The sequence below is a fragment of the Pyrus communis genome, chromosome 7, assembly GCF_963583255.1.
Source record: "Pyrus communis chromosome 7, drPyrComm1.1, whole genome shotgun sequence".
NCBI lineage: Eukaryota > Viridiplantae > Streptophyta > Magnoliopsida > Rosales > Rosaceae > Pyrus > Pyrus communis.
The window spans coordinates 17636143-17708231 of record NC_084809.1 but is presented as its reverse complement, the minus strand read 5'-3'; the positions used below and the strand labels follow the sequence as shown (position 1 = coordinate 17708231).

Sequence of the window (72089 nt, the reverse complement as noted above, 5' to 3'; positions counted from 1 at the left end):
GACAAGTCATAACTTTCGAAGGGGTGTTTATTCTGGAGTTCATTTTGGAGCACACAGGTAAGCCGCCTCCCCGAATTTCAATTTTCTTTTATACTAACATGTGGTTAATGATTCAGGCACCCAATCTGGAATTTAAACTATTACCGGATCATTTCAAGTATCACCGCCCATTCAAAGATAAATTCCATGCCGTTTGATTTTATTTATGTAAAAAAAAAAAAAAAAAAAAAAAAAAAAGAAAAAAAAAAAGAAGAAGATACTAAACATGGAGAAAGATGGAGCCTTCACAGAGGATGTTTACGTGAAGCCCCGCTACGAGGCGTCGAAGCAGAAGGAATAGAAGCGGAAGGCATAGGAGCGGAAGGCGCAGAAGCGGGAGGCATCGGAGCGGAAGCCATCGGAGCTAGAGCATTCCAGGCCTCAATACTTGGCCAAGCGCTGGATGACCCAGGAAAAAGGTGCCTCTGGAGACAAGCCGCAAGCCTTTGACGGTCTTTGTGAATTCGACCCTCAGATTCTTGCAGCTCATCAAGCTTTCTCTTCATGCCCGACGAATAGTTATTTGCAAGCACATGCAAACTTCTATTCTCGTACTTAAGCTGCTGGATCTCTTGCTTAAGACTCTCCACCTCTGCCATCAATGATTCCACCTGACGGGAGCGGGCAAGCAGGCGTTGGCCCATGTTGGACACAGAACTCGCACACTGAACACTAAGTGCGAGGGACTCTTGAACGGCCAACTCATCGGACCGTCCTGACAGCAGCCTACTATCTTTTGGAGTGAGGAGGTTCCTAGCTACTATTGTAGCTGTTGTGGCGTCCTGCATCACGGAGTCTTCACCTGTAAGAAGACCGTTAGAAGATAAGAAAGAAGGGCGCCATACGTTACCTTGACGCGGCGCGCCCGTATCACTGCTAAGGCTCAATTCCAAGCTAAGGTTCGATGAGTTTGCCATTTTTCAAAAGTGTTCAAAGAAAAGGGATGGAGTTAAATTTCAAAGGGCCGGAGTCGATCTTCAAGAATGGGAAATCTTCAGAGAGTGTTTGTTGTGGTGATCGATAGCTCAATAAAAAAGCCAAGGCGACGCGTCCACCGATTCAAAAAGCCGGAATTTCCGGCGTAATTTTGGCGACGCTTTCTCGGCTTTTCAGAACACGCGTTCAACTTTTTCAAAAGATTTCTTCTTTTCAGACAACACGTGGAGGCCATCACCGCAACTACATATCTTTAGCCGACAAGCGCAAAGTTCGGCGACGCTTTCTCTGCTTTTCAGAAGACGCGTGCAGCTTTGTCAAAAGGAGCCGCATCTGCACTACCACGTGTCGTTCAGAAAGCGAAGGGGCGTCGTTCAGAAATCGAAGGGGCGCCTGCTCAGAAATCGAAGAGGCGTATTCAGAGATCGAAGAGGCGCCACTATTTCAAAAAGCCGGAATTGCGGGATCAAAACGTTTGTCGACAAGGGTAAAAAGTACCACCACTTGATATTATCTCTATATATGTCGACCTTCGTCTTTTATGGCAGGGCAAACCTGAAGAAAATGCCCAACTCTCCCTCACCTCTGAGGGCGCACTCCCAGCAAAGCCTTTCGAAATACTAAATTTTTTCTTCTTCCCCAAAGATGATACCAGATACCTGGAGTAAAGATGACCCAGGAGGAAATACATGTGTTGATTCATGCACCGCTTCTTCAAAAGCAAAGGTATCTCATATCATCAAGGTCAAAAGCAAAAGTATCTCATATCATGCTCTTTCCCTGTCTTTTTCTTTGTCCTTGTTCTTACTCGCATGGCAAAGTAAAAGAAGCAATCAGCCGGCACTTGGAGTCAATCTTCCGATCTGGAGCCAACTGCCTGGAACCTATTCCTAATTGCTTACCTAGCGTTGCTCTCGAGTAGTCATCTTCAACGGTTGATACACTTCCGGAGAAGGGACCACTTCTGCAAAGGGGAGCGAGTAAGGCAAGTGAAAATGATACATTGAAGCATGTGGAGACAAACATAGGCTGAGTTATCCTCCAACCCTTTTCAATACGAATTGGAAAGATTGAACAAAGAAACAGATAAAAGGGATAAGCTCAGACCTTCGGGGGAGACCAAATGAACCATCATGCTGCCCAGTTCAAGAAGTAGCACAAAGGAAAATCAACGATGGGCGGAAACCAGTTCAAGAGTAAGCCTGTGGAATCACAAAGATCAAAGCCTCAATGCAATCACCAAGGAGAAGAGGGAATTTACACTCCATAACCAGATTTGCGTCCCTAAACTCTTCTCTTTGTTAATTACATTCTGCCATGTTTAGTATGTTTAAATGTTTTTTGTGTGTTTACTTATGTTTTGTGTGAACCATATGCTTAAAACATTGAGGACAATGTTTGATTTAAGTGTGGGGGGGTAACTAAGTTTATTTAATGCAAATTCGTGGGATTTTATCACCCATAACTTCAAATGTTGGTCCTTGCTGTTTTAAGGTGTTTTTAAGTTGTTTTAGAGTGTTTTAGTGTGTTTTGTTTTATAACTCCGAAAATCACATAAAAATTTGAAAAACTTGTTTTAAAAACCCTAAAAAGAGTGTTTTGAGTCGTTTTTGTGTGTTTGTGTCTTAGGGTACCTTCCAACACAATGATAAGGATTTGGTTTATAATTGCATGACGGTTAGAAAGAGTTATAAACATAGAGAAAAGTATGATTTACTCTTGGTATATGCTTGGTTATGGTTATAATGTATGACTTCACATGCAATCATAAAAGAAAAAAAATTCGTTTTTGTAACATGCTTGAAGGAAGGAACTCAAACAAACGCTACAACCCTGAGAGACTTGAGCCTATAACGTTCTTTGGAGAGTTTAATCTGTGATTTCTTGTTTTCTAAAGTCGTTGCATGATCTCATTATTCTTTGCTTGGTTACTACTTAGAAGGCGTTTCATCATATAGTTCCAAATGCTAGAACTCATGCCCATTTCATTCAAAGCATGTTATTGATTTGCATAACACATATTCAAGAAGAAGTTGTGTAGTGACCACCACCATAGCCAAATAGCCTTACTTCCCATACTTCGTATATGTTGTAAGTTTTAACCCCGTTGAGCCTTGTTTAGCCTTTATTCTTTGTTTACCCACATTTTCCTCACCTAGCCTAGTTTAGGACAATCCCCACCCTTGTTCTTAAAAGATAGTGAGCATGACTTAATTGAATTCCTTTTGAGTTACATTATGAAAGAAAATAAGTGTGGGGGAGAGAATGTTTAAGTGTTGATGTTTTGAGATTCAAAAGAAAAGAAAAAAAAAAAAAAAAAAAAAAAAAAAAAAAAAAGAGAAAAGAAAAAAATGAAAGAATAAGTGATTGAAGAAAGGTTCCAAAACACCAATTCTGGGTGTAAATTGTCTAAACTCTCCCTTTTTGTTCAAAAGTTGAGTTTTCATTCAAAAGTGAATTCTAAGTTGATTCAAATGCTTTGCTCACTATTTCTTTAAAAACCTTTGTTTTCCATATCCCTTCTTTGTTATCCACATACCCCAAGCCCCGTTACAACCCTTGACTTCTATCTTGAGTGTTGTGTATTTCAATTTGTGGAGTTTGAACTTGGTATGGGCTTATGGTGTCACTGGTTCTCGCGTCTAAGTAGTAGCATTCCATTCATGAGATCATATCTAAACATGCTTATTAACTCCAGAAAATGCTTTCCTTATTATAACATATGTGAGTGTTCGTCTACATGTTTACATCAATCTTCTCACATATACCTAGTGTAGGGTGTGTAGTCAGAAAATCTATGTGAAAAACGAGAGTACATCTAGTAAGAAATTGAGGGAATTCTCTAAGGCATGTTACTACATTCAAAACATGGTTTTAAATGCTTAATTGTGAACTAGTATGTGGTGACTATGAGTAAGAATGTACTTAAGTGTAAAGATGGCTCAAATCTGTGAGAATAATGATTTTTAATTTGTCATGTGCATTGGAAGTCCCTGATACGATTGTTGGAAGGTGTAGGTTGTGTTTTGTTCATTTTGTTTTGTTTTTCTGTTTTGCTCGAGGACTAGCAAAAGCTAAGTGTGGGGGTATTTGATAGGAGCATATTTATGCGACTTAAATGGCTTGTTCTCGTACATTTACGTTATGTTTCTTTAGTTATTTTAGTTCTTTATGCTTCTTTTGTGTGTTTTCAGGTTCTAAGGGCAAAGTATGCAAAAGGATGCCTTTTGGAGCAAATTAGAGATTGGAATGGATATCATATGCTTGGAGCCAAAAGGATGGACGAAATTGAAGACTTGAAGTAGGAAAGTTAAATCCTAAAAAGACCTCATGTTTGAGCATCATTGAAAACTCCTACGCATTTTAGAACACAAAAACAACATTCCTAGCAACCTTAGGACATTGTCGTGTGTTTCCTTGTGTCTCCCTTCCTTGCCATGCAAGGAAGGGCTTTGTTCCCTATTTTAAATACTTAAACACTACCACTTATCATATCATACATTCATTTATCACTTATCATAATCATTCACTTATCACTTAACATATCATACACTTATCACTTATCACTCATAATCACCTACAACATCCACCTACTTCACCTACAAATGACATAGCCATATGTTCCCTCCACTACTCCTATAAATACCCTTGCATTCATTCATTCATAAACATCTCATTCACAACACAACACCCCTCAAACACTTCCATTATTCCCTAGCCGTGAGCTTCCCATCTTCCCCTTAGAATCCAAACCGTGAGTCCCCCTTCCACCATTCCTCATCCATTTCCATAATTCCCCAAACCTCACCTTAGACCTTGTGCTACAACAACGAGGAAGATAAGAGGGCCTAAACGTTCATACAATTCAAGTTTGAGTTGTTGGAATGTTTAGGTGTTTCTTTGATTTCAAAGTTTAAATTCAATTCTCTTTGTTTTGTACGTATGAGGAATGGAAGAGAAGAGTGCCTAAACGTTCATACAATTCAAGTTTGAGTTGTTGGAATGTTTAGGTGTTTCTTTGATTTCAAAGTTATGAGGAACTAAACCCCCTTTAGCTAGGGGGGTGATTCGAAACTATGTTTATATTTGCAATATGAATTGATTAACTTTCGTTGGAATTTCATAAGTTGTGGATTCAATTTGTTTAACCGTTTGATTGATAACTTATTTATGAATGTTTATTAAGAATGCGCGCTTAATTTTCATGCATAAATATGACGCTAGAATATAAGTGAATTTCACATAATCGTTATGAACTTATATTCACAAGTAGTGGAGGTTGCTTATAAACAATCGCGTTAAATGAATTCTTGGCACGAGTTTCATGCTCATCATAGTAACGAATGCCTCGTCAACACTTATAGTTTTCATAATGCTTAATGATCTTTGATTGTATCTTTATTGTGCTGTTCACGTAAAGGACTTTTGGAGAATGTGGTGAATTGCGTTGCGCTAACCCATCCAATTCATTAACTTAAGGAAAACTTGACGGTTAATTTAAGCGGACCTAATTAACCCGGGGCGTTGAGTTTCATAATTTATCGAAAGACCAACTGAGAATCAATCTTGTATGCAAGTGTAACATGTGTGGAGAAGAACCCCTTGGCCATTCCATCATCCATATTTTATTCACATTCATATTTACATTCTGTTTTAATTGCAATTTGTTCATTTAGTTTAATTTTGTCAAAACCTAAATCCCCCTTTACTTTAATGTCAAATTAGTTAGAAATCAATTTAGTTTGTGTTTTTAAGAGTTTTGAGTCTTTTGAACTTGTTAGAATCTGTTTAGTTTATGTTTTAAAGTATTTTTGAATTCTTTGAGTCTAGTTTAGTGTTTTATATTGTTTTTACGTTTTTAAGTCAGTTTCCAAGAGATTAACAATCCCTCCTAATCCCCGGTCCAGAACGATCCCTACTTGCACCTATACTACAATTTGACAAAAAGAGGGTTTAATTTGTGCGCGTATAAAACTCGCATCACCGAACCACTCGTTAATGAATTTGAATGGCACGTATTTCGACTTCATTCGAAAGGTACAGTCTTTGCATAACTATCCACTCACAAGTGGAACAGCCCTTTCAAATAGATAGTTAGGGGCATTATGGGACCATGATTTTTCACGATTGGAGTAAGCGGATTGGAATACGTTCCTAGTCGTAGTCTAGTCATGGATTCAATAGCCTCTATCACAGAGTTGTACAAACGGATCAGTGATGCCAGTATCATCCTATTCTAGATAACTGGGTGAAGTCCGTCGACTTCACTAAGATTGACCATTCTTGTTCCTCAATTTATGGAAACCTAATCCGGCATGGAACCAACCAGGTTTCTTGTACTCTTGGATATTCCTAAAATCTAGTGATTTGGCGAGCGCCGCAAGTAATCACACTCCTAAGAGGATACAATATCTACTCTTAGATATCCTCTGAGATTCTCTCGATTTAATACGGATTCTATATCGTAAAAGGACTCTCTCAACTGGTATAAATACACCCTTCTAGGGTTCATCGTAGGCAACGCAATTACCGCATACTCTATTCTTTAGCCACTGCTTGAGCCTCATATATTGCTTACTAACTTGACCCTCAGAGAGCATTTGGCCAACACCCCACGTGTGCCAAGTTACTTTACCGTTTGTAAATTATTTGTCAAGTAGTCTAGTTTGTGCATCTCCTCCACAGTGGTGCACGAATTTGATTTCAACATTTTTTGCATATATACGTTTTAAACTATTTTGATAGAATTTCTTTCGATAACAAAACCAACATTTGTTTAAACTCATGACTTCCTCAAAATAAATATTGTGTGCATTAAGTCAAGTGGTTGTTGGCTAGTATATATGAATCCGATCTAATTCGCTTGTTTTTTCTGAAACCTTTTTTTTATTAAGAAATGATTTAGGCAAACATTTTTTCACCTCTCTGAACTGAAAAGGGTAAAATTACTTGCCCAATTCCTCCACCACACCCTAACGTTTATCCCCCATCTCTCTTTAACTACTCACATGCATAATCAATCATATATTTACGAAAAGAGAAGGTGAAAACTAGAGATTGCTTTAACCCTAAGACTGTTACAGTCTTACAGAGCAGTGTATAGCAGTATACATAGGAGAATCCAAGTAATAATTTATCATTGCAATACATAAGGTACAAATGACCTCTGGTCATGAACACCATAAGAAAGACTCCAGACCCTCCAATTGCACACTTGATAAAAAGTGAGTACACCAAAACAGTTTTAAGATTTTCACCAAAAAAGTAACACACCGAACAGTTCTAAAGATTTATGAAAGCAAACACCATTACACCAAACAGTTCTAAAGATTTAGAGAAGGCTGAGAACCTGAGATTTTTTTTTTTTCTTTAGTTTCCACAGCTTTTTTACTTTAAAGAGCAAGAAGAGGACAATCAACTGCCTCTTGGGAAACCTAAAATGCATATGAACTTTTTCTTTCTTTCTTCTAGTTCAACCTTCTCACTTTTCCAAAGAACTAGTTTGAAATTGCTCAGCAGTTATCCCAAAAACACAAATGAAATCCCAGAGACGTAGCATTTTGAAATATGAGGTAGAGGTATTATCTCGCATTTAGAAAAGAAAAAAAATAATCATATATTAGTTTAATGGTTGCATTTGCGTTATCAAGGTATAATTTCTCTTACACACAAGAGAAAAAACAACGTATAATTTCAAAAGTATACAAATTCACTGCAGCAGGTAGGCGCAGGACCCTTGTCATAAATCAATCTCATCCCGATCTCAAAATCCCTTAAATTCGATTAGAAAAGCTATGTTTCTACCAACCTACAAGATATGTGTATCATTCACATGCATTTACTTTTTTTATTTAAACGGAATAGCTAGTGGTTTCGTTACGGCAGTCTACTTTTTCGACGGCCGGAAAGACTCACAAAAACATTTCAACATCCCTCTATCTCTCATGGTGTGATTCACCAGCACCATGAATCGAACTAAGAACATGCAATGTAGGATACGGGCCTGAAATTTGTCCTCAATTACTGGGCCACCTCGTGGTGGTACATTCATGCATTTACTAAGTGTGATTAAATCGTAAGAAATAAGTATCATCTTCATTAATGCGTTCCCTCAGACCTAAAAATAAGTAGATCAAACATTGATTTTAGATTTGAGTCTTTGTATTGGAGAAGAAAGTCAAAACAAAAAAATCCACGTCCTGTTTGAGATCCAAATATAAGAATATAGGCAATAATGGAGTGCCAATCTAAATTTGTTTTTTTTTCCAAAAATTGATTATTCTTGTATTTTCGGACTAGCAAAATGAATATAAATAATCAAGCTGTTTTCCCCTTGCACGGTTTGCAGCCTTGCAGCTGCTTGGAAAGTGACGTTGTTCCTGTAAATTAAAAAAGCTCACTGAAATAGTAACCAAAGTAAATTGCTATTTTTGGTCAATTTACCATTTATACTTTGTCAGTTTACCATGCATAGCAGTCTTACATATGTTGTACAAGAACCAATTCGGGGCACAGAGTCTTCTTACATCAGAGTTGCCCCAAAATGATCGGCGTGATTTTAGCTCAAACAAAACAAACCCACAAAACCACTACATTTTTCTTTGCTCACTCCTAAGGTGAGAGTGATGCTAACTCCTCCTTGATTATCGTTAAATTAGTTTAAATTATAAGTTTTAAATCAATTTAATCTAATGATAGACAATGGAAAAATAAGCATCACTCGCAGGAGTGAGCAAAATTGCACTCTTGTTCTTTTTGGACTAATACTTATTGGGGTTATGAACTTGTTTTCTGTTTGATACAACCTTATTATACACGAATATTAGTCCTCCTTCAATTGTGAAGGGCTAATAAACCTGGCATTCGTATCGTGTTTCTTGTGTTCGTATCGTTTTCGTGTCATACCTGATAGCTTAACGGGTTGTGTCATGTAATACCCATTAAAGTAAACGAGGTAATATGACCTGACCCGAAATCAATCAGTTAAATTATCAGGTAATATGACCCGACCCGTTACCCGTTAAGAAAAATATATTTTAAATCGATAAAAATGAAAATGAAAAACATAATTTGACAAAAAAAAAAATTGTAAAACATAATAAAAAATCAGTATATACATAAAGTTGACCCCTTCATGAAAGTTGTAAAGCTTTTCATTATGAGTGATTACATTTTTCACACTTCTACAATAATTATTATTAATTTTGCACTAAAATAAAAAACATTGTTCATGAGATTTGGAGGGTTTTAAAAATTTAAACGACCATGTAACCATCGTCTAAACATTGAGCATGCAATTATGAACGTTTATTATGCTTTCACATCTTTCAGATTATACAATAATGATTATGAATTTTGTTTATTTTGAATTCCCTTAAAAAAACTATTCATTAGAGTTTGTATGGTTTTAAAAATTCAAACGATCATATACCCATCCTCAAAGAGTAGAGGATGCGACTATGAGCGTCTGCATATTTTTTCAAATTCTTCGCACATGTAAATTAATTATTATAATTTTTTTTAATGTGTTTGTTATTTTTAAATTACTTGATATTTTTATTTTTAATGTGTTTTATGATTTTTAATCTCAATCTTTGCCGATAATATACTATAAAAATAAATAAATAAATAAAACTTAAATTTTAGAATTTATATAGAATCTATCTCTAATATTAGCAAGCCAGAAGCACAATGTGGTGTCTCAAGGCTTCACCAAAAAAAATTGGACTGAAAAGCCCCTTAAACAAAAAAAATTAGAACCGACCGAATTTGATACATGAAAACACACAAGGGCAATTTTGTAAAAAAACATAAATCTAAAATTCATTTTATTAGATCAAACAAAAAATAAAAAAAAAATAAAAATGGGGAAGACGTGTATTAAATCTCACTAGAAAAGGGGACCAATAACCCCACTCCTCCTCCATTTCAGGAGAGAGATTATTATCCCATATAAATGTATAAAAATTTGTAAAAGTTTATTTTATTGGGAAAAAATGAAAAAAAAAAAACAAATAAAAATGGACGGATACTTCAAATACAAAATAAAACGTGAAACTGAAAAATTGCACCCAATATTCAGCAAAAAGCAGAGTTTCTAATCAAACTGAACTACCAATATATTATTTTATTGAAAAAAATTGATAAAAAAAATACAAAGGAGACATGATAAATCCCTCAAATAACAAATAGAACGTCGAAACTGAAAACTGCACCCATGTTGAGCAAAAAGCAGTTTGATAAATCCTTCCACAAATCTCATTTAAATTCAAGAATCAGAAAAGAGAAATGTGTACAAAGTCTCCATCTTACGAAATTCCCAATTTCTTCTCAACTAGGTTCGCTACATATTATCTGATTACACAAATATATATTTTTTTATAGCAAATTGTTTCTCCATTCATTGTAGAAATAAAGAAGAAGAAGAGAACGAGGGCGCGGCAGAGGATGAAACAGAGAGACAAATCGACAAAGAGCCTTCCTCGGTACAACTTCTCAACTCTCAATCTTTATCTTTTACTCTCAATTCTCAATCATTTCCTCCTATCAATCTTAATCTTAGTATTTTTAGTTTGTATCTCTTTAGATTAATTCAAAAGGTTGTTTATGTTCCTCCTGCGAATTAGCTTATTTTAATTAATTAGTAGAAATTTTCATTTTTATGTTCATTCTGCCAATGAGTTGATTTTAATTAATTTAATAAAATTTTAATTTTTGGTTTCTGGGTAAGTGAACGTTTGAAAATTTTAAATTTGTATAATCAGTTTTGAAGTTGGTTTGACAGGAAAAATACAGAAGAAATATATTTTGCACCATCCGACTATGAAAGGTTTCAGCCCCCTTCCATTTGTTTTATTGCAAGAAGTACGAAATTTCTGTTAACTTCATTATTATATACTAATTTATTAATTAAATAATGGTTACTCATTTTTGCAGAATTTAAAGGGTGAGGGGCTTTTAGTTTCACTATCCATTTTAATATGATGGTTTCCAATTTATATTGATTACTTATGTAATGCAAGGTGGATTTACTCATTAATCTTGAGTGACGAAGATATTGCTATCAAGTTTTTAAGGTACATTAATGTGTATTTTTATCTTATTTTTTCGTGATTTCATGAACCCCTAATTGTCACATCCCGCCCTAGGGTCCACCATATCCCGGGCCTGCTCCACCATCGCAGCACGATATTGTCCGCTTTGGGCCCTGACCACGCCCTCACGATTTTTTTTTCTGGGAACTCAGACGAGAACTTCCTAGTGGATCACCCATCATAGGAGTGCTCTCGCGCGCTATTCGGTTAACTTCAGAGTTCCGATGGAACCCGAAGCTAGTGAGCTCCCAAAAGGTCTCGTGCTAGGTAGGGATAGGAATATACATATAAGGATCACTCCCCTGGGCGATGTGGGATCTTACAATCTACCACCCTTAGGGGCCTGATGTCCTCGTCGGCACACCACGACCAGGGTTAGGCTCTGATACCAAATTGTCACATCGCGGCCTGGGGTCCACCACATCCCGGGCCCGCTCCACCACCGTAGCACGATATTGTCTGCTTTGGCCCCGACCACGCCCTCACGGTTTTGTTTTCGGGAACTCACACAAGAACTTCCCAGTGGGTCAACCATCATGGGAGTGCTCTCGTGCGCTACTTGCTTAACTTCAGAGTTTCGATGGAACCCGAAGCCAGTGAGCTCCCAAAAGGCCTCGTGCTAGGTAGGGATAGGAATATACATATAAGGATCACTCCCCTGGTCGATGTGGGATCTTACACTAATTGTGTTGCACTATTATGTTAAGAATTTATGGTTTAATTTTATTAATGTATTGTATTGGATACAGAATGACACTAATTCCATTTATATATCTCTACTATTAGAAAGCCAGAAGTCAAGTTTGGTGTCTCAAGGCTTCACAAAAAATAATTGGACCAAAATAACCCTGAAACAAAAAAACTCATTAACTAAAAGAAATGCAAAGAAATTATCTTGGTAGTTTTGTAAGAAAAAAAATAACAATTAAAAGAGAGAAATAGGAAAAAAAAAATTAAACATGAAAAAAAGAAACCTGATCGTGGATGACTCAAACTAAATTGCTACAAACTGAGATAAAATAGAAAGAAAAAAGAAAAGAAATTGAACGTGCAAAAAGGAAACCTGATCATGGAGGACTTTGAGAGTAAACTGCCGCAAACTAACTGAGAAGATGAATAAATGCCCAAGAGCTCACAAATCCACATTCATATTCAGTAATTCACAAATCCACATTCACATTCAGTAATTCACAAATCCACATTCACATTCAGTAATTCACAAATCCAACATTAGAGAATAAGGGAAGAAGCTTCATTGTTCCTGCTCCTTCGAATGGTTTGAGTAAATTTTTATTTTCAATTTCATTCTACGATGCTGCCAACAATTACTAGAGTCCAGCAAAAACACAAATTGTGCATTGTGAAGCTCATCGTTCCTCTTCTATTTTTGAGTCGGTCACGATTTAAGACTGACTGATTGTTTTTATTCTACTTTGTTCAGTTTTTGTATTTCTATGTTCTGCATCTATATACATAGTGATTAGATTCTATCAAGCACTTTTGAAGAAAGCCATTTCATGACTCTTGGGAATTCAACTTTGTTTTGTAGGTTCACCCCTTTTTTTACTAAAAAAACATCATGGCCTCTTCCCATTTGTGCTTCGCCTACTTTTTCATGATGTTCATGGCTACATTCTGCAATCTACATGGAGCACGTCCTGGTATTGCAACTCTCATTTCTGCTTAATTATACATACATATAAAGAATCTCTTTTGTAGAAGTTTTAATCTACAAACATGATAAAGCTCGCTGTGTAAACGTGTAAACAAAGGAGGGAAAATGCGAACATGTGAGAAAACTGTTTTGCGGAAGCGGAGAAATAAAAGCGATTGCTCCATTGTGAAATTCGAAAGCACGCTCTTCTCCATTGATACCCAAAGGTTTTTATGTGAGTTTTAGTTTTGTTTAAGTTTGGTTTACTTAACCATCCTTTAGTTTTGCTTAAGTTTGGTTTACTTAACCATTCTCCTTTGCTTATATTACTTGGTCTTCTATCCTGTGTGAGAAGTGCCTAAAGGGATAAGCAAGAGATGTGCTTTAATTATGTTAATTTGTCTTTTTGAAGCCAGAAACAAATGTGTTGTAGGAAGAATTCTTTGGCACAAGGAATTAGAAAGAATATAAAATGTGGTGAGAAAATTGTTGCGGCAAAAGGAAGAAATCAGGATCCAAATTCGATCAGAGTCGAATATTTGAGTGAGTTGGTTCAATCAACATGTACATGTTTGGGAGTTTGTAATCCTAACAATTTTGAAAAATTTATCTTCTATTTTATAGGTTTTCAGAATGTTGGAAGATAAAAGTAGAATCATTTTATTCTCATTGGTAGTTTCCTGACTTGCTTACTAATTTGTATGGTACATTATTTTCATTGGAGTATGCATGATTCCTCTGTCTCTTCACTTATTTCACATATAAAAACTCTTTATATTTTTTTGATAATTTGTAATGTTCCCTTACTCTGGGTAAGGGATTGTGTAGTTTTACAAAATCAACTATTCATTTTGATACTGAACGGATGTGGCAGCCAAAAGTTCCAACTGTAGATACTTCGGACAAATGTTTGCAGAAAATTACTGTTTTATATTCTGTTAAGTTACATTTTGCATTGTCTAGAATATAAAAGCCATGCAAGAATGGAGTTTATAAACTGCTAAAGTGGCCCTTATCAACTCTGCTGCCGTGAAGTACACAAATTTCTTATTGGCAACAACTGATAGGAGCATATTTATGCTACTTAGTTATGTTGTTTCCTTTCATTTAGCGAGTTAATTACTATTTATTTTAGTCTTTTATGCTATTTTCGTATGTTTTTAGGTCCTAATGGCAAAAGAAGTCCAAATGCAAAGAAGATAAGGAAAGAGCAAGAAATAAGGAACCTTATCCAAATTTCCTTATCTTATCCAAACCTTATCCAACCTTATCTTATCTTATCCTATCCTAATCTTTTCCTACCTTAATTCCAACTTCAAAAAGGACTCCTTTTCACATTAAATCACCTACATATCAAGTTCTACAAGCCCTATTTTCGTGCATTAAGTTTATGCCACATGTAACCCTTCTAGAAGTTCTAGAATCTGCCACAAGGACAATTCCTTGTCCTCCTTGGAATCTAATTGAAAGTATCCTTGTTCTTTGGTGATTTGGAGTCCTAATTCCTCTCCTTTTCAGCCCAAATTCGTGCCTCCCCTTCACCCTATAAATACTTGATGCCACAACACTCAAAAACCACCACCCTCTACCACAAATTCACACCACACCATCCACCACACCTCAAGAGTTTAAATTCACATAAATCCCCATTGTTGGCAGCAAGGAAGGAAGGACGAGCCACCTGGAGTGTTTCTAGGTGTATTCTATCTTTGTTTTTAATGTTTAAGTTTAATTATCTTTGTTTTGTAAACATGAGGAGCTAAACTTGTTTTAGCTAGGGGAGACTTTGAAACCATGATTATATTTGCAATATGAATTGATTAATTCCAGTTGTGATTTCATAAATTGTGAATGCAATTTACTTAACCGTTTGATGGATAACTTATTCTTGTTTGTTGATTAAGGGTGCACACTTAATTTGCATGCTTGAATTTGGTGCTAGAATATAAGGGAGTTTCACATAATCGTTACAAACTTATGTTCACAAGTAGTTAAGGTTGTTTTCACAATCATGTTAAGTAAATTCCTAGCATGAGTATCATGATGTCATAGTTACACGTGCTTTGTCAATGCTTATGATTTTCATTGAACGTAATGATCTTTGATTGTATCTCTATTATGATGTCATGTAGGGAACTTTTGAAGAACGCTTAGGGTTGTCGTATGATGTCATCCAATCCAATAACTTAAGGAAAATCTGAGGGTTAATTAGTGATGTCACGGTTAATCTGGGGTGTTGAGGTTCATGGTTTATCGAAAAGCAACTGGAAATCAATTTGTATGCAAGTGTGTCATGTGTGGAGAAGGACCCTCTAGCTAGCTAATCACCCATCCATATCCCCAAATTCGTCCAAAGTTTATTTAAGTCTTTTAGTTACTTGTTTTTATCTTAAATTCGTCAAAAAGCCAATCCCCTTTATTTAGTTGTGTCAAATCTGTCCTAATTAGTGTTTTTGAGTGTTTTGAGTCAAAACCAATTCTATTTTCGTCCAAATTGAGTCCTTGAGTCTAGTTTGAGTCTTTTTGATTGTTTTGTGTTGTTTTGAGTCTTTTAAGTTTGTTTTGAGTCATATAAGTTTAGTTAAGAGTCTTTTGAGTTTTGTTTAAGTGTTTTGAAGCATATTTTTGTATCTTTGAGTCAGTTTTCATTAGATTAGCAATCCCTCCTAATCCCCGGCCTAGAACGATCCCTACTTATATCTATACTACAATTGTCAACAACCTTTGGGAAGTTGGAGAGTTGATAGGCCCCAATCAAAATTAATTTTATCACTCCCTTAATATGGAAAATTATGGACATATAAAATCAATGCATGTAAAACATGTATGAAGTGTTTCTCAAGCAAAGATGTTTTTATGCATGCACAAATGTGGAAAGGATAAAAACTCTATATGTTACGTGTAGCACATCGTGATGTAAAAAGCCTTTGCACGCACAAGGCGTGTGCAGAAAGGCTAGTATTAGTTAAAAGTCCTAACTTTATTTTGAATGTAACTGATGCTTGCAGGGATCAATGGTCCTTAGTCCCACCTTTCTTCAATTGTAGTGAGGTTGCCCTTTGTTTCAAATTGCTACCACTCGGAACTTGGAATTATCACAAAGTTTGGTTTACGAATGCTTGGAATAGAGATGGTTTCAGGGAAGAAAATATATGATGGAATAATACTGTGCACAGGTAAGGAAGAGGAGAAACATGTCTTGGTTTGCATGTATGTGGATATTGGTTTCTCCTTTTTAGCTAATATTTTTTTTATGTTATGCTCAATTTATTGCCGATACGATTTTTCTTTAGTTTTGAGGAATACGAAAAATAATTTAAAATATATAATTAATTTTATTATTTGATATGTTTGTATATGTTGGGTGACTAATTCGAACTTCAAGTTTGTAATTTCACTGTGATTTTTTTATTTTTTTTTACATAGAGGGTTAGTTTTCTTTTTGTATATTGAGGTTGTCTTTTTGTGCAGTTTATTTACTCAGTTTGACAATAATTTAAATGGTGTATTTATATTTGACTTTTTTGCTATCATTTGGACATAAAGTTTCAATTTGTGGCATTTGTGATATGGGAGATTGATCATGAACATCATGTTTAGCTTAATTTCGTTTATGTGCTTATCTCTTTTCAAGTTGAGAGCCTTGCAATATCTTAATTTAAAACTAACGGTGCAAAAGTTCATACAAATTTTTAGCCAAAAAATAAATAAAAATAAATGAAAGAATGCCTCTTGACAAGTCCAAATTTTATAATTAAACATTGTACATTGCGCTTAGCACATTGTAACTATAACAATGTCTTTATGCGTGAGCAAATGTAAAAAGAAAAAATGACTCTAGACGCCGCGCCTAGCGCGCCATGATGTAAAAAAAAAACCTTTCGCACGCACATAAGCGCTTGTAGAAGGGCTAGTATATATAAAGTGAGAAGGAAAAAATGGTGAAACATTCATAAATAAAAAATTGACCCTTTAATTACAGTTATGAGAAAAAAAAATATAAAAAAATAGGGATAAAATGGTAAAAACATGGGGTAGGAGAGAAAAAAGAGGACACAAATTAGACGCGTAGAGAGTTGGAAACTGTATTTGAAACAGTTGTTATGGTAGTCCCACTCTAACTTCCCCATCCTTGTGCTCCAACTTCTTCCCCTTCCTCCTCCACTCGCTCTCTTTGGGTCTTACTTCTCCATACTATTGACCCTAAAAGTTACAAAGCCTACGTGGCGCGCAGGCTGAGTAACTAATAAGCTAACTACGTCCTTCGGTTGAATGCGAGGCATACCAACTCGTCGGCCGGGCTCGGCCGAGGAGTAAAATTTGTTGATGTTGCGTTGCTGACTTCTTGATCTTGCGACTGCGGTCGAGGAAGGAACAAGTCTCGGCCTTTGGATTCTCGAGCCTGAAGACAAGGTTGCTAATTCTGCGAAGTTCACGAATCGTCGGCACCGGATTCGGTCATAGTGATTATATTCATGAGAGTATAAGCACGTCGAATCGACACTAGACTATATGGACACAAGTTCTCAAAGGTGACGTATGTCTTGATGGTAAAGGTGGTTCGGCCGTCAGAATGCCGAACTCTGAAACTCACTTGTGAGTATCCAATCATAAAATTACTCGACGTTCAATGTGCCAAATATTGTAACTCGTAACACCTTACTTCACCGAGAAGGCTAATAGGATGACCTCTGCCAATAAGGATTCAGAAACCCTTCTCGACCGAGACTTGGATAGGTAACTAGTCGGCCTCGATGTAGTGTTGTTTATCCAAACTGAAGGTGTTCCTTGGTCAATTGATTCTACGGCAACAGTGTTGTTTATCCAAACTAAAAATGTTCGCCGGTTGCCTTCACAGTGCTGTTTATCCAAACTGAAGATGTGTTAGCGAAGAAAGAAAATAAAAAATCTCAAGATGTTTAAGAGGTTTGCGTAGGGCAGTTGTGTGTTGAATTGGAGGTCTTGATTGTTGCATGATATCTTGTATTTATAGGACCAAATCCTCCTTGGGATCGAGTCAAAATCATACCTCGATTAGGACTTCTTATTCTGTTCCAACTCCACTTAGACCAATCCTACTCCTATTAGGACTTTGAACTCACCCCCTTTTTTAGGCCATATTCATTGCAGGTTGAGAATCCAAATTGCGCCAAGACCCCTTATCGTATCAGGACTTCTTCGACCCCATCGCTCACCCGAACTACTCCTTCTTGAGATAGGATTCGACCATCCTTGCTGAACGACCTGAGACCACCAGGCAGCCCATAGTATATTGAAAAACTTTGGGCCAAACATAAACCCACACTCGGCCCAATAATATTATTTTGGGCCTAAACATTGCCCCCTCACTTCTGAGGTCGTCAATCGTCAATCCTTGATCGAGTCTCGACCTTGAAGAAGCGAAAACATCATTTGCCATTTCGACTTAACCGTCTCGATAATCATCACCATGCGTATTTATGAATTACGATTGCATGATCTCTGATCTTCCTAATGTTCTGCCACATGTCGATTCTCCGATAAACCCAGCAGCTTTTAATCATGGCCCTCGAAAACGTGCGCCCATCGATGCGTCTTTTCATCAACAATGCATTAAATCTGCACCCACACGCAATCGTGCATCTTCAAACCACGAGATTCTCGATCCTTTCACCTGGATTTTCTGAATATTCGTAATGATTAGGGAATTCTCCGGTCAATTTTACCTTTCATTTCGAATTTTAAATGATCGTTCTTCCTTCCCATAAGTCTATAAATACCGAAATTCTTTCCTTTGTGCTTGATGCTTTCAAATCCTTCTGAAATTCCTCTTTTACTCGAGAAAACCAGAAACCCTCAAGCTCTACTCAGAAAACCTTCAAAACTATCTGCAATGGCCTCTTTTGTTTCCAAGCTCTCTAAGGAATGCAATAAATGTGAGAAGATTATTGATCGATGCTCAATCAAGACCATACGCTTTGAAAGCGATATAAGCACCACTCACCAGATCCTTAGTCCACTTTTCAAAGATGCAGTACCATCATCCATCACCGGAATTTTCAAGGATCAATGCTTAACACCCTTACTGCAAGGGTTTGAATGGTCGAAGTGGGATTCGGCAAAACCCCAAGGTTCCTGGCCTTCGACCACTGCAACCTGGGCAACTTGGGTTGCACGAATGGATAAGATCTTCGACGAACAATGGAAGGTTCTTGGCATTTACAACGCTATTCGCCTTTCATCCATGGAAATTGTCATGGACAAAGAGCTTTTTATAGCGGCCTCAAGCTTCTGGTGCTTGGCCACCAATACTATGGTCCTCCCTTTTGGCCCGGTTAGTCCTACTATTCTTGACGTTACTGCCATCTTGGGGACTTCCCTCTTTGGCATACCAGTTGACGCCGCCCTCTCTGGATATCCATCAAATCTTGACCTGAATGCACTCTTTGATAAACGGGCCCTTGAAACGCTGAGTGGAGAAGGTCAAGCACCCTCAAAGGAAGAAGTTTAGAAACTACACAAAAACTTCTTCAACTACAACACCCTTTATCTTCACTTCACCGGCCGAGGAGAGGAAAACCTGCGGAAGGGAGAACACGAAGCCTTCCTTTTCTATTGGTACAACAAATTTATTTGTTGTACCAAGTTCAATAAATGTTTGTTCGAAAACATGCCGGTAGCTGAAGCCCTGGCTAGCGGTCATACCCTGGCGCTTAGCCCGGCCATTCTTGCTAATCTTTTGTGCTGCCTGGCCGAGATGAGTCTCCACAAGATTGACCCACACCAAAACGGCCCCCTCTGGGTCTTCCAACTCTGGTTGCAGGTATACTTTGCCCCTCTTCGGCCAGAGATCGCCAATTTCTCACCTACTAAAGCGTTCGGTCTTCAGCTGGCCTCTCGACCAACATCTCCTCACTAGGTCGAAGAAGTGTTTAAATACTTCTTCAACCTCGACGTTCTTTCCAACGATGAGTTCTTAATCTATTGCCATCGAGAATATCCTTTGTCAATCAACCTCCCCACATCTACATGGAATGCAAATGAAGATGATGATCTCCGTCAATCCTAGGGATCATTCGTGCTTACTCGTGACCTTCCTTTCAGCTGCGATGGTCGCCGAGCAAACTATGAAGTATACCACCCCCACTTCACCGCTCAACAGCTCGGCTGCCTCCAGGGCTATCCAGTACTTATTCTCTCATCCCGCTCTCTCCTAAGCGAGGATGCCTATCTAGTTTTTCAGAGAGAGAATGCACGGACGCCAAGAAGGAGTTTCAGGAACGATGCCAAAAGTTCCGCCTTCGATCAACTATTCCAGAAATGATCAATATTGACATTTTCGGTGATTGGTGGGAAGAGTATACCCAGAACTTTTTTAGCGCTCCAGTTAAAGAGGTCTTCAACAAGATCTTCAGCGACCGCGGCGACCGACTCAATAGGGCTACTACTCCCCAAACCAAAGAGACGACTCAAGGTATATGGCTACCTTTACCTCCTCTTTGTAAACTGTCATTTGAATTTTTATTGACTTGGTTTCACTTTCGCAGGCAGCAGAGCGCCGAAAAGGGTAGAAGCGATGGCTTCTGTCGTGGACAAGAAAAAAATGATTCCTTCCTGCAAGACAAGCAAACGAACTCACCAAGAGACTGAGATGTTAGGTGCAACCCCTCATCTTTCAAAACGTATCAAGAAATTGGCAAAGAAAGGGGAACGAGAAATCCATGTAATGTTGAAGTTTTGATGCGGCAAAAAACAAAGCTAAGCAAAGTTTCTTGACGGATGAATAATTGATCTCAGGCGAATTCAGATTCCGGCTAAGATAAAAGATAGCTTGTTCACACCTAGCATTGTTATCTTAGGCTATGAGGCAACCGATGGACTCGTCGGCTATCGTAATGTACAGTTTGAGAGGCCTACCACCGCGAGGCGGTACTAGTACTGGTGGTGTGGTAAGGGAGACCTTGATTTGTGTGAAAGCCACTTGATGTTCTTCGCGCCACTCAAACTTATCGGAGTCTTTAAGTTTCAGGAGTGTAGAGAATGCTTTCATTTTGCCTGCCGAATTAGCTATGAAACGACGGAGAAAATTTATCTTCCCGAGTAACGACTGGAGTTGCTTCTTAGTCATCAGGGGTGGAGCATTAATGATTGCGCATGCTTTATTTTCGTCGACCTCGATGCCACGATGGTGTACAAGAAAGCCCAAGAAGTTATCGGTCGATACACCAAAAGTGCATTTGGCCGGGTTCATTTTTAGATTATGTTGACGCATACGAAGGAATGCTTGTCGAAGATCATTTAGATAAGTTCGGCGGCTTTTCAATTTCATAACCACATCATCAATATAGACTTCTACAACCGTTCCGATCAAATCCTGGAATATCGTATTCATAGCTCGTTAGTATATGGCACCGGTGGTTTTGAGGCCGAATGGCATGAGGAGCCATTCATATGTGCCAAGTGCCCCCGGGCAATGGAAAGCGGTCTTGTGAACATCAGCTTTAGCTATAAAGATCTGGTTGTAACCGGCATGGCCATCCATGAAGGACAACATTTCATGATTGGCTACGACATCAATTAATAAATTTGAGATCGGCATCGTGTATTCATCCTTGGGAGTTGCCAGATTCAAATTACAAAAATCGATGCAGATACGTAGGGCTCCGTTTTTCTTTAACACCGGGACGATATTGGCCAAGCATTTGACGTACCGAGTGGTCTGAATAAACCTGGCTTTCAAAAGCCGAAATTCTGCCGAGTTGTACTTCTATCGAGAACCGGCCGGGGGGGGGGTTGTCGGAAAGGCTTACAACCAACTTTCATGCGTAACTCATGTTCGACGAGGTTTCGGTCAACGCTTGGCATCTCATGATAATTCCATGCAAAACAATCTTTAAACTCATAGAGTAGTTTACAAAGCTCGACCTTCATAGGGGCTGCCAACAACGCACTAATTAACAACGGCTGAGGCTCATCGATTGTGCCAACATTTATTTCGTCCAATGAGTCTTTGATTTGGGGCCGATTGTCTTTGAGTTCAGCCGATGCAGCTTGAACTTTGTCCAACGATAAAATGGGGCCGTTATCTCCCTCGGCCAAAAATTTGATTAAGTTTATGCCCGAGTGTGGTTGCTTGGCAATAGCATACCAATAAGCCAACAGACGTTCCATGGTGGATGAAACCGCGGCCCGACATCTTTCTTGTTTGGCAGCGTCAGTCATCGGTGTTGGTAATTAGATTTGCCAAGCCAAGTCTCGCCGAATCCTATTGTATAGTCTCGGCACCTACCTCGATGGCTTTCTCAACTAAGATTCGAGTCGGTCGTCCGTCCTCGTTAAAACTCTGTAGGGTGATGTAGCCGACATGATCGTCATAATAGCGAGCCTGAATCATGTTGGTCATGAATGGTTGATTGTCGGCTGGATGAACTACTACCGACTTGCCATCCCAAAAGATGAGAACTTGGTATAGCGATGAAGGAATGCAACTTGTTTGATGGATTCAATCGCGGTCGAGCAATGCATTATAGTCGGTCTTTGAGACAATTATAAAGAATGCAGTCATGTGGTTGCGACCTACAACGCTTACTTCTAATGGGAGCACTCATTTGGTTTGAGATTTGTCGCCGATGAAGCTGTTCATTGTTATTCCTGACGGTATAAACTCGTCAGTTGAGCGGTGTAATGCCTTCATGATGGAAATCGGCATAATGTTGACTATGGCTCTACAATCGACAAACACCTTGGAAATGGGGTATCCTTCAATATGAGTTGTGACGTATAACAGCTTTAGGTGTTGGAGATTAACAGAAGGAGAGCAAGGAAACAATTCGGCCAGGGCTACCTTAAGTTTGTCGCCGTTATTGATTTCCCTATCTTCCTTAGTAGTGATGAAATCAACTTGTGTTGCTTCTTCGGCAATCACGTCCCCATCCAAAAAATTTGACTGGTGGGTTCTCGGTTGAAATTCAGCCGATAGGACATGGACCATGTTGATTTCCATGTGCTCGAGGACTGAAGGACCCATCGGGTCTTGGTTGTCGTCTTCCAGATTAATGGGTATGGTATTAGTCTTTAGAGTGTCTTCAATCGGATTATCATTCACCTCATTATGTACCTGCTCTTGGGGCGTGTTGATTAAACCTACTCCATTATGGTTTTTTTCCTTGAGCTTGTTTATTGCCTAATAATGATTTTGTTCTTGCAATGCTTTACGGGCTCGTTCTTCATAGTCAATTCAAGTGTTCCTTATGTCCAGGTATGCATCTAAACCCACCACATGATTCTCCTCATTAGCTGTAAGGCCGAAAAGAGACACGACTGAGAAGACTTCAAAATGATATCGCAAGTGCTGAAGGTCTTCGAGTAAAAAAGGTAGCTCGGCGGTGTCTATATCTATGTATAGGTCGACTTCAAAGCCGAGGACCCGAGCCTCACGTATATGCTGGAACCTAGCTTTTATTGCCGGATCGGTTGTTTTCTGAATAATCTGTTTAGCATCAGGGCAAGTTAAAGCTAGGTTGAGGGTTTCCGGACATGCCTTGGGCAGTCCGTACAAGTCATTGGCGGAATATTTCTTATGCAATTCTCGCATGTACTTCAAAGATTCACCGAGGAATAGAGGGTGCAGATTGCGCCGTACTTTTATTAACGGTTCCTGTGGTGGTAATGGGGGAAGCTTATTTTCTGCTTCTTGTCTAAAATGCTCAAGACGGGCTTTCATCTCTCTGGGCCAAATAAGGAGCTTGATGCGTTTCTCGGACTCTTCAATGGTGGTTTCAAAGTTGCGATCAACTGCCTTTTTCTCCTGAAATAATTCGTTCATAATGGTCGGGGTAGGTCGGTCGTCACCGTTTTCTACGACCTCTTTTGGCTGCCACTGGGTAGTCGAATTAGCTTGTGCTTCTTATTGTCGGGCCATGCAGTCTATCCGCTGCCGACGACGTTTTTGAGACTTGGATAACGCCGTATACATACCGGTTGGAAAATTGTAACTGTACCAACATTGATCACGTGGCTTAGATAGCTTAAAGGTTTTTCGACCCACCGATGAGCTCGAACTGCTGGAGTTATATGAGTAATAATCCTCATTATAGAATGGTGTGTCAAAGTCAAGACGTCGTCTGACTAGGGTTAGGTCTTTTGCTTGTACCTGTAGGCCGAGTCTCTCAAACACTTGCCGTCGTTGGCTGGCACAGAGTTTCCTTAGCGGTTTTGCTACGATCGTGGGCGGTGAACATGAAGTTGGAGCCGGAGGTGTTCTCTTTTGAGGTTCAATTCGTGTTTTACAACGGCCGCACAAAACCATTGATTCATCAATTTCTTCTGAACTAAAACCTGACATGGGTTCAACGATGGCCGGCCTTGAAGACGCCGTGGGTGGTGCATTTGAAAATAGATCAATCTTGAGTCTCGGCTGACCACCCTGCTTACGAACATGTTGTACTAGGATGAATTCGACCTTCCTTTTTCCTTTGTTTTTAGGGAGATGAGCATCCACTATACCAATTGTTGTCGAGGGGAAGGGATTGACGTTAACCGCCATCTGTTTCTTAGGAAATTTTAACTTACCCTTCTCAATCTAACTTTGAATCACATCACGGAACACAACGCAATTATTGGTAGCATGCTTGTTTGAATTATGGTACTTGCAATATGTTTTGCCTTTCAATTCTTCGGCCTTAGGAATGTTATGTCCTGGCTGAAGTTTTATGATCTTTGCTACCAACAACTGGTCGAAAATTAAATCGGCCTTGGTGATATCAAAAGTGTAAACTTTTGATGTTTTAATCATCTCTTCAAAAGCCAAGCGGGTTTTGGCATCTTTGAGACTGATTTGAGCTAATGCCTTGCAAACGTATGGTTTAGCTATCATTATTTTAGCCACGTCCACACTGGCGTATTGGGGATCCTCGCTTTCGACTAATGCGTAGCTGACCATGGGATTCTTGTGTATCATTCCTCGAGATGGGGACTTTGATATTTTTTCCTCTCGGAGCAAATAATCATATTGCTCAACGTGCTGAGCAAGTTTGTACATATCTCGGATGTTTGCCCCCAGGAATTTCTTTTTGTATTCCACGTCCAGGCCATTTAGAGAAATTCTAACAAATTCAACTTCAGGGAGAGGTACTCAGCACCAATTCCTAGCCAACTTGAACCTTGTTAAGTATTCCATTGGTGATTCGTCTGAAGCTTGAGCCATCCTAGCCAACGATGAAACAGACATTTCCATCCCTGGTCGATAGAATTGTTCATGGAATTTCTCGACCAATTCCTCCCAACTCTGGACGGAGTTCGGTGGGAGGTTGATGTACCAAGCAAAGGCTGAACCTGTTAGTGAAAAGTTGAATAATCGTAGTTTATGGAAGTCGCAATTAACGTGTCCACATTGTGCAGTGAAATGAGCTACATGTTCTAACGAAGATAAGGACAACTCTCTGGCAAAAAGACTGAAGTCGGGGATCTTGAAGCCTTTAGGGTATTCGAACTTTTGCACATAAGCCGAGTACGGATGGATGAACTTTAGGAACTTTGGCCCTTTTTTTAAGGCCCAGTCGATCATTCTTTGGACCTCAGTTATATTGACGGATGCTCTTCTACTCCCTGGTCAGGCCCATCAGATCTACTGCTTGATCCGCCTCTTCTTTAAAGGGAGGCTGTCAAGGTTGGCTGACGTGGCCATCTTCGAAGGCTTTACTGACCAATAATTCAAGCATTCTGGTCTGTGTATCACTATTGCTTCGTATTGTGTCAAGCAAATCATTCATTTTCTGGCCAATCGACTGCTCGACCCGCCGAGATTGTTCATCAAATCGTCTTAGAAGAAACGACCTTGTTGGCGGATCAGAACCTTCCCCACCATCTTCGTCACAATCTTCCACTATTCCTTCGATGAAAATACCTGCCGTTTGGTTGGGAATTTCTGGGTTGCGAGGTTGTCCGCCGAGACAAATTTCCTTCTCTTGGCGTGTCGCACTTGTAGCCTCGGGTGGCATAAGAATAAGGGGATTTTGCACCTGAGACAAATCTTGTCCAGGACCTTGTACCGGTAAGTCGATTGTTGACTTTCCCATGATTGTTTTCTTCTTTACGGACAGTGTCTCAATGGTCATGAACTCTGAAGGTCTAGCACAAAGTCCCACCGGGCATGCCAAAATGTTGACCCTAAAAGTTACAAAGCCTACGTGGCGTGCAGGTCGAGTAACTAATAAGCTAACTACGTCATTCGGTTGAATGCGGGGCGTGCCATGTCGTCGGCTGGGCTCGGCCGAGGAGTAAAATTTGTTGATGTTGCATTGCTGACTTCTTGATCTTGTGACTGCAGCCGAGGAAGGAACAAGTCTAGGCCTTTGGATTCTCAAGCCTGAAGACAAGGCTGCTAATTCTGCGAAGTTCACGAATCGTCGGTGCCGGATTTGGTCACAATGATTATATTCGTGAAAGTATAAGCACGTCGAATCGACACCAAACTATATGGACACAAGTACTCAAAGGTGACGTATGTCTTGATGGTAAAGGTGGTTTGGCTATCAGAATGCCGGACGCTGAAACTCACTTGTGAGTATCCAATCATAAAATTACTCGGCGTTCAATGTGCCAAATGTGGTAACTCGTAACACCATACTTCGCCAAGAAGGCTAATAAGATGACCTCTGCCAATAAGGATTCGGAAACCCTTCTCGACCGAGACTTGGATAGGTAATCAATCAGCCTCAATGCAGTGCTGTTTATCCAAACTGAAGATGTTCATTGGTCAATTGATTATACAACAATAATGCTGTCTATCCAAATTGAAGATGTTCGCCGATTGCCTTCACAGTGCTGTTTATCCAAATTGAAGATGTGTTGACGAAGAAAGAAAATAAAAAGTCTCAAGATGTTTGAGAGGTTTGCGTAGGGGTAGTTGTGTGTTGAATTGGAGGTCCTAATTGTTGCATGATGTCGTGTATTTATAGCACTAAATCCTCCTTGGGATTGAGTCAAAATCATACCTGGATTGGGACTTCTTGTTCTGTTCCAACTCCACTTCGACCAATCCTACTCCTATTAAGACTTTGAACTCACCCCCTTTTTGAGGCCATATTCATTGCTGGTCGAGAATCCAAATTGCACTAAGACCCCTTATCGTATCAGGACTTCTTTGACCTCTTCGTTCATCCGAACTACTCCTTCTTGAGATAGAATTCAACCATCCTTACTAAACAACCCGGACCACCAGGCAACCCATAGTATATTGAAAAACTTTGGGCTGAACATAAACTCACACTCGCCCCAATAATATTATTTTAGGCCTAAACACTTACAAAAACCGAATCGTTGCCTAAAGTAACGGAGTCCATCCCATCGTCGCCAAATCCCATCATCTTCTCGAACCTGTAGTTATGTTGGAGAGACCTCGACGCTACTGCGAAAGAACCGCAATGGGCGCTATCATCCTTTATTTCCAATCTGGTCTCGGAATCGGTAATCGCCAATTAATTTTTGAATTTTTCCTTGATAATTGTCAAATTAGCTCGCAATTGCCTTGAAGATCCAATTAATTTCTGAATTCTTCCTTGATAATTGTCGAATTAATTAGAACTTGCCCGGAGAGAGGAAGAAGATGAAGAAAGTGACGTACAACGTGAACGGGCTCAAGTTGCTGAATTTATTAGATCGGCTTACAGGAAACCAAACTGCAACGACGGGAATTGATCGCCGCCCTGGTCATGGCAGAGGGCTACGAGTCCTTCTGCAGCTGCACCTCCGAAAGAGGTTGCACCGGGTACTCTAGGTAAGTGTTTGTTGAAATGCCTCAACCACCCACACCACACTCTTCAAATGTTGCACCTTTAGTTTCAAATTTTGATTCGTATTTTTTTTTTTTTTTTTTTTTTTGCATAAAATGTGGTTTGGTCCGACGTTTTGCCGGTTGAAGTCGACGTTATCAGGTGACAAAGTGGCGTTGCCGGTGGCGGCGGAGGAAGCATTCACTGGAGTTCTTGACAGAGGGAAAGGACAAATGAATGCAGTTGCGGAAGGGCTTAAGGAGTTTTCGAGAGATGACCTACTGACGTTGATGGCAAAGGGCGGTGTGTTGTAACGGATCATGGGCATTTTGGTACGTTTGCCTTAGATTCACGCTTAAAATTCAATTCTCTGTGATTTCATTTTTTGGAGAAAGTTTAAAGATTTGTATTTACAGTGGTTATGTAGTTCTTTTTTCAATTTGAATTGGCCTCGAGCAGGGAAAAATGAAACGGAAAGGATGCAGTTTAAGTTCAAGTTTTTCAATTTGTAGTTCTCTTTTATATCATTCAGAACGTTGGGCAGAGGAAATCCTCAATCTGCAAAACACGTTATTGCAGGTTTGGAGTTACACTTTATGTTCATTGTAATTAGTTGAATGCAACTATATTCTGGGACACACGTACTTTCTGTGCAGACTGAGTTAGAGAGGGAGCGTATAGCTTTGGAGTTGGAGGAAAAAAAAGCCCAAGCTGAAAGAGAGAAGATTGTGCAACAACAAGCTAAGAAAATTGAGAACCTCAACTCAATGGTGTTGTATTCAAATAGAGATAGAATCGCGATTGTTTTAAAAGGGTTTGCATGACTAATTAATTTTCATTTTGAACTTCTGTATAATAGTTGATGGTCGTATTTATGTTCGATTCCTAATTTTGTTGTTCTGAAAATGAAAAATACCTACTTAAAGGTGTAAAATTCTATTATCTATAAACACAAAAGATGTGCTTGATATTATAATGTGCCGTTGCCAATGAGATAAGATTTAGTTAAACACTCTCTGTTGAATCGATAATTTTAGCGCGTTACAGGTTAGGAGACGTGGTCAACGACCGCCAGTGCCAACTCAAGAACTCAAGACAAGCCTCCAATTTTGCATTCACACGCTTCCTCTCTTTTATTTGGAGCAATTGGAGATGGCGACCCAAAATAATAACTAGCCAAGGTATACATCAGTTTTCCATTTTATTAATTGTCATTTGCAGAGAGATAAATAGAGCAGTTATGTACTATGAGTATCAGATTTCTTTGTCTACATTGCGGGTAGTCAAATGGTTGAAACAGTTTGTTGTTAAATGGCTTTATTTGCATTTTACAACTTTCATTAGAATAATATTTGATCGAGTTAAAACTTTGATTTATGAATTTACACATTTTTATTTGTTTCTCTGTCATATAATTGGCATCATTTCAGTCCAATAACTCTCGAGATAGTTAAGTTGAGGAATTTAGCGCTGATGATTTCCTTTTTTTCCTGCTGTTTATAGATATGCCTGTCATTTTATTCATTTTTCATGTTAACTTTGTTCTACAAGCTTCCTGTGGCTTAAAGCATTGAAGTTATTCATTTTTTTTTTTAAATATATTTAGGTGTTTTGGAAAAGGTATTTCATGTGCATAAAGGCTATTAAGCTTAACAAATTGTACCCTCTTGCTAGCTTCATCAGCTTATGTTTGTGAGGCAAAAATGAGATGACTTGGTTGTTTAATCAAGTTAATATTTTGATTAAGGCAATCCATTGTTGCTGCTTATTAACTGTTATTTAATTGAATTTGGTTTTCTCAAGATTCAGGATTATGTTTACTTCACGGCAAATTAGAGAAGTTTGATTGACTATGAGGCAACTTGGGATGCTATTAAATTTTAGTTATGGCCTCACTATTGAATGCTTTCTGTTAATTTCTTTTTTGTAGAACATTGTTAATTGTCTTCATATGTTCAGATTGATTTCTTTTGCTTTATGTTACACCATATGTTCAATAACAATGATGTAGCTGGGTTTGCTATGCAAATATGTTTTTTTGTTACACCATAGGTTCAAACATGAAGTTTAAGACACATTACATTTAAATACGATGGTGCAAACGTTTGTTCATACAATAAAACCCCTAAAACTCACAGTTAATCTGTTTGTCTTTATCCATGCCTGCTTTCTCTTCATATTAATTCTATTTGTTTCTGCTTAGATGATTTTGTGTATTGCCTATCCCAAATATTTAGCTTACGTAGTTGCATGTCAATTTCATTCAACGCATGTGAAAAACATAAAATAAAATGTCCATGAAGTGGCAAGTGGGCCTTTACTACACTGGTGGAAAGGAGTTGAGCTCTTGTATAATGGTTTGTGTTTGAATCTCATCGGTGGTTAATCTAAAAAAAGTTCATGAATTGCTATTCTCCATTGATACCCAAATGTTCTGTTTTTTTTTTTTTTTTTTTTTTCATATTCTATTCTAATGTGCATCTTCTAGAAAAAAATGATCAAAAGAAAGAATAATTTATATTGAATTCTATTTTTCTTGATCAGTTGCATATACATTGTTTGACACACCCCGACCCGGAATGTCCACAAGGACTTCGAATCGAGTTGTGTTGGCCGACACCTGGAAGGTGACAAAGCCATAAAGTGTGATGATGTGGAAAAATATGAATAAATTTGAACCTAAGAGTGCCTAGTTACCAGAGTGCGTTGGTGAGCGGGAATGAACCCACTTCACACGTGCCGTTAGAGTATAAGTAAGTACAGTAGAGTGGATTGAGAATCATACCCTCGAAAGAAATCTCTAATACTAAGATTTGCCATGACCCCTTGTCGATAAGAAAGCTCAGCTAATAAAACTTGGAGGGTGAAAACAAAACAAGGGTGAGTGGCCCTGGACATAAAATTTTTAATAAAACGTTATAACCCCTCGATGCAATACTTGTATAGTTTCCAGAAAATCATATCACGTATCAATGTGAAATAAAAAATATATCAACAGTGATTCCATAAATATATCATGGCACAGCATCTCATCAATAATATAAATAATCATTTGCTCAATAAATCTATATTAGCACACAAGTCGGAGTCACGTAATGTGACCTGTACAGCTGCACCGATATCTCATCAATCAATGCTAGCACATAAATCGGAGTCACCTATAGTAACCTGTATGACTTGTCCATATCTCATCAATCAATATCCAAGTAATATGTCAGTCGGATCCACCTCTCGTGGCCTATACAGCTGAACCCATAGCACATCACATATCTCTGCACACGAGTCGGAACCACCTCTAGTGGTCTATATGATAGGACTGGGTGTAAATAAGTACGCTCAAGTGAAGAGTGTGCGAATAATCGCGGGTCACCTACGAGTCGAAACCACCTATAGTGGTCTGTACGATAGACATGTGTACCTACCTTGAATTCAAGGTAAGCGTAAGGTGCAGGAGATGAACATCACGTGAATGACTATGCGAGCACTAACATCGGGGTGCAGGTTTATGAGCTCTACTGCATCTATTATAACATGTACGACTCATGGGCAACCTGTACGATAGTGTCGGAGTTGCCTTTTATAGCAACCTGTACGATAAGGTCAGAGTTGCCTAAAGTATAAATATAGTCATGCCATAACTCGATCATTACAAGTAACACCATAAACTTACCTGAACTTACTTGTGCATCCTGCGTTCCTCTTCGCACTTCAAAGCATTCACAGTAATTCCTTACAGGTAGTATGCATATGGATATGTCATGATGCAATCTAATACTCAACCATGTCATAGCATTTACCAGTATATACATATACATATATATATATATATATATATATATATAACATTGCGAAATATGCATAATCTGTAACATCCCACGCCCGAACTATTTATTTCCAGAATAATTATCAAGAACAAGTCAAACTAAATATTAGTTTAATTAACCATCATTATTTACGATTCTTTACTTCAATCTCTCAATTCCTCACAAATTGATTTATGACCAACATTTAACCACCAAAATCATAAGGTTAAATCTCACCTTTTCACCAACTTCCTTCACATTGCTCAATTCCCAAACAAGGCTTTTGTCTTGATTATTTAATCTCATTTATTGTATGCCTGCATCTAACATCTCGTTAGACTGCCTACGTACCCTAAACAGGGATCAAGCCAATCGTAGTTCACATCAATTATTTGTAGGTAACATGCATAAATCAACTTAAACACGTTTGTGGAATTATCAATCATATGTATACATATATGATAGAAAGGAAATGACCCACTCACTTGAGGTCCATGCAACGACTCCTTAGCATGCATGTCGAGACATCACAAACCAATGTCGCCTTGAACAATTATCAATTCACGTCTTAGAGTTCTTACCGATAGAATACATAATTTATAAAAAAAATACATCCCTACGTAATTCACTCTGGAAGATCTGCATCACGGATTTCTGATCTGTTACTTCCAAAGATTCATATTATGTTCCTAGAACCATGTCCTAATATTTCATTATGATCCAACGGTCGGATCTCCGCCAATTGCCAAAACCAAGTGGCGGTCAACACTTTATTTTATGAACTGACAATTCCAATTCGGTAAGATCCGTACATCGGATTCCCGATTCATAAGTTCCTATGGTCCATAAATATTATGTACTATAATGTATTAAAGTTTGGTGATAATCCAACAGTCAGATTATCGATTCACACTTTTACCAAATAACGTGACGTAGAGAATTTAGGTTCCAACCATCAACCTAAGACATACAATTACCAAGACTGAACTCAAGGCATTTGATTTAGCCTAAGAATGACATCAACGGCCCCCTGGCCATGTGCTGCCGTGGGTGGCGGTCGACCACCCTGACTTGCTGGAAAATCCAACTATTTCTAAAAATTCTCAAAATTTTCAGAAATGAAAATCTTAGTGAATGGAGAAACTTTCATACCTACAACCAAAGCCAATTTGGCCGGGAAAAGCCACAATTTAACACGAACCCGTCGAAACCCTATAATTTGGGTGTCCTCAATTCGGCTCTATAGAAACTCCAATGCCCCTAAACTTATTTGGGCTTTGTTCTTAAGCTTCAGAGGAGTATTTTGGTGGTGGTAATTTAAGGGTTTTGTTTCAAAATTTGAGGAATGGCCACCACAAACCCTTAGCCCTACCGTCAGCCCTTTGATGAATTTACACCCAAATTCCTTCAAATTTTAGGTGGATATGGAAGAGGGGAAGGCTAGATGATGACAGGGAGTAGTAAATTGGTCTAAATCGTCGGAAAAATGGTAGAAAGGCGACGGAAATTGCCGAAATACGGGTTGGGTCCGTGGGTTTTGCGGGTCAAGGGGAACAAATCCGGTTCCCTTCCTTCTTCTTCTCCCTCATTTTTCCTCCTTTCTCTCTTCCCTCATTGGGCCATCCTCTCTCCCTGTCCCTCCTGTGCTCTCTTCCTCCCCTCTCTTTTGCTGCCATCAGGCAGCCCTTCCTTCTCCCTTCCTTTTTTTTTTTTTTTTTGTTGTTGTTTTTTTCTCTTTTCTTTTTCTCTTAAAATTGATTGGTTACCACTCCCACATGGTGGGAGTTGGAATTAATTTAGGGTAAAGTATAAAAAACTACCTCAACTATTGGTGTCACAACACTTTCATACCTCATATTTTAAAATTGACAATGTCATACCTCATCTTACGAATTTGTGCCAATGTTATACCTTCCGTTAGCTTGGCGTGAATTTCTCAGTTAAATGCTAACGTGGCTTGATTCAGGATCTACTTTCTATTAAAAAAAAATTAATAAAATATTATTAAAAACTAAAAAAAGAATCATTTAATATTTTTTAAATATTAAAATAATAAAGAAAAGTAAAAAAAAAAAAAAAAAAAAAAACCAAAACAAAACAAAACCTTTCGTCCCTTTTCCCCTTCCCTCCCCCATTTACCTGCAGCAACCCAGAAAAAAGAAGAAGAAGGAGAAGGAAAAAAAAAAAAAAAAAAAAAAAAACAAAACAAAACAAAACTTCATCCCTTCACCCCCACCACCCCCCCCCCCCCGGCGACCCCCTCTTCTCCCCCACCCGAGCCCCTACCTGCAACCCAGAAAAAAAAAAAAAAATCCCAGTTCGTCTTCCCCTCACATCCACCCTCTACACCCAACCCCCGCAGAATCGGCCTGGCGAACGGGATCTGGGTTTTTTTTCTTTTTCTTCTTCTTTCTGGGTTGCAGGGGGTTGGATTTTTTTTTTGGGTGGGGGGGGGGGGAACGAATTGGGTTGGGGTTTTTTTTTTTTTTTTTTTCCTCCTTCTTCGGGAAGGTTGGGGGTTGATGGGTTTTCAAAATTTTTTTTTTTGGTTGAAGATTAAGCAGGGAAGAAGATGAAGATGGGGAGAGAGAGAGAAGGGGGGAGGGGGCGGGGGTGGAAGGGACGAAAGGTTTTGGTTTTTTTTATTTTTTATTTTTTATTTTTAAACTTTTCTTTATTATTTTAATATTTAAAAATATTAAATGATTTTCTTTAGTTTTTTTAATAGAAAGTGGAGTCTGTATCAAGCTACGTTAGTATTTAACTGACAAATTAACAGCAGGCTAACAGAAGGTATAACATTGACACAAATTCGTAAGATAAGGTACGACATTATCAATTTTAAAAGATGAGGTATGAAAGTGTCCTGACACCAATAGTCGAGGTAGTTTTTTGTACTTTACCCATTAATTTATGACTAAACTTTAAATAACCAATTTTAAATGTCTGTAACTATACCGATATAATCCAGACTCGCAAACGGCTTTTACCTATGCGTTCGTACCAACGAGTACTACGAGGATATGCTAAAAGAATAAGTCATACGTCTCTCTAACCGATGGTCAACGGGAGTCAAAGTGTCAAAGTCCTTGCCTCGAGGGTATTTTCGTAAATTCATTCTTTTAAAATTTATAAAATCGTAGAACTAGAGACGGGTTGTAACGTTGTTTATTCACTTTTCATGAATTTCTTTCATTCTTTATATTTAAAATGGTGAATGATAACCACATGCCGGTTGCCAAACGCACAAAAAATAAAACAAATACTTGTTGAAAACAAAGAAGTAAAAGGGGACCCAAAATCAAAAGTAAAGAGTACTTAATACCAAACTAAAAATATTTAGTAATCACTTAAGAAGGTCTCTTGCATGCGTGAGAGTGCCCGATTATATTTTAGTTGATCCTTTGGCAATGAGCAATAGGTTTTGGTGCAGAACCAATAAGTCTCTGCACGTACTTTATTTGCAATTCAAGAGAAGAATCTCTCTTTTTTGAGTCTCTCTATTTCAATTACAGTTAAGTTTTTGCCTAAATAGTTGGACGAGGCCATCTCCTTTGGTAATAAGATCCTATTTATTTTCAGTAATCACTTAAGAAATATACGAATATCTAAAGCAACATATCTTTGGGGCGCGTAGCGCCCGTGATGCAAAAATATCTCTCGCATGCGCATGAGCATGTGCGGAGAGGCTAGTAATAATAGAATAATAATTAATAAACAATATATACATATTCATTATATCTATTGTATTTTATAGTAAGTTTTTTTTAGTAGTTTAAAAAATTAAAATCATCAAAATAACTTTTTTCTTATCGTGTCGAAAAAAGGTTACCCGAATATCACTCTCGTGTAAACCTGTTCAAGACCCGTTATTAACGGGTTATTATCATGTGACCCGATAATGACCCGATTAGTTATCGTGTTGACCCAAAACCCGTTATTTTCGTGTCGTTTACGTATTGTGTTAATAGGTCGTGTAAGAAATTGCTAGGTCTAAGGGCTAAAGAGGGTGGATTGCTATGTAAAGCCTTCCAAAAAATTATTTTTTATCATACACGAATATTTGTCCTTCAGTTTTGAAGGGCTAAAGAGGGTGGATTGCTATGTTTTAGCCCTCCAAAATATTATTTTTCATCTCTATAGTCTCGGCCTCGGCTATAATTTTTTCCATCTCTAGAAGTGAAGGGATAGCAACGCGTGCAAGGGGGTTCGCGAGATAAAAGCTTCTGGGCATTGAGCAAACGTAGGATACTACTTTATCCAACTTATTGCAATTTGAGATATTTCAGGACAAACCTAAGATCCAGTATAGGACTCTAGTTCATAAGAATCCGTGTCAAACGAGACCTAATAATTTATTGGATTTAGTGAAAGGAAGAGAAAGGAGGCAAGTGGCTCTTTTATCATGGTAGTGGAAAAGTGTTGATTCTAAACATAATAGCGTGAGTTCCAATCATGTTAATGACTAATTGATACGACCAATATTGCATACATTTTAATGCCCTTTAATTTAGATTCTTGTTATATTTTTGAGTGAATTTAGTTTGTTTCACTAGTTTTATGTTTTTCTTAGATTTGATGAGTGAAGAGGAAAAATGAAGAAAAAGGAGCACTTTTGCTATCGAAATGAGTTTGGCGTGCTGGAAACAGAAACTGTTTGTGTAGATCAGCCAACTTTACAGATTAAAATGTACTTCCTCATAATGAACCAGCCGTTAAGCCTTGTACCAGTAGAAAGATATGGAAGTTAGCTTTCAGATGAGTTTTATGTTTCGTGATTCCGAGTTTCCTAAATGGTGTTATGAAGATTTTCGTACAAGACGTCGGTCAGCCAAGTCTACGTGGAAATTGCAAAGTCTGTTGGGTTTTTCAAGTCTTCATTCAGTCGAAGCCCAAAGCCCAAGATAGAATGTGTTGAGCTGATTTTAATCCTATTTCAAATGGGTTTGAAGAAAATAATTGGGAAGTTGATTCGCCACATCATCAGCCATGCAATACAAAGGATATCACAAAACCTAATTATGTTAGGATTTGTCTACCATATAAAGGGAGTCCAAGGAGCAAAAAAGGGGGGTTCTTTTGGGAGGATTCTCTGTGTGTTTTTGGAAGAAGGAGCAGCCACTGACCATCTTTGTTATTCCATCTTCATATTTCGGAAGTTTTTCATGTTTTTAAGATTCCTAATTATGTTTTCGTATTCTTTGAGTAACTCAACTCTTTTTTTTAGGATTAGGATGATGCTAGCATGGATATTTATGGTTTTTAATGTTATTCATTTGATTTCTAGTTTCTTTTAGATGAATGCTTAATCGCTGTTTGAATTGTTAATTTTTGTTTGAGTTCTTTGATTGATTTTGAATTGTTAATTTTTGTTTGAGTTCTTTGATTGATCACCTTAGGACTTTGCATCTAGTAAGATTGGAAGATGAATTTGAGGCTGAACTAGCAATATAATTCAATTAGCTTCTTGTGGTTAAGTGTAGTAAATTACATTATTACTTGACGAAGAATAATGGTTTGCTTGGTTCCCTTGTTTTCTAGAGTGTAAAGAGTCATACTTGTTAAATTTATGCCTTAACCAAGATAGATTGCATGTTAGGATATACAATCTCTGCTTAAACTAGGAGAGAATCATTCACTTAAGGAAAACTATGGTCTAATGTGCCTGACAAGGACTTATATACAGGAATTATCATCTAAATAATCGTAAGATCCATTGAATGCATTGAAACCGAAACTAGATTGCTTGTGGTTGATTCCAAATCCCTAGACTTTTTCATCACTTGCCTTAAAACACAACGTTTTGTTCTCTTTAATTTTAGTTTTCATATAAGGTTCTGTTTTTGTTCATTTACAAAATCATCACAACAAACTCTTCACATCTTTGATTGAATTATTAATTAAGATCAAGTCTAGTTCGTTGTTTGGGTTTGTGTGCCTTTAATATAATTAGATTTGGTTTAGTTTATCAAATTGAAGATTGAATTAGAATCCTTGTGAGAACGATATCTTATTCCATATCTAATAAGTCGTTTATAAACTAAACCAAATCTAATTGTGTCCCTTAACTTGATATCTTATTCCATATCTAATAAGTCGTTTATTGTAGTTTATTCAATTTGATTTTGTTTTGTTCTCTATTTTCAAATGAGAGTCATAAGTATTAAGATAAGTAAAAGTAAATTTTCGTCACTATTTTATGTTAGTTTTTGCATCACTGTTTCGACACAGTTTTGGACTGAACTATTCGATCTTTTACCAGGCACATTTTATATCGTTGGAAAGCCCCAGAAGTCTAGTTTTCAACCCAAAAAAATAGATCAACGATTGGATATTTAAGCTGCGTAAAATACCGAGCACTGGTCAAACAAGGAGCAAAGTCTGATCGTATATGTAAGGTAGACGTTCGTTGCAACTTGAGTGGAGTCCTATAGATCAAGAACTTGAGCATACTTTAAGAGAACAGCGGAGACAACGAGTGTTTCAAGAACCAGCCATGGGGGAAGTAGTCAATAATGGTAGAGACAACCCTCCACCATTGCCACCCCCACAACCAAGGCTTATGCATGACTACACAAAACCAACAAAGTACAACGTGCCGTCGTGCATTGTATTGGTCCCCATTGCGCAGCAATTTGAGATTTGCCCACAAATAATTCAACTGTTGCCTATGTTTTATGGGAAGGAGGAGGAAAATCCTTACCATCATATCAAGGCGTTCTTCAAGCTATGCTCCACATTCACCTTTACCAATGTTAGGGAGGAACAAATTCGACTTCATTTATTCCCGTTCTCTTTGAGGGATAAAGCAAGTGGCCGGTTGGATTCCCTCCTTGAAGCCTCCATTGACACATGGACAGATTTATCCTAGAATTTCTTGTCCAAATTCTTCCTTGCTCGGAGAACCAATGCTTTGATCAATGAAATTATGAGTTATCGCCAACAAGAGGGTGAATAGTTTCATGAAAGTTGGGAGCGATATAAGGACTTTTTTCTTCAATGTCCTCTTCATGGTTTCAACACTTGGCAGAAGGTTCATTATTTTTACAAAGTTTTGAACTCTCAATGTAGGAGTTTGGTTGATTCAACAGTTGCTGGAACCTTGATGGACAAAACTCCAAAAGACTCCATACATGCCTTTGAAACTATATGTGAAAATTATGAGCATTGGAATTTTCCTACAAAAGATTTGAGAGTTCCAACTACATCATCAACAAAAAGAGAAGGCCTTTATAAAGTTGATGCAAGGACAGGTTTAATTAGAGGCACAAGTGGCAGCTCTCACGAAGCTTCTCACACCGCTAGTAAGCAAGACAGCCACGCAGCCATGTACCTTATGTGCAAGCATCGCCCATGACATGGAAAATTGTCCAGCAAATCCTAATCTAGAAAGCATACAAGAGGTCAATGCATTTAGTGGGAGGCCCCGAAATGATCCGTACTCCAATAATTATAACCTGGGATGGAGAGAACACCCGAATTTTTCTTGGAGAGATTCGCAAAATACCATGGGACCATCCAATTCAACAAAGCAATATCAGCAGCCTTTTCAAGCTCCTCCAATTCAACAAGAAGACCCTTCTATCAAGGACATGCTATCTCAACTCTTCAAGAAAACCGACCGGCATGAACAAGAAGTTGTATCGCTTGTCATGCGGTGTTGGAAAGGGCTCAATCTAATTTTGAGATTCAGTTAGGACAAATAGCTACTACTTTGAACAAATTGGAGCGAGCACAAGGGCAATTTCGAAACCAAACATAAATTAATCCAAGAAATAATGAGCATGTGATGGCCATTACAACCTTGAGAAGTGGGAAGATGATCGACAACAGAGTAGAGAAGCATGAGAAAGTTGAAAAGGAGAAGGAGAGGGGAACAGATATGAATGACCAGCAGCAAAATAATTCTTTTAAAAGTTCAAAACAGCCACCATCTGAGCCAAAAAGAATTTTATTTGATCCAACACTTAAGGATGTGGTGTATGATCCTCCTTTACCATTCCCTCAGCGTGCACAGAAGGGAAGAAAAGATCAGTAACCGAGGCATATATTGGACCAATTCAAGAAAGTTCAAATCAACATTCCATTGCTTGAAGCCATCAAAGAAGTTCCATCATATGCAAAATTCTTGAAGGAAATGCGTACTCACAAGCGAAAGTATGGAAAACATGAAGAGGTGATGTTATTAGAAACGGTAAGTGCAATGCTTCAATGAAAATTGCCACCAAAACTCAAGGATCCAGGAAGCTTTACAGTTCCGTGCATTATTGGAGAAAGAAAATTTGAACGAGCTTTACTTGACTTGGTAGCAAGTGTCAATCTTATGCCTTATTCTGTGTACAAACATCTAAGTTTGGGGGAGTTAAAGCCTTGTTCCATGTCTTTGCAACTTGCTGATCATTCTGTGAAATATCCAACGGGCATTATTGAAGATGTACTTGTCAAGGTTGATCAGTTCATTCTCCCTGCTGACTTCATTGTTTTGGACATGGAAGAAGCTGAAATTCCAGGCAATGAGCTACCTCTCATTCCTGGTAGACCTTTCATGGCTACTGCAGGTACTAAAATTGATGTAAAAGCTGGTTTACTAACCATGACTGTGCAGGAGGTTACCGTAAAATTTCAGATTTTTGAAGCTTTGAAGAGTCCTTTGGATCCTCATGATTGTTTTCAGATCGATGTTATGGATTGAATGAAAGAGAAGTTCGAGGTTGCTCATGACAAAGCTTTACTTCGGAAATATTTTGAACCAAAACAAAAAGTTTTGTGGAAAAAGTCAAGATTCAAGTTATTTCCCACTAGGCCTCAATCTAGATGGACTGGACCTTATCTCATTGTGCAAGCGTATCCCCATGGTGCTGTGGACACTCAAGATATGAAGAGTGGTTTGACATTTAAGGTGAATGACCATCGTTTGAAGCAATACCTAGAACCTATCCCACAAATGAATGAGGAGGTTTTGTACCTCAATGATCCTAAATAAAGACTGCTATGTCCGGCTGAAGACTTAAAACTTAGCGCTTCTTAGGAGGCAACCCAAGTTTTTGAAGAAGGAAGATGGAACTTGCTGTGTGCTTGAGAGTGGACTTCATCATGACCAGGGGAGTTCTAAACTTTACTCTATTTTTCAGATTATTTTTAGTCAGTTATACTTTTCCTTATTTGTTTAACTCATTGCATGCCTTTTATTTCACTTCACATTGAGGACAATGCGCTATTCAAGTTTGGGGGAGGGATCTCATTTTGATAGTTTTTCAGTTAGTTGTTTTGTGTCAGTAAACATAGGCTCTCTGTTTTATTAAATTCTGGAACGATCTGTTGCTGTTTCTGAGTTTTGGTCTGGAATGCGTTCTTCAATTTTTCGTTCTGAATCCAACCATATAAAGAACATGTAATTCTGCCTTGTATTTTATGAAATACACGTCAAAAACCAAGCAAAGGTCAGAAACTGATTATCATAACTTGGAAGTCTGCGTTTTCAAAGTTTTTCTTTTTAATTTTGGTTCTTGTTAGTTGTTTTTTTTCTGTTTGTGTGTCAATTAGTGTCCTAAAAGTCCAAAGATAATTTGAAAATCCAAAAAGACTTTTGGTTAGCTCTTTGAGTCGTGTTGGTTAGTCCTTTCCAAATCCAATAATAATGACTTGGTTGCAATTTAAATATGGTTCTAAGAAATCGTTAAGCATTGTTTGTGTTCTTTGTTTGATTCTTTGGTTAGCCATGCTTTATAAGATCATTCTTTACACCTTTCTCATGCACTTAGCCAAGGTTAATGCAATTGTTGCTTACTTAAGAGAATTATATGTAGATTAAGTAATCATTAAGATCTCAACGAACACTAGAAGTTGCTTCAATATCTCTCGAGGCGAAATCCTACATCATGTAACATTAGGGAGATGATTTTGGCCATCTTCGGACCGTTTGAGCCTTTCTACTTAACACTTTATGTTATGTTATCCTTAGTTAGCCCTTTGAAGCCAAACACTTAGCCTTTTCTTTCATCACCCACATTAATCTATACCCATTTAACCTATATTAGCCACACCTTATAGCTTGAGATGAATACCAAGATGATGAAGACAACGATAAAGGTCGAGTGTACATCAAAGATGTGGCGTGTACCGAGGTACCATGTGTCATATTACTACTCAATTTTGCAAAAAAAAAAAAAAAAAAAAAAAAAAAAAGGTTTGAAATTGTTCCATTCCTACAACATGAGTCCTAGACGCCAAGAATCATATTTCAAAAGAGGCTCGACTGAATTACATATGAAGAAGTCTTGGTATATCTCAGGTTCTAGTTTTTCCCCATCCTTCCTTTCATAGCGAATAACCTAGCCTAACGTTACAACCTTTGTAAAGTCCATTTGATCTTTGGTGTTACATTGATTTACATTAGTGGAGAGATGGTATGAAGAGCAAGCCTATGGGGTTCAATACATTCATTATCCAGAGATCACTCATATTACACTTGTTTGCATATACCTATCCGAGTTGCAAGTGTTGTGCTAATTATTGGCTAGTCATACACATACCGGAGGAATGGTTATGTAAGGTGTTGTTAACTTTTGAATCATGTGTAGAATCCTTACAATGTTTCTCTATTCTTTGAGCTGTATTTTCCCTGTAATCTTTGAGGAATATATTTGGAAAGTCTAACTGCATTGTGTTTTGTTTAAATTTAATCTTGAGTCTTTGTTGTGTTTGCTTGAGGACAAGCAAAGTCTAAGTTTGGGGGTATTTGATACGACCAATATTGCAGACATTTTAATGCCCTTTAATTTAGATTCTTGTTATGTTTTTTAGTGAATTTATTTTGTTTCACTAGTTTTATTTTTTCTTAGATTTGATGAGTGAAGAGGAAGAAAGAAGAAAAATAAGCACTTTTGCTATTGAAATGAGTTTGGCATGCGGGAAGCAGAAGCTGCTTGTGCAGATCAGCCAACTTTACAGATTAAACTGTACTTCCTCAGAATGAACCAGCTGTTGAGCCTTGTACCATTAGAAAGATATGGAAGTTAGCTTTCAGAGGAACTTTACGGTTCGTGATTCCGAGTTTCCTGAATGGTGTTATGAAGATTTTCGTATAAGACATCGGTCAGCCAAGTCTACGCGGAAATTGCAAAGTCTGTTGGGTTTTTCAAGTCTTCATTCAGTCGAAGCCCAAAGCCCAAGATAGTACGTGCTGAGCTGATTTTAATCCTATTTCAAATGGGTTTGAAGTAAATAATTGGGAAGTTGATTCGCCATATCATCAATCATGCAATACAAAGGATATCACAAGACCTAATTATGTTAGGATTTGTCTACTATATAAAGGGAGTCCAAGAGCTAAAAGGGGGGGGGGGGGTGGGGTTGGTTTCTTTTGGGAGTATTCTCTGCGTGTTTTTGGAAGAAGGAGCAGCCACTGACCATCTTTGTTATTCCATCTTCATCTTTCAGAAGTTTTTCATGTTCTTAAGATTCCTAATTATGTTTTCGTATTTTATGTGTAACTAAACTCTTTTTCTAGGGTTAGGATGATGCCCTAGCATGGATATTTATGGTTTTTAATGTTATTCATTGGATTTCTAGTTTTTTTAGATGAATGCTTAATCACTGTTTGAATTGTTACTTTTTGTTTGAGTTCTTTGATTGATCACCTTAGGACTTTGCATCTAGTAAGATTGGAAGATGAATTTGAGGCTGAACTAGCAATATAATTCAATTACCTTCTTGTGGTTAAGTGTGGTAAATTACATTATTGCTTGATGAAGAATAATGGTTTGCTTGGTTCCCTTGTTTTCTAGAGCGTAAAGAGTCATACTTGTTAAATTTATGCCTTAACCAGGATAGACTGCATGTTAGGGTATACGATCTCTGCCTAAACTAGGAGAGAATCATTCACTTAAGGAAAACTGTGGTCAAATGTGCCTAACAAGGATTTAGATACGGGAATTATCATCTAAATAATTGAAAGATCCATTGAATGCATTGAAACCTAAATTAGATTGCTTGTGGTTGATTCCGAATCCCTAGACTTTTTCATCACTTGCCTTAAAACACAACGTTTTCTTCTCTTTAATTTTAGTTTTCATATAAGGTTCTATTTTTGTTCGTTTATAAAATCATCACAACAAACTCTTCACATCTTTGATTGAATTATTAATTAAGATCGAGTCTAGTTCGTTGTTTGAGTTTATATTTTTGGGTTTGTGTGTCTTTAATATAATTAGATTTGGTTTAGTTTATCAAATTGAAGATTGAATTAGAATCCTCATTGGAACAATACTTGGACTTGCTAAACGCTATAAATCTTTTCTGCCTATGGAGAAAAGTGATGGTGCAAGAAAATGCATTTAAGTACCTCTCATCTGAAAGAGAAGTAATTAAGTTGTATTTATTCCAAAGGCTACTTTAAGATTAAGAGTCGTCGCATGAGTTTATTTAGCTCTACTCTTCAAACATAGGTCTTTCCACAAGAACAGATAGACATTCATCTCAACACGAACACAAAAGCACACACACAGACACTCACACAAATAATAATTTTCGATCATCAGATTGCGACATTAATTTATATTGACCTCCTTCACCTCCCTCTTAGGCTTGTCAGTTTTAGGAATGGTAATGCTCAGCACCCCATCCTTCAACTCTGCCTTTATATCATCAACTTTGGCATCATCAGGCAAATTGAGAGTTGTGCTATAGTAACCAATGTTTTAAAGAACTCGCCTCGGGGCGCGCCTAGGGCACCCTTGAGGCTGGGCGGAGAGGCAAACGCCTCAGTTTTGCTGGAGTAGGCGAAAAGCTTCGCCGGAGACGCCGAGGCGGCGGAGGCGCGCCTCAAGGCGTCTGGAAGTTTTTTTTTTTTTTTTTTTTTTTTTTAAAAAAAACTATCCAAACCCAAAACGACGTCGTTTGGGTAAGGATTTTCAGTCTTCATCACCCACCATACCTTCGAATTCGACCCATTTCTGCCTCTGCCTTTTGCCATCTGCGACTCTGCCTTGCTTCTTCTACTCCATTTTTTGCCTTCTGCGACTCTGCCTCTGCCTTGCCTTCTGCGACGCCGCCACGCCGCCATCACCCCGCCGCCGTCACCTCAGCGCCATCAGCCCAGCCCCAGCGCCGTCAGCAAGATCCCAAAGGTTAGGGTTCTCTGGGGAAGGCCGAAGCAAAATAGAAAACAGGGGACAGACAGAGAGAGAGACAGAGAGAGAGAGGAAGAAGCAGAATAGAAAACAGGGACAGAGCCCACGGTTTTATGTCTGTGGCTGCCAAACTGTTTTAAATTTATAGTCTTATACTCTTATAAGTTATACCATAAACTTAATGTTTTGCCGTCTGCCATAAATTGTGTTCATGTGCACTGCCCATCTGCCATAAATTGTGTTCATGTGCAATTGTGCACTGCCATAAATTGTGTTCATGTGCACTAAAGGGTTAATTGTTAATAAATTAATTAAAGGATTAATTTATAAATTAATTAATAAATTGTTAGAAATTTATTAATTGTTAGAAATTGTTAGAAATTAATTAAGGGTTAATTGTTAGAAATTGTTAGAAATTGGCACTAAAGGATTAATTTATAAATTAATTAATAAATTGTTAGAAATTGTTGGAAATTGTTGGTATTGGTATATAAATTAATTAATAAATTGTTGGTTCATTAATTGTATGCATGCATCTATTGTTTATTGTTTAGGGTATTGAAGAATATGGCTTCTTCTTCTAAGAAAGATTTTGCTTGGCAATGGACAAAAGATTTGGATCCCGTCACTAAGCACTTCTATTGTGTTTTTTGTAACCACAAATGCACGGGTTCAATTTCTAGATTCAAACATCACTTGGGTGGTGTAAGTTCGGGAGGAATGATAAGTTGTAAAAAAGTCCCACCCAATGTGAAGGAAGAATGTTTTGCTAATGTTATGGGAACTAAAGAAAAGAGGAAAGCTAGTCATGAGTTGTGTCGTGGTGGTGAAGAAGAAAGTGCAAGTGTCGATATGGGCACAACAAGGACAACATATGTAAGTAGTGGGAGTGGGAGTGCGAGTGCCACACATTCACAACAAATCGGTTCTTTTCTACCACCTAGGTCAAGGGGACCACTTGATAGGTATGTTACATCGGAAGCTCGTCAAACCACGTTGAATACACCTTTCAAAAAAGAGGAAAGAAGACAAGCATCCCGAGCATTGGCCCGATGGTTCTACACTAGTGCCATTCCATTCAATGCGGCAAACAATGAATATTATGTTAATGCAATGAAATTGGTGTCCAATTTTGGTCCCGGCTTTGATGCTCCTACAAGCCATGAATATAGAACTTGGATGCTCAAAGAAGAAGTTAATGATGTACAAAGTATGATGAAAGAACATCAAAAGGCTTGGAAGAGATATGGATGCACTATTATGTCGGATGGATGGTCGGATGGCAAAAGTAGATGTTTAATCAACGTTCTTGTCAATAGCCCTCAAGGTACTTGATTCTTGAAATCGGTTGATGCATCGGCCTCTATTAAGAATGGAGATTTGTTGTATGGCTATTTGGATGACGTTATTCAAGAAATTGGGGAGGAGAATGTGGTTCAAGTTATATCTGACAATGCTTCGAACTACAAGAATGCTGGGGCAAAACTTATGGAGAGGAAAGAGAAGGTGCGGTGGACTCCATGTGCGGCTCATTGCATTGATTTGATGCTAGAAGATATTTCTAAGATGGCATGGTTTGATGACACACTCAAACGTGCTAGGTGTATTTCAAAGTATCTATATGGGCATCAATGGGTACTAGCTTTGATGAGAAAGTACACTAACAATTCGGAAATTCTTCGTCCGGCGGTCACTAGGTTTGCCACTTCTTTCCTTACACTACAAAGCTTACAAAAGCAAAAGGAAAATCTTGTTGCTTTGTTTACCTCTCAAGAATGGTCGGAAAGTACCTATGCAAAATCCTGTGAAGCAAAGTTCGCTAAGCATCATGTGTTATATGATCGTGAGTTTTGGGGTTGAGTTTCCTTTTGCATTAAGGGCGTTCTTCCTCTTGTTTGTGTTTTGAGAGAGGTTGATTCGGAGGAGAGACCCCCCATGGGTTTTATATATGAGTTGATGGATGCCGCAAAAGAGAAAATTGCAAGCAATCTTAACAAAGTGGAGAAAAAATATATGCCTATTTGGAGAAAGATAGATCGTAGATGGGACGATCAACTTCATCAACCACTACATGCGGCGGGCTATTACTTAAACCCACAATTTCGATATGAGGATAATTTCTCAGATACTGATGAAGTGCGAAATGGGTTGTTTGCTTGCATGGATAGGATGCTTGGGAAAGGGAAAGAACGTGAAGAGGCCGATGTTCAATTGGATTTATTTACTAATAAGCGTGGTTCATTTGCGGATTCTATGGCTATGCAAACTAGGAAAAAGCGAACACCAAGTAAGATTTAATTAGTTAATTGTTAATATTTTTTTATCATTAACCTTTAAATTACTTACCTTATTAATATTGTTTTTTTAGCGGCTTGGTGGGAGCGCTTTGGGCATAAAACACCCGAGTTAACGAAATTTGCTATCCGAGTTCTAAGCCTTACTTGTAGTGCATCGGGATGTGAGAGGAATTGGAGCACATTTTCAATGGTAAGTAAATATATTATTAGTATCTTAAGTGTCATTTTTGCTTAAAATGTTTAGACTTGAATAATAGAATTGATTTATTTGTAGATTCATACAAAACGAAGGAATAGGCTTGAACACAAAAGGCTTAATGCTTTAGCCTATGTCAAGTACAATTTGGCTTTACAACAAAGAAGTAAGAAAAGGATGGAGAAGTATGATCCTATTGTTGTGGAAGAAATTGCCTCCGATGATGAATGGATAACAGAGATAGAAGATCCCGTTCTTCCCGAAGATCCTACATGGCTTGAGGATGAGTTATTGTATAATGTTGAGGCCGTAAGGAATGTGCCAACCCCGGTTTATGAAGGTGGCTCATACATTCGAGAGCCTAGAGAGTCTTCTCCTCCTCCTCCTCCTCCTCCTCCTCCTCGTGAGCCTACTCCTCCTCCTCGTGAGCCTACTCAACCTCGGGGTCCTATTACATACAAAAGAAAACGGGGTAATGAAGAATCCTCAAGTAGAACTAGAAGAAATGTGGAATATGATTCGGAAGATTCTTTTGATGAAATGATGAGATACCCGACAAGTTCATCTAGAGTTGGCAATGAAGAGGATGATGTTGCCTTTTATTTAGATGAAGAGGATTTAGATGAATGATTTATATCTTTGTTTGTATTTTGATTTATATGAAGATGATTTGGATGAATGATTGTTTTCTTTGTTTGTATTACCTTTTGAATGATGAATTTGGGTGGTATTACCTTTGAATGATGAATTTAAATGATATTATCTTTTGAATGACTATGAATTTGAATGAAAAATTGAGAATGGATGTTTATTTTACATAGTATTATTTTTTATACAATTATATGTATAATATATAAAACATATATATATAAAAAAATTAAATCCTGTAAGGCTTCGCCTCACGCCTCACGCCTCACGCCTAGGCTAGGCTTCGCCTCGGACGCCTCGCCCACGCCTCACGCTTTTAATACATTGATAGTAACCATAGCTCCTTGATGACCAATATACTCATCATCCGACCATTCCTTGTCCTCGTCTTTGTGCTCTCCCTTGATCTCCAGAACCCCGTCATGAACAATGATCTTCACATCCTCCTTGGCAAGCCCTGAAACATTGTACCGCAGTTTGTAGCTATCGTTTTGCTCTTTGACACGGCCGGACAGCGACCATGGTGATATGTTTAGGTTGTCAAGCAGCCTATTTATGTTCTCAGTTGCTTCCACAAATGCATTTCCAAGGCCTGAGGGGAAGAATTCTAGGAAGTCCAAAATAATTAATGCATTAGAAATTTCACTTTTGAGCTGTGTTTTTTCAACATTTCATCTAGAGTCATATTTGAGAGATGACCATGAAAAACAAGGTGACATACTACGTACAGTGAATCTGAATTACACTTATTTTTTAACAGACAATATTATTTACACTAAAATTGTCTCCAACCGAGCCATCCATAGGGCCATAGGCCAAAGGATAGCCCTTTTTGACACAAAACTCATCTCCAATGGAGGTCTGGGGTAAAAAATCTTGGAACCCACCAGGCCAAAATCCAGCCATATGACTAGCGGGCTGGCCATCTTTATCCAACCAGCCCTCTCGATTGGGCCTAGTTGGAAATTTTTTTTTAGATGAAATTAAAAATTCTAATTTTTTTTTCTTTTTATAAATACTTAAAACATTTCTATACCATTTCTCACATCCTTTTCACTCTTCCATCCCATCTTATCTCATTTTATTTCAATCTTCACATTCTATTCACCTCAAACACTTCTTTTCATACACACCCCTCTCTTACCTCTTCCAATAATCTTTCCTTTAATTTTTTCCACCCCTCTCTTACTGCTTAGTCATTTAGCAATAAGTGGCATTCAAAATATGATCCAAAAACCTTATTTTAATATGGTAGTTTAATTCAATTAACCAATAAAATTAAAGAACAAACTTCAACTAATTAATTATTAGGGGGCTAAAAAATAGCTGACACACCCCGACCGAAATCAAGGCGTGCTGGACGTCACGTGAGGGTGGCGTAGCCATGTGCACAGTGCGGAAGCAAAAATAATAATAAAAGTACGAATAAATAAAAACCAAACTACTACAGAAGCTTGTTATAGTAATACGCAAGTGTAAGACTAAGTGTGATAAACAATAATCAGAGCACAGAAAGCCTAAGTGCAGTCCAGTAGGACGAATACTAATTACACAACACCAAAAGGTGATCCTACATTTGTGATGTTCTGTCAAAACCACCGTCAAAGTCCTCGTGAGCCACCAAAGCGCTTCTAACTAGAACCTAGAGGGGCACAAAACAGAAAGTGTGAGTGGGCAAAAACAAAGCTTTTCAAAATCATTTCATTCTCAAAAGTTCTAACCTCTCTCCGTAAAACCTGTATAACTTCCCAGAAAATAGAATATATAAATATATCACAACTATGCTCAGAGTAGCAACATTCACAAAGCCATGTCAACTAACTCAGCATATGATGTAGGTAACCCAGGTAATGTCAATCAATGCAGAATATATGTTAACTGGAGTCACCTAACGTGACCTGTACGGCTGAATCTAGAGCCCAAATCCACATCTTAACAACTATACCTGCACACGAGTCGGAACCACCTAAAGTGGTCTATACGATAGGACTGGGTGTAAATAAAAGTGTTATGATCATGTGAAGACTGTGCGAATAATTGCGGGTCACCTACGAGTCGAAACCACCTAAAGTGGCCTATACGACAGGACTGTGCACCTAACTTGGATCCAAGATAAGCGTGTGGTGTGGGAAGTGAACATCACATGAAGGACTGTGCCCTAATCTAGGCAGGAGCACTAACACCAGGGTGCAGGTTTATGAGCTCTCAATGCATCTCACATAACTACTAATTCACAACCATAAACTATAAACTTACCTGGCACTTACCAGTGCATCCGCAGCACCAATCATAAATATATGCAACTACTAATGCATAATTAAAATAGGTAAAGACTATGCATGGCATTTTGAAAAATATAAACGCTCAATTTCATTTTCTGGGAAAAACCACAAGTATATAGGTATATAAGGAAAACCAAAAGCCCACTCACTGGTATGTGGAAGGGTCGTAGCCCCCAAGCCTCGAGTGACTGCGCTCGTCCTCAGGATAGGTCTCACCTATATGCGAAACAACTATAAAAACGTCAATTTAAAGCACATAACCAAAACTAGGTAATAACTTCTCATACAATGCTCAAATAGGGTGTTTGAATACACCAACGCGATCTACTCAACCTCATAAATATCCCCATATTTTTAAAATAATTTTCTGACCTCCCATGCGCGCCCACACGCTGGCCAAGGCACTGCCAGATGCACCGGCCACGCACGGGCACGTGCCTGGCACACGTGTGGTAACCTTAACAGCATTAGGGAATATTCCGTCCAAAAATAGAATATACCGTTATATATACCTGACGCCGTTAGTATATTCCGTCAAAGTTGATGGAATATTCCTTGTCTTCTCCAGGGAGTCTCACCGGTTGCCGCCATCCGCTGCTGTCAGCGTCGCCGTCTGTAACTCGAATTCTCACTGGAAATTTTCAAATTTTCAAAACTTCATATCTTCTTCATTTCTCAACCAAATTCCATGAAATTGGTACCAAAATGAAGCTTACAATGAGTAGAACAAAACCTTAGAAGCCCCAAAAATGCTGAAATCTGGTTGGAGAACCCTCGATATTTCCGGCCAAACCTGCAATTCACTGAACTTGGGCTTCCTGACGTCCAAAACACCTCGTTTTTCTTCTCCAAGTTTCGTGAGAGTGATCTAAAGCCTCCTATGATCTTAAAAACTCCTAAAAACTTCACGATCACGTGTGCATGAACAGTGCATGAAATATGGGGTTCTCGAGATTTTCGAAGGTTTCAAGTCTCACAAATGGTATATATGAACTCAGAAACTTGCAAGGAGTTTGAATCTTACCTTCTAGACGTCGATCCGTGCGTGAAAGGTTGGTTTTGAAGTTCATCCGTACACTTGCAAGGGAATTGGAAGAAAATCTAAGAGAAAGAAGAGAGAGAAAGGTCACGGGAGTGTATGGTATAGGTGTCTGTGTGTCGTGTAGAGTCAACCACCAAAAACAACTAAACAACACACCAAAATGGCAAATACCCACTGATAGGAGCATATTCATGCGACTTAAATGGCTTGTTCTCGTACATTTACGTTGTTATTTCTTAGTTCTTTAAGTCTTTTAAGTTAGTTTTGTGTGTTTTCAAGATCATAAAACGTGTTTGACGAAATGATGCATTGTGGAGCATTTTGGTGCATTTTGGAGTAGTTTGGGGCATTAAATGGATTGCATATGCTTAACGCCAAGTAGATGGACGAAATTGAAGACCAAATTATCATCACCACCTATCATACAATTATACACTTATCATCACCACATATCATTCACTTATCACTTAACATATCATTCACTTATCACTTATCATAATCATTCACTTATCAATTATCATACCCATAAATATCAACACATTTCAACCATTTAAACACATGCATTTCATCTCACATGCACACCCACCTCTTTCCACCTAATCCACATGTTTTCCCAACAATATAATTGAGCCAACACATGCACCCATCACCCAACACTCCCCTTGGTCGTGCCTTTCCATCAATTCCAGCTTTTCTCCTTCCCATTGCAGCCACATTTCCACCCACTTCCTAGCTGTCATGTTCCCTCTTATTTACCTATAAATAAGCATCCATTGCAGCCACAATTCAATCATTCCATTCACAACACAAAACACAACACAAACACAACCTTGTGCCGTGCATCACCTTCCATTTCTGCACCATTTCTTCTCCTCCATTGCAGCCACTCCAACCATTCCCCACTCCATTCCACATACACCTAAAGCCCTAAACATCTCCTTAGACCTTATGCCACAACGAAGAGGAAGAGAAGAGTGCCTAAACGTTCATACAATTCAAGTTTGAGTTGTTGGAATGTTTGGGTGTTTCTTTGATTTCAATGTTTAAATTCAATTCTCTTTGTTTTGTACGTATGAGGAATGGAAGAGAAGAGTGCCTAAACGTTCATACAATTCAAGTTTGAGTTGTTGGAATGTTTAGGTGTTTCTTTGATTTCAAAGTTATGAGGAACTAAACCCCCTTTAGCTAGGGGGTGATTCGAAACTATGTTTATGTTTGCAATATGAATTGATTAACTTTCGTTGGAATTTCATAAGTTGTGGATTCAATTTGTTTAAACCGTTTGATTGATAACTTATTTATGTATGTTTATTGAGAATGCGCGCTTAATTTTCATGCATGAATATGACGCTAGAATATAAGTGAGTTTTACCTAATCGTTATGAACTTATATTCACAAGTAGTGGAGGTTGCTTATAAACAATCGCGTTAAATGAATTCTTGGCACGAGTTTCATGCTCATCATAGTAACGAATGCCTCGTCAACACTTATAGTTTTCATAATGCTTAATGATCTTTGATTGTATCTTTGTTGTGCTGTTCACGTAAAGGACTTTTGGAGAATGTAGTGAATTGCGTTGCGCAAACCCATCCAATTCATTAACTTAAGGAAAACTTGACGGTTAATTTAAGCGGACCTAATTGACCCGGGGCGTTGAGTTTCATAATTTATCGAAAGACCAACTGAGAATCAATCTTGTATGCAAGTGTAACATGTGTGGAGAAGAACCCCTTAGCTAGCCTTCATTCCATTCATTAAATCCAAATTTGTTTTACAATCTGCTTAGTTTATTTACTTGTTTTGTTATTTCAATTTTCGTCAAATCAAACCCCCCCCCCTTTACTTTCTTGTTCTTTAATGCTTAGAATCTGTTTAGTTTATGTTTTAAAGTATTTTTGAATTCTTTGAGTCTAGTATAGTGTTTTATATTGTGTTTTTACGTTTTTGAGTCAGTTCCCAAGTGATTTTGCAATCCCTCATAATCCCCGGTTAAGAACGATCCCTACTTACATACTTACTACAATTGTCAAAAAGAGGGTTTAATTTGTGTGCGTTTAATTCTCGCATCACCCACCAAGGGCAAAATCATCTTTTCACACTAACGGTACAATTAAATCGGGACGGGCTGTCACAATAGCACCCTTTCGGTTGGAGATGGTATATAAATATGGCCTAGCACTGTTTATTAAAAAAATAATTTCTTACAGGGCTATAATCTGGACGGCGGCTAAACATAGCCCCTTCGGTTGGAGATGGCCTAAGGGGAGGGGGTGGGCAAGCCTCACAATGAGCTATCAATAATATGGTTTAAATTCACCTTTGCGAGAATCGAACCTAAGACCTCTTACTTACCCGTGAAGAGTAGTATCACTAGACCGTAGTACCAAGTGAGAAATTACACATTTAAATACAACTAAACCATAGAGTAAATGACCAATAATCTATATTTAGAGTCCAACAACATTGTATTAAAATAAAATGTCAGACTACCAATTGAACAACACATTTAAACAAGATTGAAGAAGATTCGAAATGATCAATGATTCGGTTGATAGAATGTGGTAATACAATATTTTGAAATTACAGTCTGACAACACAATACCCTAGTATACGAAAATTTACAGTCAAAGACGAGCCAAGAAAAATAAAATTGTAGAGGAGTGAAGGAGAGTACCATAAAGCGCAGGAACGAAGTCTCTGTCATTGTCCCTCCACAGTCCCCTTCTACGTTGCCTTCTATGGAACAACATCGACCTTTTGCCCTGAGACACAGCGACGTCTTTGTTCTCTGATTTCTCGCCGGACACCTTGTCGTTAGCTGCCGTAGCAAACCTCTTTTCAATCTCATTGCCGATTCTGCTTGTGCACTCACCACCAACAGTCCTCTCACAAATATAGTTTTTTATGTTTTGTGCCTAGTAATCGTGATATATATATATATATATATATATATATATATATATATATATTCTCAAATGTCCTTACGTTCACGTTGTCCAAAATTTAATTGTTAATTCGTAAGTACAAAGTACAGACGAGTTGTCTTTAAATGAATTTCCTCCTGATTGAATTTTTTATAAGTAGGCTAATATTAATTTATCAAATCAAAGGATGTTGGTTGTTTTACAAGATTCGTTAATTGTTCATAAAAAATCTATCGAGATTGCCACAAGGCCAAGTAGTGGCTCTGAACTTCATCGTCGTCAAACGGAGCAATCGAAGCAAATGAGATGACTCCATTGTTCTTTAGGGTTGTTATAAGCCTTCCAATGCACTCGGAAAATGTATCGGGGTCTGCTTACGTTTATACAATTATTACACACATTTTGGGGGGCCACTCCGTTATGTAATTCAACTATATGAACATTCTACTTTTATGTCTTCACTCAAAGACCTTGTCTACCAAAAACTATCCAGATTTGAAATCATAAGACTGGTCATCCGTTTTCTTCATTGCAAATGAATGTTTTAATGGTTTTGAATTTATCTAATTTTTTGCAAGAATGATATATGAAGGATGTTCTAAAAAATACGTGGTTCGAATCGTTAAAATACATTTCGGAGTGGCCCCCATAAATGTGTCTTTAAAAGTTGTGTAAAGAATGATGTTACATGTCTTTAAAACTCTGCCTTGAGATAATCTCACTGTGCAAAAAGGTGTTTTGACAACTTTTTTAATTAATTAATTATTAAACTCACATCAACGAATAACAAAAATTTTGATAGAATTGACGAAATAACTACATTGATGTGCGACACCTATTTTTAGGGTTTATGTTGATCGATTTTCAATTTCAAGGACCATCTTGATTGTGTAGGTCAATTTTAGGTACCATCTTAACCATTTGAGTCAATTTCAGAGACAATTTATGATATAAACTCTTAGATCTTGTGGACCTCATTTACATGCCAAATAAGTACATAACAGAAATTTTGATAGAATTGTGACGGAATGACCACATTGATTTGTGACACCTATTTTCAAAGACTACATTAATTGATTTTCAATTTCAGGGACCATCTTGATCATGTAGGTCAATTTTAGAGACCATTTATGGTATCAAAGCCAAGTGATTGGTAATTGAGTATGTCATTCATAGTTAATTCATTCTATCAGCAACTTGTATTTGTAGTAATTCAATATTTTATTTGTTCATTGGTTTCTTAACTGTCTGAGTTTCCAATCTCAAACCAAACCAAAAGAGTCTGAGTCCAAACAATAAGTTTTGAGGATGTGGCGTGAGAGGAGCATGATGAGCAGACAGAGAGAGCGAACCCAGTAAGTTTAGAATTCCAATAAGTAGATAAGTTATTTTATAACTGTAAAATCCAGAAACTAGGTAAAATGAGTCGGCTATTTAGGACTAGCTCATCTACTAGTACTAGCTCTAGATTCAATTTAAATAGGATCCCAGACATAGTAAATAAAGAACAAAAGTTAGAATTTCAATCAGGCGGAAGTGTAAAATTTGGAGATTGGAATATGCCCAAAGTGTCCTGTAAAGAAATTGATAGGAAAAAAATGGTCACTATCTTCCCTTAAAAGTGAAAGCCATGTAAAAACAATTGAACAAACTTATGCTCTCAGTAAGGAACATGAAACATGTCAACTATTCACACCAGAACAAATAAGAGCCCATGGGAAATATGGTTATAATTTCATTCACATTGATCTTGTACAAATCACAGTAGAACCATTAACAAGAAGAGTTCTTAACACCCTTATCCTGTTATGTCTCTAAGATGCAAGATTCACTAACTTTAGTGATAGCATTCTTGAAATGATCAAGTCAAGCCTATACAATGGACCAATCCATTTCGATTGTTTTCCAGCCCTCATCGTAAGGCTAACAGATCCATATATGTTAAAAGCACTCACATTAAGCATAAAAACTTCTAGTTATCAAGTTTTGGAAGGTGCCCAACCATTAGCTCTAATTTTTAGAGCCTATTACAAGTGCACGGGTACAAACATGAACTTCCGAGCCATAGCCAAGAGTCTCAAAGAACACACTTTATTAATCCAAAGTAATTAAGAAAATGCCAATATCAAAATACGTTGAACCATTAAATGGTCAGATATCAACCCACCATCAGATTGGTTCCTAATTAATGAAAGTAAACCAGTTGATATTCAAAACAATTTAGTCAATCTAGACAACATAGAACAATAATTTGATGGTACAGATAAATTAATTTCAACACTCTAGCTAGAAAGTTGAGCGTCCAACTTCAAGAATTAAGTCAATTAACTAGGTCTAAAGAACTAGTTAGACATTCTTTTTCAGGAAGTACTTCAATAGACATAATAAATCGTGACCAAGAATTAATTAATGATTTAGTAGATATGAGACTCAAATCAGTTAGAACAAGCTCCCAAGTTACTCACCTTTGCTACAAAAACCAAACCCAAACTAAAACCACCCAAACTCAAGAAGATCCAACTTCACCAACAGCAACTGATTTTGAAGTAAATCAACAATTATTGGTCTTAAGTAAGCCATTTAAAATACATTGGAAATCATTAAATACTGTCATCAAAGCAATAGAAAATATACCAAGAAGAGAAATACTCAGACAAAGTTACACCCAAGACCAAAATTTAGATATTTACAAAAAAATGAGAAAATTTTATGAAGAAACACAAGATTGATATATTCTTCTTTGATTTTGTTAAGAAGTGAGACCTGAATGATTAAGTTTTTTATTGTTAAATCATGGGGAGCTGCTACTTTTTGCTTTTACTGTTAACGAATAGTAGATTGCCTGAATAATTGTTGCAATTCCTATTGGATGATTCCTAGGTTTTACTGTGTGAATGATGGCTTGAATGCTTCATGTGGTGACTGATTGTGTTTCACATGGTGACTTACTTGTGCTTCACATAATGATTGACTTGTATTTCACATGGTAACTTTCACATGATGGCTAACTTTTGCTTCACATTACACTATAATGAAAATAAAGAAATTAAATTAATAATGCAATATAATTACTGAAAATAGATTTTTTGAAATTACTTCTTTTGTAAATCTAAAAGACCTACAAAATTTTGACTGTGGTACAATTTACTAAATAGATTGAAAATTGGTGCACGTAGGCATCATTCTTCTTCTAAAAAAAAGTGTTTGCAGTGTTTGGCTTCTTTGAATACAATGAGAATTCAATGAATATTTGATCTAAGGAAAAGATTTGGAACTTAACTTGCTTGACTTCTTCCTTGGAACCTTTCTTTTATAGACTTAAGAGAGGAGACTTGAATGATTAAGTTTTTTTACTGTTGAATCCCGGGGAGCTGCTACTTTTTTCCTTTACTATTGACGAATAGTAGACTGTCTGAATAATTACTGCAGTTCCTGGATGATTCCTAGCTTTTACTGTGTGAATGATGGCTTGAATGTTTCACTTGGTCACAGTGTTGGAAATGTGCCCTAAAACCAATCATATGATGATACTTTATGGACATTTCACATGTTAAACTAATCTAGTTTAATATTAAGGGCAAACATTATTGTTTGAGCCGTCTCATATAAATGTTATATGCTTAAACGATAAGTCCAAGGAATATGTGATTGGAAGAATGCGATCTAAAGAAGTTAGATTCATGAGACCATTCTTTCGTTGACACATCCTAAACGTTCCTGATCATAGGATTGTCAATTGGGCATTGACAGTCCGTTAAGATCAGTACGTGCTATGTCTTCTCTCAGGGAGAGTGACTAGTCTCGAGTCATTGGTGTGTGTGACATCAAGACAAGTACGTAGGTGCTCAATAGAGAATGAGTTCACTGAACACGATCAACGAAGAGTTCTCATATTAATGTCACATGAGAACTCATGGTTGGGATAATGCAAATTAGTCTTTTGACCTGAGGCATCACAGTTGTCTTGTGGTTAGGTCCTTAATCTTTGATTATGTCAAAGTCACTCCATCAGGAGGGTGTCCACGGCATCGTTGGGGTTAAGCCACTTAGCCATGGAGGCAAGTGAATGCGCAACAAGGGATCTCTAACCTTCAAATTGTTTGAGGGAGAATACTCTATGATATGATTTAGAATCTCTGGCCAGAGTATGAATGAGATTTAGGAATGTGTTCCAAATCACATTCAAGATAATCATATAAGCACAAGACTCACATTGGATAGTAAACATGAATAAACTATCAAACCAAACAATGTGGTCAAGAGTATTGTATTAGAGAAAGACCGTATTGCATTTGTAATCCTAAAACTGAATAGGTTCTCCACCTCTTCTGATTAGCTTGGGTAACCATGACATGCTGCTAGGCGTCAACCATGGTTTGTGGAAGCCCTAAAAGTGTATTATCACTAACGAGAGAATTGAAAGTAAGTTTCAATTCACAATCGATTTGAAAGAGTTTGAATCGCCCACTGCCTCGCTAAAAGGAACCTAATGGATCGTACACCGTGTAAGGTAGAGATTGAAGATTCAACGGAGATGAGTAAGAATAATTAAATGGTTTAATTATTTATGGCAAGGATTAATTAATATGATTATTAATCAAACGAATAAGTTCGTTAAAAGACCACGGGATAGTTTTTGACCTTAAGGCCCAATGGGCTTCGAACGTCAAGTCCATTGACTTAAGTTGTATGACAACTTAATGAATAATGATTCACAAAGGCCCAAATAGCCCAATAAATCCCATATGGCCGGCCATTTAGAGGAGGGTAGTGAACTTGGCTTAATTGCAAGTTTGCCACTCCATTGTGAGGTGGTATAAAGACATCTTTATAGCCATTTCATCCTAAGGGTTTTCTTAGGAGTAAAGATGAGAACACAAACCTCCATTTGCTCTCAAAGAGACCAGCCAATCTAGAGGGGAACATCTAGCAATCTTACTTCCTCTAGGTCACTCATTTCTTCTTCAATCTTACCTTGGTGTGGAGACTTAGAGGTTCTCAATTTTGGGAACTTGGAGAAACCTTTTCATCCATCCAAATCCATGGACCTAAGATGCAAGGAATGAAGGCCCTCTCTTTGGGTGATTAGCCTTTGCTTATGCAAAGAGGAATCTACAAAGGTATTGATTTCTCAACTCACTTTGTTTTGAGTTGAGTCTTGGTTCACCTATCTACTAGGCTTTGAAGTTCATGGGTTAAGTTTTGTTTTTTAGTGCATATAAACATGATTCCGCCTTTTAATTGTTAATTGCATGTTGTTGATGTTGCTCAAATGAACTTGTTTTTCACAAAAATTCCTTCACACAGACTATGTTACACATGGTGACTAACTTATACTTCACATGATGATTATGCAAACACGAAAATTATTTATTTAATGAAACGAGAACACGTGTACAAAGTAGATTTGTATTGATGAATTTGTAGGGTTACAATCTCTGTTTGCAATTTTCCTCTGATTCAGTCTTCAAATTTGATGTTGATGTGTAGGTTATTGATCCAAAGGCTTGATGACTTAATATTGGATGAACAATTGAACGATTGCTTCAAGTTTTGAGCTTGAAACTATACGTGGATAATCTTCACCTCAAGTTTAGGGCTGCAGCAAAGGTGATGTTGATGTAGTACTTTGTTGATTGAAGGGTCTTGGCGACTTGATCTTAAATTGAATGTTGTTACAAGTTTTGAGCTTGTAACAAAGTCTTGAAGGAATCTACACAAGTGCTTGTTGATTCTTCAAGGGAATGCTTCGACTTTGGTTGAAAGAAAGCTTCAACTTTGGTTGTACATTCTTCGAAGATAGCGTTAGCAGTGTATTAGTCTTCAAAGATTTGTAGCTTGGGTAGGAGTTCTATGTGCCATCCTATATGCCCAAAATGCTTCGCTTATTCTTTCATGCTAGTCTCTCTTTGTTTGGCTGATTACCTTCTTCAAGAGGTTGCACAACGTGTTTTGTTGAATGCTTCCGCGAGACCGTTGGCTAGAGCATGATACATGGAATACTTGTGCTGCTTGAACTTGTATTTCTTGCAAAGCTCGTCCATGAGTTGGTTGGAGAACTGTTTTCCGTTGTCAGTGATGATGTAGCAAGGCACACCATATCAATGGTTGATATGCTACTTGATGAAATGAACGACAAATTCCTTCTTGACTTACCTTAAGGATACAACTTCAGCCCACTTAGAGAAGTAATCTGTTGCAGCTAGGATGTAAGCTTCTCCTGCATATGACTTTGGTGTGATTAGTCTTATGACGTCTAATCCACGTGCATCAAACGGCCATGAAGCAATTGTAGGGTGTAATGGCTCAAGTGGTTGATGTATGAAGTTGGCATGGAATTGGCAGGCTTGGCTCCTTTTGGCGTGTTCCAGGCAGTCCTTCACCATGCTTGGCCATTAGTAACCCATTATCTTGAGCTGGAAGGGTAGCTTTGGTCCAAACTGATGCAATCCACATACACGTGAGTGTGCTTCTTCCATGGTTTGATTGGCTTCTTCCTAACCTAGGCATTTTAGAAGTACTCCATCAAAAGAGCATCGATAGAGTGTTCCTTTGTAGTAGAGGAAGTGAGGTGCTCGTCGATGTATTTCAAGTGGTGTTTAAGATCGTCTGGAAGCTTTCCATGATCCAAGTAGTTGATTAGTGGTTGTCTCCACTCTTCAGTGTTGACTGGAAGTATTACGATGACGTTTGTATCATCCAGTAGTATTTTAGTGACGAGCGGGATCACCTATCTTTGACAAACTGGCACATCCACAACTTCGTTTTCTCCTAGAGCTATACTTGAGGATAGGTTAGCGTCACGGCCTCTAACTTTTTTAGCAATTAAGTTGCTAGCCGAAATTATAGGATGAGATTATCTTTCCTCACTTCATATTCATTTCAGATTTGATTGATTATGAGCTTGGAGTCACCATACACTTCTAGCGTTGTGATTTCCATGCTGATCGCCATTTGGAGTCCAATAATTAGTGCTTGGTACTCAGCGACATTGTTGGAGCACAGCTCGATTAATCGGAAGGAATAGGGTAGTACTTGTCTTTGTGGTGACATGAATATTACTCATGCCCTCGTTCCATCTGCTCGTACGGATCCATCGAAGAACATTGTCCATGTCGGGAAGATGTCAATGTAGAATACCTCCTCGTTAGGCAAGTCGTCCGATATTTTCTAATCTGTTGGGATTGGATGATCGGCAAGGAAGTATGTTAGTGCTTGTCCCTTGACGGCTTTAGCTAGGACGTAGATGATCTCATATTGATTGAGAAGCAACGCACATTTAGCTAATCACCCTGTCATAATGGGTTTGGACATAATGTACTTATTTGGGTCGGCTTTAACAACCAAGTTGATGGTGTAAGCATGCATGTAATGTCTAAGCTTTTGGACAGCAAAACTATGCCAAGGCACATTTTCTTGATTGGTGAGTAGTTGAGCTTAGCACCAGTGAGAGTCTTATTTATGTAATAGAGTGCTTTTTCCTTTTGGTCTTCATTTTCTTATGCCAAGAATGCTACAATGGAAACCTTTTGTGTGGCAATGTATAAGATGAGTGGCTTTCTAGACAGGGGCACTCCTAAGACAGGTAGGTTGGCCAGGTACTTTTTTATGCTTTCAAAGGCATTACGATAGGCGTCATCCCATATGAATGGAGCCTCCTTCTTCATGAGTCGACTAAAGGTTGACAGCGTCTAGTAGTTAGGGATGAAACGCCTAATGAGGGCTAGTCGTCCTTGTAGACTTTTCAGCGCATGTAGATTCCTTGGCTCGGGCATGCTTTGAATGGCCTTAATCTTCGATTGGTCTACTTCAATGCCACGGTGCTTGATAATGAAGCTGAGGAACTTCCCAGAAGTTATGCCAAATGCACACTTCAACGGTTCATTTTAAGGTTCCATAGTTTGTTGAACACCATTCGTAAATCCTTCAAGTGATATGATCTCTTTTTGTTTTTGACAACTACGTCGTCTACGTAACATTCTACATTTTTATGTAGCATGTTGTTGAAGATCTTCTGCATTGCATGTTGATATGTAGCTCCAACATTCTTCAAGCCAAAGGGTATTACCTTGTAGCATTAGATACATTTTGGAGTGCGGAAGGTTGTTAGTTCCTCGTCTTCAGGAGCCATGCGGATTTGATTGTATCCAAAGGAGCCATCCATGAATGATAGTGCCTCGTGGCCAGTGGTTGTGTCCACCATGATTTTGATGATTAACAAGGGAAAGTCATCCTTCGGGCAAGCATCGTTGAGGTCTCGGAAGTCTACACAAACACGTATTTGTGCAGATTTCTTAAGGACAATGACGATGTTGGAGATCCATTTAGGGTATTGCACTTCTCGAATGAAGCCTGCTTTGATTAGTTTGTCAATCTTGGCCTCAATTTGTGGATGAGCTTGGATCAATAGCGTTTTTGAGTTTGCTTTATCAGTCGCGTTCCAGGCTTGAGTGCAAGACGATGCCCGATGATGGTAGGATCAAGGTCGGGCATTTCTTTGCAGGTCCAAGCAAAGATGTCTTTGTACTCCATTAGCAGTTAGTAGTACTCATCAATCTCATCAGCACTTAGTAGTGCCCTTACGAAGACAAGCTTCGGTTCCTCATTTGTGCCTAAGTTGAGCTCCTTGAAATCATTAATCGTGGCTTGCCCCTCATCCTCAAGCTATGGTGGCGCAACATTGACGTCTTCCTCGGGGATTTCGTCTTCTTTGTCTTCTTGGATTATGATGTGGAAGACTTCTTGGACCTCCTCTTCAGTGCAGTCTTCTTGAACTTGTTGGCGTCAAGATTGGCCAATGTGGATGATGGTGCACCTCTTTACCTTAAGTTATCCTTTTGTGTCAACTTCCAAGGTTGTTTTACGCTTCATCCATGAAAGAATTGAGCTTCAAACTCGTCCTTTGCTGCTAGACCGTCGAGCTTTTCTTCTTTTGGCATTGTCTTCCTCTTTCTAGAAGGCTGCTTGATTTCTTCAAGTCTTTCCAAGGCCGACCGTTGTGGAGGAAAGCTAGCCGTGTTGCTTTGTTTCTTAGGTTTTGACAACCTTTCGAAAACAGAGCTTTGGGGTGTTGGCGTATTAAGCCGCTTGAATATGGAAGTTCGGTATTGACCACCAATGCAATCAAGTGCCGAAATTCTGGGTTTTGAATGATTCAGCCTATGAAATACTGACGTTCGAGGGGTGGGTTTAGGCTTCTCTTGATTTTGTTCAACGCTCATGTTGATGTGTTGAGCGCTAACATTTTTCGCTTTGCTTGAAATCTTCACGGGTGTATTTAGTGTGAAGCCAAGTCCAGCTTTATTGTTGTCAACTCTGTAACCATGCTCCTTCAACTTCTTTTGAGTCTCGGTGAGGTCATGTTCTTTGTCGTTGACGGTGTTTGTATTCTTTTTTCCAATATTTGAAGAGGAGACGAAATCGTACCCAGCCTTTGACATAAGTTTGTAGGCATTTGGGTTGAAACCTTCTTTGGTCTTTTTGGTTGGAAGAGAGCTTGGTTCTGCCCCTTTTTGACAGGGTTATACGAAACCTTGTGGTGTTTTTGAAACTTTAGAGTTGTCTAGCTGTGTCAGAGGTAAAACTGCATTTGTCTTGAGTAACTTTTCATCGTCCTTGTGCAGCTATGTGTTGGCTTTACTTGTTCCAGTTTCAAATAGGGATTGCCCATTCTTTCTTCTCGACATGAGGATGCATCGGAAAACAGGTGTGTTTGGTTCTTTTAAGGGTGTCACACTCCCTTTGGTTGTTGAGGGCTTAGCAGGCTCATTATCGTCTTTTCTTGAAGATGGCATAGCTTCCCCTTCTTGCTTCTTGCCATGACTTGCCACTCCTGCTTTTCAGGTGTGGTTTTGCCTGTGGATTTGATCTTTTTTGGAATAGCTTCAGCCACCATGTCTACGTCTATGTAGAACTTAGCATCCGCGAAGTGTGATTCGGCTTTGGTGAATGGCTTGTTGTTGCCTTGTATCACTTACTCCTTCTTGGTAGAACTTTAAGCATTGATGAAGTGTGGATAGCACTACTCCATTCTCATGGATCTAAGGCTTTCCTAAGAGCAAGCTGTTGGAAGTTCTTACATCAATCACATAAAATAATGTGCTTGATTTGAGTTCGCCAATGGTTATCTACACTCAAATCATGCCCATCACTCTTTGTCCTCCTTGGTTAAAACCGGGATAGTTCATCCACCTTGATGCCGATTTTGGTCATTGTTGACTTTGGCATGATGTTTATGGTTGATTCACCATCCACAAGCATGCGATTGACTTTGTGCTCCTTTACGTACCCAGAGACAAAGAGATAACGGTTGTGTGGTTTTGGTCCTAGCAGCAAGTCTTCGTCACTGAAGTTGATTGCATCATGGGCGGCACAACATGTGGCATATTCATGTGGCCAAAGCTTCAAGCATTTGTTCTTGCTTTCTTGCACTTCGTGGTCATCGAGACTCCCAAAGACCGCTACTAGTGCTTTTCGCATCTCTTTGGGCAGCCGTAGTGCTTCCTCAATGCTAAAGTATATCATCAGGTCTTCTGTAGGTGTGAGGGTCTTTTCTTCCTCAACAGCAATAGTTTTGCCTTTTGAGGGCTTTTCTATCTCTATTTCGACCATGTATAGGCATAATAATGCACTGTTGAAAGAAGTCCTTCGGGAAGTACTCGTGCAAAGAGACGGGAATGCGTGGCTTTTGCTCTATAGGTTCCCTTGCGTACGTTGGCTTAGCAGCTCTTACACTTCTTTTGGGCTTCCTATTGTTGCAGCAGCATCCAAACACGATCATAGTAGTGTGTGTTGCAATCATGTCTTCAAGGTCGACTTCAATTTACCCTTGTTGTGCTAGTTTCATTATGAGCTCATTTAGGACGAAGCACTTGCCAATAGGATGACTCATGATACGATGGTATTTGCAATACCTAAGATCGTTAATGTGATTCATCTCTTCGAGGTGCTTGCATTTGGGCAACTCGATCACCTTCTTTTCCAGCAAGTCGTCTAACATTATAGCCATGTTAGAGTTAGGAAAAGGGTACGTCTTCTGCTTTAGCTCCCTCAAGTGTTTTTGTACCTATCTTGGGTGCGAGAAGGCTCACTTTTCTTTATCTCCTTCACTTTGTTCTTGGAAGAGATCTTGATGGGCGCAGATGAGGTCTTGATAAGGGTAGTATAGACCGCAAAAGCTTCCTTGGTGGGTTTTTTCCAAGTCTTGTCTACCTTTGGAGCGAACACCTTATCCTTTTTTAAGTCGATGATCAGCTCTTTCTTCCAATGATTGGCAATACTCAACTCCATGTCATGGGATCGAGTTGCCAATTCTTCAAAAGTTCTTGGTTTTATGCCTTGGAGGATGTAATGTAACCCCCAGTGCATGCCTTGAGCACATATCTTAATGGCGGAGGTTTCAGAAAGTTGATCATTGCAATCTAAACTTAATGAACGTCATCTATTGATATAGTCAACGATAGGTTCATCATTCCACTGCTTTTTACTCGTCAGCTCCAGCATGCTTATGGTTCGACGAGTGCTGTAGAAGCGGTTGAGGAATTCTCTTTCAAGCTGATCCAAGTTGTTCATGGACTCGGGCTTGAGGTTAGTGTACCAATCAAAGGCGTTACCTTTTAGCGAGCACACGAATTACTTGACAAGGTAGTCTCCCTCCGTCCCAGCATTGTTGCAAGTTTCGATGAAATCGGCAATATGTTGTTTGGGATTGCCTTTTTCTATCGAATTGCATGAATTTAGGCAGCTCATAACCCCTTGGCTTCCTCAAGGCATCAATCTTTTTGAAATAAGGCTTTGAATACAACACAAAGTCATGTGAGCTTCCTTTGTACTGCATCTTGATTGTGCTTATGATCATATCTTGCAGTTATTGGATAGAGAGAAATCCCATGAGTGTTGCAGCTCGGTCTACCTCCAGCTTCTCTTTAGCTTACTCCACCAGAGGCTCCTATTTCTCATTAGTTTCCTCCTTTTGCAGATTAACCTTTGGGTCAGCTTTCTCATCATGCTGCGCCTCCAGGCTATTGACAAGTGTAGCAATTTGTAAATCCTTTTCCTCTACGGTCCTTGTCAGCCTTACGATTACATCGCTCATTTGTGCTAGATGCTCCTCAATGGAAGTTGCACCAGTAGTCATAACTTGCATGGCTACGGGATACGAGCTACTGCTTGAGCCGGCATAGGAAGTCAACTACTCAGAGTACCTCCTCGAGCTTTCTTCCCTTGGTGCCCTTAACGAGGCTAGGGTGATCACAGGCTCATGCCTCGGGTACTCTTTCTCCTTCAATAGGGTTAATGTAGGAGTGGAGAGCACAACAAAGAGAGCTTTTGCCTTACTTCGGGTTGTGATGCCCAAAGTGCCACCACTTGTGGCAAGGATGTTCTTGTTCTTCCCATTCGTTGCAGGAACAGCTTGATCTTTTCTTGATGCCATTTGTGATTCTTGCGGATTTGAAGACAGAGATGAGAGGCTGAGATGTGTTATAGGGCGTGCCAAATTTGTAAGCATAAAAATTTTGTATCGAATGAAACGAGAACACGTGTACAAAATAGATTTGTATTGATGAATAGGGTTATAATCTCTGTTTACAATTTTCCTCTAATTCAGTCTTCAAATTTGATGTTGATGCGTAAGTTGTTGATCCAAGGGTCGCGATGACTTGATCTCGAACGAACTATTAAATGATTGATTCAAGTTTTGAGCTTGAAACAATGCATAGATAGTCTTCACCTCAAGTTTAGGGCTGCGGAAAAGGTGATGTTGATGTAGGACTTTGTTGATTCAAGGGTCTTAGTAACTTGTTCTTGAATCGAACGTTGTTACAAGTTTTGAGCTTGTAACAAAGTCTTGAAGGAATTGGCACAAGTGCTTGTTGATTCTTCAAGGGAATCATCGACTTTGGTCGAAAGAAAGCTTCGGCTTTGGTTGTACGTTCTTCGAATGGAGCTTTGGTAGCGTATTAGTCTTCAAAGATTTGGCAGAGGTTCTCCTTTTGTGAAAATTTCGGCCTTGAATGTAGAAAATTGTCGACCTTTTTTTGTCCTGGGACCTTGTATCTATAGACTTCTTGATAGGAGCATATTTATGCGACTTAATTGGCTTGTTCTCGTGCATTTACGTTGTGTTTCCTTAGTTATTTTAGTCCTTTATGCTTCTTTTGTGTGTTTTTAGGTTCATATGGCTAAGGAAGCAAAATGGTGCATTTTGGAGCAAAATTGGACTTGGAATGGATAGCTTATGTTTGGAGCAAAAGAAATGGACGAAATTGAAGACCAAATTGAGTTAGGATTCCTAATCACAAGAGGATTCCTAATCACAAGACGATTCCTAATCAAATGAGGAATCCTAGTCAAAGAAGGTTTCCTACTTGAAGTAGGAAAGTTAAGCCAAGGTTTCCTATTTTGGTTTAATCTTTCTTAATCTTTAAGGACTCCATATTTCAGCAATATCAAAGGCTCCTACCTATTCTAGGTCATAAAACAATGTCCCTTGCAAACCTAAAGTCATTGCCGTGTGTTCCCTTTGTGTTTCCCTTCCTTGCCGTGCAAGGAAGGGCCTTGTTTCCTGTTTTAAACCATTTAAACACATTCCTTTTTCATACCAAGCTCAGCCATAACTCACATACCCTTTTCTATTCCAAAATCCTTGCCTAATTTCAGAAATAAAAAGCATTCCTTTTCTTACAAACCCTTGCCGTGCAAGGGAACCTTGTTTCCTTTAGTTTTAGGACATTTAAACCTTTCCTATATCACATCCGCACCTCCCTTGACCTTTCCTCTTCCTTGCCGTGCAAGGGAGATGGTTCTTTCCTATTTCCTTGCATTAAAACACATTCCTTTTGTGTTTTATGCCATTGCCGCACCTATTAACCAATTTCCTTTTAATTTCTAATTTGATTTCCTATTTCTAGAAGCTTTGGACTTAATTTCTGTTTACCTAAATAACCTAGGGTTTTAATTCCTGAAATCATATAAATAAACATCCTTGTTGCAGCCACAAAGTTTCAATCATTCACCATTCACGCCAGAAAATCATCCCATCCCTCTAACACATCCATACTTCACCATTCTCCATATTTTCTGCCCAAAACCAACCCTTGCCGTCCCCTACATCCATCCCAAACCTAAATCCATCATTCTACATCATCCATAACCCCCTAAACTCACCAAAACCTCTTGTGCCGTAGCAAAGGAGAGGAAGAAGATTGCTTGAAGATTCTAGCTATTCAACATTGGATCGTTGGAGTATTTAGGTGTTCTCTTTCTTATATTTACAATGTATAAATCTGTTTTCCTTTGTTTTGTGAACATGAGGAACTAAGCCTTTTGGCTGGGGGGCTATTCAATACCATGATTATGCTTGCAAGATGAATTGATTACATCCAATTGTTATTTCATAAGTTGTGAATTCAATTTGCTTAACTGTTTGATTGATAACTCATTCTTGTGTGTTGATTAAGGTGGCCGCTTAGTTTTTCATGCAGGGATTTGAAGCTAAAATATAAGGGAATTTCACCTAATAGTTATAACCTTATATTTGCTAGTAGTGGAGGTCGTTTATCGACGATCGCGTTAAGTGAATTCTTGGCAAAAGTTTCATGCTTTTCATAGTAACAATTGCCTCGTCAATACTTATAGTTTTCATGAAACTTAATGATCTTTGATTGTACCTTTATTGTGCTTTTCACGTAAGGGACTTTTAGAGAATGTTTTGAGTTGTTGTATGCGCATTCCCATCCAATTCAATAACTTAAGGAAAACTTGAAAGTTAAAAAAGTGCTGTTCACGGTTAACTTGGGGTATTGAGTTTCATGATTTATTGAAAGAAACAATTGGAAATCAATTTGAATGCAAGTGTGTCATGTGTGGAGAAGAACCCTCTAGTTAGCCCATCATTCATCAATTCACCTAATTTAGTCTAAAGAATCTGTTTTCTTTGTCCTTGTCTTAATTTACTTAATTTTCGTCAAAACCAATTCCCCCATTAATTTAAAGTGTTAGATTAGTTAGAAATCAATTTAGTTGATGTTTTTAAGTGTTTGGAGTCAAGTGATAACTTAATTTCGTCCAGATTTGAGTATAGTGTTCAAAACTGCCCAGAAAGTGTTTTTAAGGCAGTTTTGAGTGTTTGTTTGCTGTTTTGAGTCTTTTGGTGTGTTTTGGTGTTTCACAGTTTAGTTTTGCATTCTTTGAGTCTAGTTTAGTGTTTAAACTTTGTTTTACGATTTTGAGTCAGTTTAGAGTGTTTAGCAATCCCTCCTAATCCCCGGTTTAAGAACGATCCCTACTTACATATCTACTACAATTGTCAACAAGAGGGTTTAATTTGTGTGTTAAGTAATTTTCGCATCACTTCTCAAAGCTTGCCTTTGGATGGAATTGGCTTTGATTTGTTTCTTGATTCGTCCATAGGAGAATTTAGGCATGTTTTGTGTCTTAATTTCAACCAATTTCACTTGCTTGGCTGAAATCTATAAGGCTTTCTTGCCTATTTTGCAAGCAATCTTCGATTATTGCTTGTTTTGTGAAGACGCTTTAGCTTTCATTCCGGTTTTGGGAGCAATTTGGGCTCCTTGCCGATTTTAAGGAGATTTCTTCCCCTTTGCCGCATTTTATGAATGCTTTTGAGCTTCCTTTGCTTGATTTGTGCCACATGTCATTGATGACTTGTCCATTTGTGATGAGTCATATGCCACGTGGAGCTTTGTGATGCATTATTTGCAAGCAACAAAATTTACATGTCTACAGATTGACTTGTACTTCATATTATATTATAATGAAAATAATGAATTTAAATTAATGATGCAATATAATTATTGAAAATAGATTTTTTGAAATTACTTCTTTTGTAAATCTGAAAGACTTACAAATGTTGACTATGGTACAATTTACTGAATGGACTAAAAATTGGTGCATGCAGACATCCTTCTTCTTCTAAAAATTAAAGTGTTTATAGTGTTTGTTTTTTTTAAATATAATGAGAACTCAAAGAAAATTTTGACTGAGGAAAAGATTTGGAAATTAACTTGTTTAACTTCTTCCTTGGAACCTTTCTTTTATAGACTTAAAGAAAAGAAACTTGAATGATTAAGCTTTTTACTGTTGAATCATGGGGAGCTGCTGCTTTTTTTTTTTTTTTTTTTTTTTAACTGTTGATAAATAGTGAACTGTCTGAATAATTGTTGCAATTCCTATTAAATGATTCATGGCTTTTACTGTGTTAATGATGGCTTGAGTGCTTCACGTGGTGACTGACTATGTTTCACATGGTGACTAACTTGTGCTTCGCATTATGGCCTGAGTGATTCATGTGGTGACTGACTATGTTTCACATGGTGACTAACTTGTGCTTCACATGATGATTGACTTGTGCTTCACATGGTGACTTTCACATGATGGCTAACTTGTGAGTCACATGGTTTGATCATTCGAATTGATCTTGTGCATCTTGGTAGTCGGCCCACCTGGTAATTTGAGCGTTTGGCTTTACTAGTTGTTGTGATGATGCATTTTAAGATTCTTCGTCTTCATCAGACTGGCTGGGTTGGTTTAATTGCAACAGTAATTGAGCGGTTTTTTATTGTAACTGTGCTGCTTGAGCGAGAAATTTTTGTCCAAGGTCTTCAATTTCTACAACTTTGTGCTTCGATGTTATGACTTGGAAGATTTTGATTTTCCTTTTAGTGAGGAAGATGGGGAGATGTTTGATAATGATTGTGTCACAACAACTAGTTGTGAGTTAATAGGTAATTCACTGAGAACTTGGTCGATGATTCTTTGCTCATTGAACTTGTCCCAACATTTCACTGATCTGACTCTATGAACTTCTTCATTGTCTCATTCATACCTCCATTTTGAAATCCATGGAACTTTATATTTGGCAATGAAAATTAAAAGAAGTAGTATTTTCTTATTGAACTGACTTCTGTCGAATCTTGACTGGAAATGGTTGACTTTGTGCATGAACGATTATGGAATGAGACTGTTGTTGGGCCATGAACTGACCACCACTTGGAGAACCAAGCTGGGAGTATTGGTTGAAATTTCTTGTCAAAGTTGATAAACCAAGAGCGACTAAATCCTCATTCTGATAGAGGAAAATGTTGGTCCATGCATTGATGTAATCATAATAATTATATTGAATATTTGATGGTTGAGTATGAAGGGACTTGTGTTTGTAAATGGGAATTTCCCATTCCTTTTCTGTCATGATTTTTCCAATGTGTAAATTATGGTGAAGGATGTTGTTTTCATCTATGTGACTAGTGATGGGTTTAATGGTTATTGACTCGGTTTCAAAGAGAATATACATACATACATACATACATACATATACACATGTGTATAATATGTTATATTGTATTACAGGTATCAGATTGGAGTTAGTTATCCATCTATACAATCCCCATCTAACACAATGAGCAACTTTGCTCGTGGGGAAATGACAAGCTTGGCTTTCACTTACCTTCTTTTTGGTCATTTCCTACAAAGCATCAAGTTGGCACTTGTACACTTTTAAGTGTTCAGCTCTTATTCGTTTAAAGCATCTCATAAAGGTGCTGTAAAAATTTTACAGCCAAACTCTATTTTAAAGAGTCAAATTAAACAAAAAAAAAAAATAAAATATATATATCTCCAACCAATTCTAGAAAAGAGCGTCTATTATAGCAAAACGAATGGTCACTCTTTAAATTTATAGAGCAACTGTTCATCAGTTAAATATTGAAAGGTTGGACTGTTGAGCAATGAGAAAAGGCAGAGAGAGTAGTTTTTTTAGAAAATGAACGGGTTGAGTTTGAATTAACTGAGTAGCTAAAATAGGTGTTTGACTAGTCACTTGCTAGTTTAACAAAAATTTAGAACTTCTCTTGGAGATGCTTAGCCATACGTCAATCTATAAGGTATCTCCAATTGGGGATTGCAATTTGAGATGCCAAAAACATATTTACATCCCATATTATATTTCCGGCATATGTAATGACAAATCTACTCCAATGGGAAGATTGTAAATTTGAAATCCTATTTAGTTTTCTCTCTTTGATTAGTGAGACTTGCACCAAAGGAATTAATAATGAAGGTAAATTTAGTTTTTTATTTAATCTTTTGGTGAAGATAGATAATTTACATTTTTTGGCAAAAAAAAAAAAAGAGTCAAATGCAGGCATTTTGAATCTCGTATTGAAAATGCCCTGTGTACCACCTATTTGGCTTATCCAATTTCCGATTTGGTTGGATAGCTAATAAGATTTTTTTTTTAGTGCTAACAACGGTAATTCTTTTTTTTAATCATAAAT

At 38.1% G+C, this 72089-nt stretch overlaps 1 protein-coding gene, 1 long non-coding RNA gene and 1 pseudogene across 2 annotated transcripts; 2 read left to right on the top strand and 1 right to left on the bottom strand.

Moving 5' to 3' along the window:
- Positions 1-27014: 27014 nt before the first annotated feature.
- On the top strand, positions 27015-29488 carry LOC137741038 (uncharacterized). Its single transcript, XR_011069199.1, has 3 exons — positions 27015-27168; positions 27284-28052; positions 28130-29488. It is a non-coding gene; the product is annotated as an uncharacterized lncRNA (long non-coding RNA).
- Positions 29489-43824: 14336 nt separating this feature from the next.
- LOC137740650 (26.5 kDa heat shock protein, mitochondrial-like) lies at positions 43825-60182 on the bottom strand (annotated as a pseudogene).
- Positions 46284-47581, top strand: LOC137741027 (uncharacterized). Its single transcript, XM_068480834.1, has 3 exons — positions 46284-46693; positions 46775-46893; positions 46978-47581. Exons 1-3 carry the CDS (start codon positions 46342-46344, stop codon positions 47527-47529), a joined length of 1023 nt encoding a protein of 340 aa, XP_068336935.1. The 5' UTR covers positions 46284-46341; the 3' UTR covers positions 47530-47581.
- Positions 60183-72089: the final 11907 nt, after the last annotated feature.

What these genes read in the sequence shown, in the direction of transcription:
- LOC137741027 (XM_068480834.1), top strand. Translation starts at nt 46,342, where the DNA reads ATGGGTTTTATATATGAGTTGATGGATGCCGCAAAAGAGAAAATTGCA. An exon ending in TAGGAAAAAGCGAACACCAA is followed by an intron (nt 46,694 to 46,774) that starts GTAAGATTTAAT and finishes TTGTTTTTTTAG; the next exon opens with CGGCTTGGTGGGAGCGCTTT. An exon ending in ATTGGAGCACATTTTCAATG is followed by an intron (nt 46,894 to 46,977) that starts GTAAGTAAATAT and finishes ATTTATTTGTAG; the next exon opens with ATTCATACAAAACGAAGGAA.